General features: G+C 36.8%; 1 protein-coding gene across 1 annotated transcript; it reads right to left on the bottom strand.

The window, feature by feature from the left end:
* Window positions 1-16,827: 16,827 nt before the first annotated feature.
* Window positions 16,828-41,812, bottom strand: cdh10a (cadherin 10, type 2a (T2-cadherin)). The gene is made up of 12 exons (XM_026205970.1): window positions 41,647-41,812; window positions 32,878-33,238; window positions 26,447-26,741; window positions 23,971-24,090; window positions 22,576-22,743; window positions 21,914-22,101; window positions 21,578-21,831; window positions 20,721-20,857; window positions 20,498-20,619; window positions 20,281-20,389; window positions 19,845-20,096; window positions 16,828-18,893 (listed from the first exon to the last, which is right to left on the bottom strand). Exons 2-12 carry the CDS (start codon window positions 33,094-33,096, stop codon window positions 18,403-18,405), a joined length of 2,355 nt encoding a protein of 784 aa, XP_026061755.1. The 5' UTR covers window positions 33,097-33,238; window positions 41,647-41,812; the 3' UTR covers window positions 16,828-18,402.
* Between the last annotated feature and the right edge of the window lie 30,277 nt (window positions 41,813-72,089).

Here is a 72,089-nt window from a genome sequence, read left to right on the forward strand (position 1 = left end):
AAAAAAAAAAATATATATATATATATATATATATATATATATATATATATATATATATATATATATATATATATATATATATATATATATATATATATATATATATTGTATCTGTCTTCTAAATTACACATGAAATAGCAAGAAATGTCATGGGAAATTGACAACGTTTTGAAGGTGACTGACCTTATAGGACAGATTGAGATAAATTGGGTTGTTACTGGTTCTTCTAGAAGCCATTGCACATGTTCAGTTTATTTGCAGCCAGCAAGAGCAGAACCAATTTTTTTCAACTGACCTAATTTATTTTTAGTATGCATTATATATACTCCATAAGCATGCATGCAGAATTAAACCAGCAGCAGCCACTCTGTTCCAAAATCTAGTGAGCTCCCTACTTTGACAGTATTTTAACACATCATAGGAATGGTCCCAGATGTTCGGAAATGTAAGTAGCATATTATTCTCTCTTTTTAGATACCTTGTTTAACAGAATCACATGTATCCTTAATGTTGAAAGACTATCCCAGAATGCCCCGCAATAAGGTCAGTGAAAAAGATCAACTACATTGCAGACAAGACTATAGAACAGAAATATATTTATTTATTTATTTATTTTTTTATTTATTTTTTTTATAACTATTAATAACTATGTTATCCTGTACCAAAAATTATTGATTGGAATGTGTGCTTGCATTGTTAATTAAAAATATTTAAAATGCATGTTTTTGTTAATTGAAAAAAAAATATAATAATAATAAATAAAATGGAAAATAAGTTTAAGTACTAAAACTGAAGATATATAGAAACACAACAATAGTACAAAATTACTTCAAATTTAAATAATGAAAACTATAAAATGAAAATATAAATTTAAAAGCTAATTCATCACTCTAGATCAAAAGATTAAAATATTTTACCTACCCAAAATTATCAAGACAACTGTGAAAGTTAGTCATTGGAAGTACGGTGATATGTCAGAATGCATAAGTAGGCTATATTACAGTGACAAGTCTTTCTTTCTTTCTTTCTTTCTTTCTTTCTTTCTTTCTTTCTTTCTTTCTTTTATTTGTTTTTGTGCATGCGGCTCAGTTCAGAACCATGATCTGTTTTGCACTGGAGGTCTGATATTTGCCACATTCAAAATAAACGTGAACAGCAATTAAAATAAATAAATAAATAAATAAATAAATAAATAAATAATCAGATCTGAGCAAAAATCTAAATTGAGCACTAAGGCTAACAGTGTGAATGTAGTCACTGAAGTACTGTTTCAATCTCTCTACAATAGATTTCACATTTAATTTAATGTGTTACTTGCAGATTCTTAGTAATTATTTGTGAAATTAAGTTTGTGTGCCAATTCCCGTGTATCATGTTGTTATCTTAGCAACATGCTGACGGAAAACTTTTCTGAACTCGGTTGTGAGTCGAGTCTGATATGCAGCTCTGCGAGTTTTCGAACAAAGCAAAGGCGTTAGACCTCTAAACAAAGTATAAACCCAAATGAACAAGATTTCTCAACTCAAAATGGATGTGATGTATGTTTCAGTCCGGAAACTGCCCCAGTGCTCACTTCCACCTAAGCCATTTTCCAGGATAAAAAGAGAAAAGCACTATAACGGGGCTTTAGAACATTGCAGTGTTTTCCGGAGGGGTTGTATTTCCATTTTTCTTTTTCTCTTTTGAATTCATCCCACCAGGTGCATGTTACACAACAAACCAGGGATGCCAGGTCATTCTGGGCTAATCTCATGAAATATTGACTCCCACCTGACTTGAGTGGATATTTTTTACCTAACTTTGAAAACAAGCCAGAACATATTAAAATATCTTATGCATATTTCATGCTGGTAATTTCAGCTTCTCTGCTGGAAGTTTTAGACTTCAAGACAGATTACGTGTAACTCATATTAGAGTGCACAAGTATGCTGCTTAACAGTCCACTGACAAGATTTAGTTTTCTACCAGGCATTGAGATTATGCTGGAGACACCGGACTTGTGTATATGTTTATAATTATGACAATCACACAATCTCAGATTAAAACGTTTACTTTGGTGTCATTGATGTCATTCTACCTGCTTGCATTACAGACAGATTTATTTATTTATTTTTTATACCTCATTGGTTTTATTTAGACAGAATTTACACAGATATGCATACTTGTACTTCAATGAACAGTTTGAATTAAACATGTGAATGTCTTTCACAGTCTGTCTGTGGAAATTTCCCATTTGTAAATGATACTAAGCAATGGCAGCACTGCCTAGAAGGTGATGGTCTATCAAGTCAGTAGAGGGCCAAATGTCACCTGGAAAAAGTGTGACTTATAACACCCCTGCTCTTTTCAGATAAGTCTCAGGCAGGAAGGCAGGTAATTTAAACTTGCGGTCAAGCATGGCAATAACCTTTAGCATTATCAATGACACAAGTATTATTCACAAAGACAGACTGTCTGAGTGATGCACCTCCAGCATTATTAAAGTAGAGTGAGTGTCCTCACTTTCATATCATACAGACACTGAAACTGAAGAGCTGGAGACGAAAGAGTAGATTTTAAAAGGAAATTCACACAAAGAGAGAAAGAGAGAGAGAAAGTTTTTCTTTGAAGTAGGAAGTTAGTTTTACCCAGCAGGGATTAGCAAAGAGATAATCCAACTTTATCTATCTATTTTTTTAAGTAAACTAAATTGATTTGTTTAATAAAGAAATTAGAGGCCTAATAAAAACCCTGCTACTGACTAAATCATAGGGCTGCCCTCAACTATGAATCTTTCTGGTCGACTAGTAGTCGTTAATTTTAAGCATTAGTCAACTAATCGCATGTTTATTATTTAAATCGTTTTAATGAGACTTTAGCCAAATAAACGCTCAAGCATACACATAAAGCTTGCCACAATGAATCAGAGATAAACAGTAAGGAGGCTGCATTAACATTTTAATAATTTTATTTACTCATGTTTTCTTTGATCTTGATTTAAGAGATTAACTCGCCAACACCGATTCTTCATCTCCGCAGTGAACGTGGATGTTTGCATTTTTCAAATGGATTACGTAATCTGAGAATATTAGTTTTCCATTGGAATTAGTTCATTTGAAACAGAACATCTCTGAGTGCACTGGCGCCTCCTTCTGTCCTGGAGTGAGCACTATTGTTCAGCTTCTGCGCAGACACTTGAACAGCACACATTAGGTTAAAATCAGATTAAGCGGCCATGTAAAGTTGCTGATAATTACACTTTTCAGATGATAAGACATATTTGAGGTCGATGAATGATAGGTGAGCTTGGATGTCCTGCCCGATGTAATCTATTACTATAGACCAACCATTAACTATCTGTTTATCACAAACTGTGTGACTTTGCCTGTGTATTTATTTATTTTATTTTTTTTCTGCAACTATGCAACTAATTACATTTTGGTTGACCAAGCCTCTTCCAGTCGACTAATGATTAGTTGACTGTTGGGGGCAACCCTACTAAATAATCAAGAATTCATCCACGAACGCTCGGCTTGATGTTTTTATCTTCATGCATTATTCCTCACTTATTCAAAGGTGCACTCTGTAATTATTTCCTCATTTAAAAAGTTTTGAAAAAAAAAAAAAAGTTTGAAATCATGTAGACTCACATGAGGTGAAGACACCAATGAATAGGCTATTAAAAGCAAAATAATTTAAATGGAGTAGGAGATCAAAGTTAGGAGATCAAATGACATGCTGAATTTTGCTCATTTTTATCTTGCTAACCTCCCTTTTATGTGAAAATTCGCTTTAATTAATAATGCTGGCTATGAATAGATTTCTACAACATTTGCAGTTGAGTTCATGTATTTTACTGCATGCTCGGGTAATTGTCACACAATATTAGCACTGTTCCTTTTATTAGAACATGTTGACGACAGTAGTCAAACATTAAAGTAGCTGTTACTTCTGCCGGCAGTCGTTATGCTATGTCTTATTCAGGTGGTTATGTATGCTGATGTTTTCTGCTCATTGCTCATTAAAATGTTTTTGTAACTTTCTGTTTGGCGGGTCATTGAACCCTAGAATCGACTAGTCTCACATCCAAAGTGACATTAAACAACACAGGACACCACTGGAATTCATCAAATAGGGCTTTTCACACCCCTTATGAAACAAAAATATATTGCAGTATATTGGAAAATATCATTGCAATATATTGAAAGCGGCAATCATTTGTATATTTTGCAATATATTATATAATATATGTACCATCAATATATTATTAAATGTATTCAAATATATAAAATATTAGAAAATAAAAAGGGAAAATAATATATTACAATATATCATAATATATTTTAAGAAATATATTGGTAAATATATTTTCCTTTCGTAAGGGACTGTTCTAAAACTATGGTTATTTTCGATCCAAGTCAACTTGTAACCCAAGGTAAAGGTATGTTTCACATTTCTAATTTTGAATCATGTTTAGCATTGCTTTTTCATTGCCAAATTTGCACAGCGTGGAACGGTGCAGTGTTATAATGTTCTGACCACATACTCAGCAAAAGACACGCATTCGCGCATGCCCTTATTTTCACATTCTATGAGTAACACATGAGCAGTGTGAAATGTTTACAATTAAGCAAGATACAGCATCCTGTGGTTTACAATTAAATGTCTTCTTTTTTTCACAGATAAATATAATGCAAGTTTGGAACAACATGACGGTGAGTTAATTATAGCAGTTTTGAGTTTGAGGGTATGAACTGTCCATTTGATGTGCTTCATATACAGTATTTTAAAGATGACTTGAAATGGCTTAATTCTATAACACCCATCAGCAGTAAACATTAAGCCATTTGTGAAAAATAAAAATAAAATACCCCAGCGGAAAGAAGAAAAAAAACACCTGGAGACCTTCAGACCACTCTACAGGCAATGAATGTACATTGATTCAGAAATATGTACAGTTGCATGATAGGAGATGCTTTTGGATTGCTCATATGTTAAAGCATGAGAAATGTAGTGTGTGTGAGAAAGAGGAGAGCAGCTGAAGCAGAACAAATTAGGCTATTTGAAGTTCACTTGTCACAAAATTCTCTCAGGTACACTTCTCATTTTATAAGTATATTTGGTAATTTGCAGAGTGGGAGAGTTATGTGAATGGTATATGCTAAAGCTGCATGGCTGTGTGCTCCTTTCATCACTCCCACTCACAGGTTAGGCCTCTGATCTCATGAAACCTGTGAGAGTAGGGAGGTATTTATAATAGTGTGCAATGGTTCATGTGCTACACTGTTACAGTAAGTGAGCCTGAGCTTAACATTTCGGTATGTACAGTATATGATGTTTTGTAAAATGAATTTGTTACCACAGTGTTTGCACAGACGTTCTATGCCTAGGTGTCTGCTTATCTGCATCGTTTTGTCTGTTTTACTTTATCTTATGCTATATACATCCATACAATGGATATTTTTAGATTTAGCTGTGTTGTTGGTTGTTCATGCTGGTACGCAGCTGGCTACTGCATTGCAGTGTCACCGGACAGCCTCAAGCTGCATCTTGTACGGTCACAGACGCATTTGCATGTCATAGTCACTTTTTGTCCTATAGCTCTGTAGGGATTGCACATTAGGGCATTTCATTCTGTTTGGACTGCAGATTTCACACATGCTGAGAAGTCATGTCACTTTGGATCGTTTTAATTATATTTTCAATATGACTAACCATTTATTTAGGGGTATTCTTTTAATTAGCAAAAACGAATGAGCACAGTTAAAAGACAAAATGGTTTCTATATAAACAAAAGAGATACATATTTTACTTTTACACACACACATATATATATATATATATATATATATATATATATATATATATATATATATATATATATATATATATATATATATACATATACTCACCTAAAGGATTATTAGGAACACTTTACCAAAACTGTGTTTGACCCCTTTTCTCCTTCAGAACTGCCTTAATTCTATGTGACATTGATTTAACAAGGAGCTGAAAGCATTCTTTAGAAATGTTGGCCCATATTGATAGGATAGCATCTTGCAGTTGATGGAGATTTGTGGGATGCACATTCAGGGCACGAAGCTCCCGTTCCACCACATCCCAAAGGTGCTCTACTTGGTTGAGATCTGGTGACTGTGGGGGCCATTTTAGTACAGTGAACTCATTGTCCTGTTCAAGAAACCAATTCGAAATGATTCAAGCTTTGTGACATGGTGCATTATCCTGCTGGAAGTAGCCATCAGAGGATGGGTACATGGTGGTCATAAAGGGATGGACATGGTCAGAAACAATGCTCAGGTAGGCCGTGGCATTTAAACGATGCCCAATTGGCACTAAGGAGCCTAAAGTGTGCCAAGAAAACATCCCCCACACCATTACACCACCACTACCAGCCCGCACAGTGGTAACAAGCCTCCCCCCCCCCACCCACAAACACACACATCAAAATCCACTAACATATTTCTTTATAACTCTTTTAATCTGTTTACTATTGACTATTTACATTTGTACATTTGTATATAGTGCTTGATCTGTACATATTTCTCTCCTGATGTAGACTGGGAAACGTTTTCACTAGAGAAAACAATATTATGAATAGAAGAAGCAAAGGTTTAATGTCTTGATAAATTTGTTTATTGCAAACATGCAACTTCTCACATATAAGAAGTTAACTGATTGACTGGAGTGTGGATTACTTGTGGATTATTGTTGATGTTTTTATCAGCTGTTTGAGCTTTCTGTCGGCACCCATTCACTGCAGAGGATCCATTGGTGGTTTTCGTTTTAGGTGTACCATTCCTTTAATTTAAATCAAACAATTTATAATTTCTGTAAACATGCATTTTCATATGATTCTATCCACTATGCAGACATCATTGAAGATTTGGCTGAACTTTTCTGATTATTCTGCAGTAATTTAACATATTATTATAAAAGGGGTCTTATTAAGCTTTTTCACTTTTACAGTCTGTTGCGTTGTCATTTGAGCATAAAAAAAAAAAGATCTGCAAAATTAAAAAGCTCAAAGTTCAATTCAAAAGGAGATATTTTATTGAACAGAAATCACTTTTCAAAACCTACAGCAACGAACTCAGAGTGGTTAAAATCTTTAGCGCTTTAATTTGTTGCTCGCAACAAGGGGCGTGAAATTTCCTGACCAGCAAAACACACTGGCCCAGCTAGCCAATCACAGCACATTTCATATTTCAGAAGGCGGGCCTTCATTTGATACAGGAACTATTCAATTCGTTCATGCCAGACTTGGGAGAGAGGTTTTGTAATAATTTAAAATATGTGAAAAATAATGTGTTCTAGTACACCCCCAAAACAAGATCAAGACGTTGTAAAGAGCATAATAGGAGCCCTTTAATTTGACACAAAAACAGCTTGTGAGAATAGGTTTTGGACACCACCCTGTTTACAGAGCAAAGAAAATGAATGCTAATACTCAGTTGCACCGTACATTAACGTTAAAGCATTATAATCTCCCTTATCTCTGTCAACTCTTGAAAATTATGCTCTATTAAAATTAAGTCTGACAAGCCTTCAATTACATTTTCTTGTTCAAATTTTAAATTATATAATCCTTGAAAAGGGGTTTCTTTGAACACCTGCCACAAAGTTCACTGCATCTATGATCTTCTTAGTGCGGTATAGATTAATCTGCCAATAACTTGACTTTCTAAAACAGAGCCTGTTTGCACAAATCCATGCTCATTTCAATCAAGTTATAGTGTTTATATCCTGCAGGCCTGCTCATGGCACATACCCTGAATCAATATTTCACTTTAGGAAACACATTTTCACAGCATACTTTTATTCCAGAGATTCCATCCCTGTCCATCAATATGTCACCATAAGGCTGAAGCCAGCTCTAATTAGCAGTGAAGCTTTAGCTGGGCTGTTCCTGTCCCCAAGTGAAAGCCTCATATTAATGTTTCTTATACTGCCACTCTAACAAAGCAAAACAACATGTGCATATAATATACTTATAATTATATATAATATAATTCCTTGCATGTATAACCATTGACTGCACACATTCATTCGAAGCATTTTACTCCAAGAAGGGAAGCTGCTCATGCACCATCATAATAAACTAGAATGCTGACTACACAGCAGGTATTGGTGGAGAGAAGGCTATAATTTGTGGATTACTGTGAAGCCATGATGGATGGGCGCTAATAGGAGTAATTTGACTGGAGGTTTTTGCTCAGGCAGAGCCCTGGGATTTTAATGGCCACAGGCAGGACCTCAGTTTAACATCTCGTCTAAAGGGCAGTGTTTTTCTGTCACTACTGCATGGACCGATGGTAATCCATGCAGACTGGAGACTGAGCACCACCTGCTGTAGCCTCAGACACTTGAACGTGTGGTCTTGTGTAGGAACTGACCAGGCTCAATCCTAACCTGTTCAGACCCAGAGTTGTAGGGTGAATTGTTTTCCCAAAACAAGCAAAAAAAAAAAAAAAACAGCACACTGCAACAATACTCCCAAACTTTGTTTTAATGAAAGACAAATGCTTCAAACCTTTTGATCTTTGTTAGGTAGTCAAAACGTCTTTGAATACAGAAATACAAAGTTTTCCCACACACAAATAATTATGCATCATTTAAATGCTTATTTAGCTGTAGCGAAATTCAGCGTTATGACAAATATGTTATCTTGTTTGGTTATGCTTTTCAAATTGAAGATCAAACATATTTATATATAGTGGAGTATATTTTTCTTTTAATTACTGCATTATGATGTGACACTCAACTCAGAAAGTAATGTTATTCAACACTTGGAATGGGCTCAAGAATTCATGTAATGAGTCATGTAATACTTGTGAGGAAATACTGCCACCCAGAGTCAATCTGAGTATACATTCCTGTTTAATTTGCACTTTATAGGAAACCAGGAATGCTTGTTATATGCAGTATGCTTGTGCTATATTTGTATTTGTGTAATTTATTAAGAATAGCAGTATGCTCTTGGTTGATATTATAGGTTTAGGGTTTGTTTGCTCTTTTTTCAATGTGCTAATATATTCTTTTTTTATGGTTTTATTATCACATGTAAGTGGTGACAATTATGTCATTGAAAAAAAATATTGGAAAATATGTGAGGACTGGGGATAAAAATAAAAATAAAACTACCATTCAGAAGGGTATTCATTCATTCATTCAGAAGTCTATTATGCTCAATAGAGCATAATTTATTTAATTAAAAATAAAGCAAAAAAACCTGGAATATTGTGTCACGTGATCCTTCAGAAATGTGTATATATATATATATACACACACACACACACACAATGACAAATGGAGCTACAGGTGAATTTCAGTAGGTTGATTAGCAGTTACCTGTATACAAGACTGTTAAACAAATTCACAAATGACAGGTACTGTGCCATTCATGGATCCCCAGATCATCACAACATCAACAACAATGAGCTGTCAGGGGAAGATCTAGGGAACACTGTGCAAGGAAATTTCCTCCTCTTTCATCTCTCAAAGAACTGCAGGCGTTTCCTCTTGTGAAATATCCACTACATACAGCTCTGGATTTTATGACAGAATTCCATACTATTGCCAAACATTGTTTGATGTTTCTGGCTAAGAAACAACTGAGAAACAACCTTGTGAATGAGTCTTTCACTGATTGAGTTTCATTTCATTCTCTTTTACAATTTAATTTATATACAATTTTTGCAAACATTTTATTTTTGAAGACATAGTTCACCTAAAGACCAAAACATGATAATTCTGTCATCATTCACTTTTCACTTTCCATGAGAACATTGAAATTTGATCTAGGTCATATAGACATTTTGTTTTGTTTTGTTATTCTTTCTTTTTTTTTCCATCATTGTTCATCGTCATAATTACATTCTTATGGTGAGATCCCAGTCAACATGTGACATTATTCAATGATCACAGTTACATCACATGATCCTCATACTGTTATCCTCACATTGAAAAAATTGACCTGCTGGACCAATTAACCCGGACCAGTGTCTCACGCCAGCCAAGCGCTGACAATGACTGTAGCTCGACACTTTCACTGTTATATTGAAGTAATAAAAAGCAGCGCTTGCCCATTTCAATTTGATGCACGATACTTATCTTTGAACAGCAGTCTCCATGGTGAAGCTACAATAAGCAATTTAATCCACAGCACCACACCTAAGCTATTTAGCATTCAGTTACTGACACTGTAGAAATATGGCATTATTACGTATAGCCTGTTTTGGGTCAAATAAATGTTGGGTCAAATAAATAAGTCACTTTTATAAAGGTTTTCTAGTTAACTCTGGATTCACGAATTAGCTTTTCATTTAGGGCAACGACAAAGGAAAATTAAATAGTTCTAATAAACTTTAATTGCAGAAAAAACAAATGATTTCAGTAATTAAAGGGATAGTTCATAATAATAATAATGATGATGATGATGATGATGATAATAATAATAATAATAATAATAATAATAATAATAATAATAATAATAATAATAATAATAATATGGAAGTCAGTGGGAACCACCAACTGTTTGATTACCAAAATATGATTTGTTTTTCAAAATATATTTTTTTATGTCCAAAATAAGAAAGCAACTCATACAGGTTTGGTTATTTATGAATAAATAATTTATTCCAATTGCCCTAACCCTAGAAAACATTTATGGGGTACTGTGTGGGCCAGATGGGCTGAATTTGAGCACCAGTCCAGCCCTGAGGATTCTCCTCTTCTAGGACCAGAAAGAAGACATTAATAATAAAACAATTTAATGTAAACTGGGAGCTGTATATGCTTAACAGTTGTTGCTACTTCTGGAAACCTGTTAGCTCTGACTTCATCTAATGTATTTATTATTTTAATGTATTGTAGCCTGGAATATTTAGTATGCATTCTCTGTAAAAAAAATAAATAAAAAAAATAATAATAATAATAATAATAATAATAATAATAATAATAATAATAATAATAATAATAATAATAATAATAATAATAATAATAATAATAATTTATTTTATATGTAGAAAACATTGTGGCACCAAGATATGATTCTACTGTATGGGGCCCCTTGGGTTTGCTATAGCTCCAGGCCCTATGTGTTCTTAATCTGGGCCTGCTCACAGTATGAGTAATACGTGAGCTCATTACGAAACTCAAACGATCCTCATACTGTGATCCTCTCAGTGTGACTAATACATGAGGTCATTGAACTCAAGCGATCCTCATACTGCGATCCTCACAGTGTGAGTAATCTGTGAGCTTACTATGAATTCAATTTTGAGCAGGTTGTAAAGAAGCAGTTCAAATATCATTCACTGGGGATAATACCATCTACATCTTTGATAAGATTCCTAAAAGTTCCACACCTATAGCACACATTACATATAGTCCATTGATGCAGAAATGCTTTAACTCATTATAAGCTCTTGATTTTGCGTAACATCATAAAATGTAGCCTAATCTGCACAAGGAAAGGATGTGAGGCCAAGTATGGTTTCCCATACTTGGAATTTGTGCTCTGTATTCTACCCATCCAAGTGCACACACACACCAGGGAGTAGTGAATAAACACTCCACAACCTGGGAGTAGTTGGTGGTCCGGTGCCTTGCTCAAGGGTTTCACCTCAGTCGTGTTATTGAAGGTGAAAAGTGTGCTGGTTAATCACTCCCCCGATTAACAATCCCTGCCAGACCTGAGACTCAAACCCACAACCTTTGTATTACAAGTCAGAATTTATTTATATTTTTGCAGGGTATCATTTTTTTAATTATTCATTTTGGGCACATTTGACTTTATTATGGTAGCGCACAGTGCATGCTGCCCACGCAGCTATGGACACCAACAAGAATTTGAAGGTTTTAATAAAATGTTATTGATCAGCGGATCAACAAACGCGTCAGAAAACGTCTAAGGTTACGAATGTAAGGAACAAGACGCTATGTCGAGAACGTTTGGGGAATGCCTCCAGCGTGATGTCTCTAAATTACATGTGTAATCAGTCAAATGGATGGGCGAGACATCATAGGCGGGTGAAGTCAGAGACCAAGAAGCATAAAAGCACGAGTGGCAAAGCCGGCAGCCAGCCTCAAAGGATGAAGCAAGCGCTGGCCAGAGATGCCGGAAATGTGGCACTGCGACACAGCGTCTCGTTCCTTCGAGGAAACAGGGTTATATACGTAACCACTGGACTGATTACACATGCTATTCAGAGACGTCACGCTGGAGGCGTTCCGCAAAGAGGAACTTTGGCTTTCCAATCCTGTGTTATCATCCCTTAACTAAAGTTCAATTTATTTTAGTTGCTTTCTATGTATGAACAGACTTAAAGAACAATTCGTACAGGAATCGAACATGACTATAGTGATTTAAACTGTGTCAGAGCCTTTTGATCATGGAATTGCTGTTTTGTTCTAGAGTAATAGTGAGTGGTTTCTTTAATTACTATTCACATATATGCTTCTAATTTGTTAACCTCCTCTAAACTTTTCTTATTATTTTGTATTACTCATTTGAAAACAATGATTGCAAGAAGATAACATATATAAAGTTGGAGTCCCCCACTCACTTTAAGTTTCTTCAACCTTTATAAATAAATGCTGAATGTTCTCGTATATGATTATAGCATTGTGCTGGTGGGTGCAGCTTGTACTGAAAGTTTGTGAAGGACACTTCATAGTGAGCTGAAGTGTTGTATTTATGGAGCATCATTTGAAAGAGTGTGAGGTCTATCCCTCCTACAGCACCTCAATTATTGTGTGTTTCTGAAATACCCTGCCTACAGTGAATGCTGCACGGCACAGCTGTCGTCCACAGATATTATAAATGATCCTATTCTGAAAGGTTTCATCAAATGTTGCATTGCTTTGAACTGAGTGGTCATTTGGATTTCAAGAGCAATCCACAATATAGTCCATATAATCAGGCATAGTGGTACAGTATGTTTGTGTAATCCATTAATGGATATTACGCAACATGTTCTACATTTTTGTACAATAGACTTCTTATGGAAGCTCCAGTGAATAATAAAATAAAAATGGGTAACTGCAACATTTTTCTCAGAATCGCAAGATATAAATGTAACATTCTGAATATTTTTTCTTTTAATTTCAAATTTATATCTTGCAAATCTTTTTTTTTTCTTTTTTTTTTTCTTTTTTACAAATTGGAATTATTTTTTTCTCAGAATTGTGAGAAAAAAGTTAATTGCAATCAATGCAATTACTTCACTACAATTCATTCATTAATTCATTCATTCGTTCATTCATTCATTCATGTATTTATTTAATGGATACAGGCTTCCTTACTTAGTTGTAACACACATTCTGCGGCCTAGATCTCCAAACCATGTAATGATAGGATTTATAATTTGGATATATTTCCATCAAAGCACGGCCAGTGTAAATTACTAATACTTAAATGATGTCAATTAAAAATTGAGATGTGTATACTGTATATTTATTTATTGATCACAGAATATAGCCCAAATCTTCAGTAACATGGCTCTATAAAATTGCTAGAGTTTAATTTGAAATTATAAAACATGCCACACTATTTATATGCCTCATAAAGCAAAGGGTAGCTAACTGCTATTTCTAAAAAAAAAAATCTACATTTTCTACATTTTGATAACCAGCTGACAATCTGTTAATTATTAACTAAGATAACAGTAAAGTGGAAGGGAGACATTATCGCCTATGCTGAGGTTGCATGACAAGCGATGCTATTGGATATAAAAGAATGATGATGATCAGGGCCAGACTGAATCTATGGACTTCATCTCCACATTTACAGAAGTGTTCATTTTGGGTCAAATCTGATGGATAAACATGCAAATGGTACATAATATATAGAACTATGTTTTGGGTGTTTTTCATAAATCTGCTGAGCTTTCTGCTGAGTACCGTGGGCGCAGATTCTGTGTGGGCCTGTTGATCGATTTGGTTGCCCAATTTTGTAGGCTGATCCACCTTCTGTACTGTGGAGACCATACAGAACAAGGCTATTATTGCTTGTGAGTTCAATTCAGTGGATCAATCACCTCTTCTGTATTATTTATACATGAAGCCTTGTTCATACTGGAAGCGATTTGGTCGCTGAAGGTCACAACTGCTCCAACATTATTGGTGGGTTGCATAACCACCCAAATCTGATTTCAAATGAATTGTATTAACAGATAGATAGATAGATAGATAGATAGATAGATAGATAGATAGATAGATAGATAGATAGATAGATAGATAGATAGATAGATAGATAGATAGATAGATAGATAGATAGATAGATAGATAGATAGATAGATAGATAGATTTGCAGGAGAAAGCATTTGTAGAAAAACTGCACAAAAAGTACAGTGCTGCATAATACATCATATCATGAACAAGATTGCACAAATCAAACTCATTCTGAATTCCAACAATCTCTGACTCGGTTTTCCATGGTATTATTATATTGCTGCATGTGGGTAGAAACAAATCATACAGGACAGTGAAATCACTCACAGCAACATTATCTTCTCCATCTTGCTGACACCTGACTGGTGTCTCCCAGGAGATGGATCGGTGGAGCACCACTGTCTTCTTTCCTGTATTCATTGCACTGAGTAACTGCACATAAAGTTAAACTTTTATCTACTTCATTGTGTCATTGGACACAGCCACGTCCTGTTGCTGCTGCTTATGCTGCTGGGAATCATCTGATCTCATTGAAAATGGATGAGTTCTGGTCACTTTATCACTGCAGATTAATGTCATCGTGAACACTGCTTCAGGCTCCAGGTATGGCAACCTACATTCAAATCCTGGGAAAGGGGCATGAACTGAATTGCTGTGGTTTCCCATCACCTTGCCTTCTTGTTTATTATTGAGAAGAGACACTGTGAAAAAAAAAAAAAAAACTGATTAGCGTGATCCTGCAATACTGAAGACTGCAATTTCAAGATCAAAGACTTAGAGCTTAGACCTAGAAGTCTTGGAACTGCTGAATCTGTGTTATCCATTTATAGGAATGATTTACTGCTTTATTTAAATTTAATTGATTCATTCTCCTAATCAACCCTTAACCATAAACACAAGCATTGATAAACCTAAAAATTGTTAAGCCAATTTGTTTCAATATAAGGTATGAGCCTATATTCTGGTTATTAATTCAGTTTTCTTGAAAAGAAAGACCATAATTTTCACCAAGGAGTTAACCTATTTCTGTTTATGCAGAAAAAAATTACATCTTATTAGCTTCCATTTATTAAGCCTTCTCATGGTGTGTGACTGGCTTAACGAAGTGTAGTAAACAGTAAAACTGTTTATGTGTTTATGATATTAAATACCAGTTCTGTCATAACATCTCTCTAAAATTTTTGCATGGTAATTTACATGACAATGTTAAAGGGATTGTTCACCTAACAATGAAAATGTGATGTGTTTATCTGCTTACCCCCATGGCATCCAAGATGTAGATATCTTTGTCCATTTTTTTTCATATAATTTTTTTACTTCTGATTCACGCAATGTCCAAACTGTACGATCTCTCCTAACCGCGTCCTGCTGAGTGTGTTCTCAAGCAGCCACGTTATAAGCATCTTCTTCTTCTTGCTTTACAACGGATTGCAGCCTTATGTATTACCACCACCTATCTCTCAAGTGGACCACTGGCACTCCTAATTAAGATTGAAGATAGAGTGTCAGTGGTCAATTTGAGAGATAGGTGGCAGTAATATAGTTATAAGGCTGTGATCTGCCTTCATTTGCATTCTACTGAAGAAACAAAGTCACCTACTTTTTGGACGCACTGGGGGTAAGCATATTATTATTATTATTTTTTTATCTTAACTCTTTTTGCACAGCTAAAATAACTGATCTTTTGGGTTTTAATTAGGTCTCCTCTAACAGATTCGCAAAAAAAAAAAAAAAAAAAAAAAAAAAACGTGGAAGAATTGAAAATTAAGCAGACTTGACTTGACTTGACTCGATAAGCAAAGTGGTGTTTTTTGTCAGCTGCATGTGTTTCATTAAAAAAGTAACCACTACATTGCGAAGTAAGAGAGAAATTACATTAATTTACACATTATAATATTTTATTTTTCTTAGACATCCTCAATGATGTAATCTGACAATCATGCAATTCAGAAGCCTACTATGCTTTAAGTTAAAATCTCAAACAATGGATTTTACTATTGAAGTAATGATGCTGCTGTATGGAAAACATTTTTTTTTTTTTTTCAAACTCTTTTTTTTTTTTAAGTTACATTTACCAATGTAGCTGCTTGTAGTATTTAAAACAATTAAACTATGCATTATTATACCTCAAAAAGTCTGATTATTGCAGCAGTATGATTCTGTGCATGTTGTTCCTTTTTTAAAACAAACTGTCAAAAATTATCTGAGAGAATATTTGATTAAAGGAGTTCTCTCTGTGTTCTACGTTGGCTGTCAAAACAGAAAAACTACATTTGTGAAACTAAAGTTTGACAGCACAAATAAATTATTCCACAACACAACAGCAACCGTTTAAATTAAACATTTGCATTAAACATACTTTTACTGTAGCTCTAGAGAATGCAGAACCTGTTAAGTTTCCACTGGGAAATTCAAATGCATTCTCACAGCTAAGATTGGCCAAACAGGCCAAAATAATTCCAAAATTTGGCAGGCCACAGTGGAAAAAGATTTTGCTTTAGAAGATCCCCAGCAGAGAACCCTGATTGTCTCTCAGCAAATGCCACCTAACATCAGTCAGCCTTCAATTCGTGGCCTTTGTGAGTTCTAGAGATATAATGAAACCTAACAAAAAAAAAATAAAAAAAAATGTTAGCAGAAAAGGTTAGGCGGCCATGAGTGCATTCATATTTTTTATTAAAATATATACTTAAAAAATGTGAATATAAAACACTTTGACAACATTCATTCACACAAGCTCAGTGTACTGCAGCATTCCAGTTTGATTTCAATGTAATCTGCAGTTTTGCAAATTAAGCAAACTTCACACAAGCAAATGAAGTTGAATTGAACTACATCTCATACAGATGTAGAAATGCTCCCCTGTTCCTCTGTAAGCTTTCAGTGCTGTAATGATAATGCTGCAATTATGTTTCAACAAGGGAGCACTTCACAAGATGTGTAGAGAGGCTGAGTCTGTGATAAAACATTTCTCCACTCACATTTAAATGTAGACAATTTAACTGAAATCCCTTTATGGAAAGTCCTGTTAAAGAGACAGTATATCCAAAAATGAAAATTCTGATTCTTTACTCAGCATCACATCGTTACAATCTTGTATGACATAGCCTACTTTCTTCTGTGAAACATAAATTCTGGAGACTTTCCTAATGACTTTGTTCCATACAATCACCATGAATGAGAACTGAAGCTTTCAAGATAAAAAAAAGGTTGCAAAATCACCTTAAATGAATACATACAGTACATTCGTGCAATAATATAAGCCTTCTGAAGTCAAAAATTAGCTTTGCGTGAGATTTACACCAAACTTTAATCATTATTTACAGATAATGTTACCTAAATTGAGCCAGTGATAAGATGTTGGGAACAGGATCAATCTAAATTGTAAATGAATCATTCAAACCAATTTTGTGAAGTGAATCAACCAGTTAATTGAAAAGATGATTCAAATTCTTAAAAATGGACTCAAATATATGTTCACATAAAGCATCAAATTACTTTGAAAGACACTAAATATTTTTGTATTATATTTTATTATGTTTTTGCTTATTTTTTTTATTTATTTTTTTTGTAGGCTTGAAGGCTTCAGTTCCCATTCACTGTAACTGAATAAAATAATTATAATAAAAATAAAAATCTCCTTTCTTTCAACAAAGAAAGAAAGTTGGATAAATTTCCTTTTATTTTTGCCTAGGGGGCGAATATTCATAAAAAATAAAAATAAAATAATAATAATAAAAAACATACATTTGAAGAATTTCTAAGAAACATAATACATTTTTCATCAATTGTTTTTGTCATAACATCATGGAACAAAAAATGTAGCACAATGTGATTTGTGATGCAGGATATGTCACCATCATCAAGGAAGAGGAACAGGGAAAAGTCCTTTACAGTCAGTTAAAGGCAGTCATGTCACTGTCCATGTATTTATTCACAAAATCCTTCATTTATTTTGCTCCTCAGTCAAGTGTTTTTTTTTCTAATTAAAAAAAAAAAAAAAAAAAAAAAATTCACCATCACTTCTCCTATTAACACAAAATCACCTTACCACAACACCATCCACGAAAAAAATCCATCATAAAAGTGAAATTCTGCTTGTGTTGGTAGAAAACAAAGAAAGAGGACTTGTGAAGTATCCTTTTTTTCTTCCTTTTCAAGTTATGCCTCAGAGCGCAGAGTGAGATCCGAGCGTACATACAGATAATAAGAATGTCATTGAACAGGAGCCTAGATGGCAACTCCCGTATCCTTCCCGATGTACATGTCAGCAAGCTTTTTAAATTGCGGGCCCCAGTTAGAGAGGTAATCATATTCATGGTCTCCCTCAGTCACAGAGGACTCCAGAGAGCTCAGTGACTCAGCAATTGATCCATTGCCCTCATATGCGTAAGTGGCGAGAGAGTCATAGGGAGGCGCGAAAGGGTCTGTGTCGTTTTCTTGCAGTCTGCTAATAATGAAGTCTCTGACATCGGCACACTCCTTCATGGGTGAAGGTCTGTGATAGGGAAAGAGCATCTCTGGGATGATGTCTCGGCGCAGCTTGTTGCTTTCAATCACCTCCGGGTGGCGCAGTGTGCCGATGTCAAAAGCCTGCGTGTCCTCCTCGCCGCCGCCCTCGTCATTGTAGCTGACTACATTATCCCTGACGTCCTCTTTGGAGATGATCAGCGGTTCCTTTCTCCTCTGCTTCTTTAGAGCTGAGAACAGCACCACGATCACTGGAAAAGAGTGAAAAGATACACCTTGGGTCAGTGTTGTTATTGTTAAAGTCGGCATAAAAATAGAAATTCACCCTGTTTATTTTGTAAATGCATTTTATTTATCTTATTGAGGAGAATTCATTCATACATGGTTATCATTTGTTGAACATTTTTTTAGCTTGTATGTTTTTTTTTTTGTTTTTTTTTTTAAATGGATCTTCCAGTTAAATGACAGACTTGTCTTGTGATGTTTACAGGACTTAATCATTTAGCCCACTTAAAAACCTGGCCCTTTACAATCTCTCATTCAGATTTTCCTTTATTTATTTATTTATTTATTTATTTATGGTTAATCCATTTTACTCAGATATACATCACAATATGGAAGGAAATATTTGTAGCTATTTATGTCATTAATTTAAAATAAAAATAAAATAAAATTAAAATAAATTGCTGGGAAAAACATCAGTAAACTGAACTAAATACATTTTCATGACAAAAAAAAAAAAAAAAAAAAAAAAAAAAAAAACTAAACTAAGTTTAGTTTTAGGTTTTGTTAGAATTCAACTGTGATTCACACTCAAAATTAATAAATTCTGTCATAATTATGTTATAAAAAATTTGTGTGAATCACAATTAAATTCTTGATACAACTCCTGAATTGGATGAGAAAATACCACTAGACTGTAATAATACTAGACTGTGCTGAGAACATGAACACTATTAAAGATGTTTTTTGTTTTTTTTTACATTTCAACTTTGGAAGTTCTAAAATACTAAAACTAAAATAAATACTGAAAAACTATAATAAATACTAAAACCAGAAAACTAATACCTGGAGATGGAAGCTAATGAACACTAAACTAACCTGAAAAGGCAAATTGAATAATAATAAATAATAAATAAAACTATAATAAGTCTGCCTTGGGTTATGATGTGAATTCTAAAATCCGATGGCCATTAACTCACTAAGCAGGATGAGGATACAGAGAAGTATCGCCACTAGGGCCCCAGTGCTGAGGCCAGCAGAGAGCAGCAACGCGTCGACACTGCAGGAACGCATGTTGCCGGTGGCGTCACAACTGCACACGCGAATGGTCAACGTGCTGGTGCTGCTCTGGATGGGGTAGTCGCTGTCGGAGATAACTACTGGCAGATAGTAGACACTCATTTCACGCCTGTTAAACCCACTTCTTCTGGTCAGGATTCTGGCTGTGTTATCTTTGGGAGAGGTGGGGGTTAAGAGAACATTCAAACAGTCAGAGCTGAAGATATTATCTCATGCTGAGTCAAACAACAGCAAAAATAAAGCTGTTTTTGTTGGTGCCAAAACAGAAAAGAAGATTAAACACATGCATTTTCCATAAGATTCGAGATTGAAACGTCAAAGGAAAGATTTATTCACCTTCATTATCAAAGATGGTGAAGTTTGGATTCATTGAACTCAAGCTGAATACAAATTTGTGACCCACAAGAGGATCGTCTGTGTCGATGGCACTGATAGTCTGTATGAGCTGGAATGGTAGGCAGGTTTTTGAACCATTTCATTTTATATAAAAAGCATTCACATTTTTTTAATGATACATTCATAACAGTCATAAGCAAGGATAAAGTATAAATACCTGCCCAGCTTTGACATTCTCACACACAAATGTCTCATAAATCATGGCAAATTCTGGCGCATTGTCATTCACATCCAAAACCTTTATCAAGACAGGAACACGGCTTCTTTGATGAGGGTTATCTAGAGGAATAACGTAAAGATTATCACAATGTAAAGAAGGCAGTATATATACATTATATGATGTGTCACCAGGCTGTTTCGTTATGCATGTGCTCACTTACTTATTTCACTGGCCAGTACTGAGATGTTGTGCCACTTTGACAGTTCCCTGTCAAGAGACTTAAGAATTGTGATGGATCCATTCTTGGGGTCAATGTGGTAGAGTCTCTCTGCGTCTGTGTGTTGATCTATTGCATATCTATGGGCACGTTTAAGAAAGAAAATGACAACAGTCACTCACATTCCATGAAATTTAAAGAAGGGAAGCCATTGCATATTATAACTTGGATCATATTAGACAAATGTCAACTGTCAGGGTATTATTGTAAATGAGATTACTGTGACACTTTGCTGTACTGTATGAACCACTTTAATTTGCACAAATTAGCACTTTGACATGCATATTCAAATGGTCATCCTTTTTGCTGCATACCAAAATTTTCCATGCAAATTTGGCTTACAGTTAATATATTACACACCAAAAGTCAGCACTATTGGTGTTTGTGTACATTTTCTAGGCATCATGGCATCAGCAATTCATCGTATGATAATCAAATAAAGAAGAAGAGTGAAAACTGGGCATATATCCAAACACACTGTTTGGATATATTATTTCTGCGGTCGAGGGCATTTTTGTCATTTTAAAGAGTTGATTCAGGCACTAAATTATGTCAGATTCATCCTCCACAACCTGAAGCTATACCAGTCTGCAAGATTGGGAATTGCATTCAACAGATTTTTTATTTTTTTTTCGTTGGGCGTGTGTGCACCGTTATCTGATTTGCATAATTTATTTAGAGAATCGGGTGCAGTGCAGACAGCGTGTGGAAATAAACTACCATATGCTACCGTGGGTGCAAATCGTTTTAGTGAAGTCCCTGCAGTAAATGTTGAATAATTAAATATTTCAAATGCTCACTGGATTGGGTAATGTGTGGCATCAGGGTCCCAGGCTGTAATAGTTCCAACTGCTATTCCCTTTGGTGTGTCCTCATTGACCTCAAAGACATACTGAGGCCTGCTGAAGACAGGAGGCTCATCTACATCTTTGGCCGTGACCTTGACGATGGCTGTGTCTAAGAATGGGCCCAGATCAGTGAAGCTGGGGTCCTGGTGTGTGTTCGTCACCTCCACTTTCACTGTGTAAACGCGCTTGCTTTCATAGTCTAGTTTCTGGATGAAGATCAATAAGTATGTTTGTTTTCAAAGCATCATAAATCATAACATATTCATAAACACCGATACAGGGTTTTACCTTTTTGACGACGATAACACCCTCTTGGGTTGTCTCATCTGTTATTATATCAAGATATTCTTTGCCATCTCCATCTACAATTCTGTATTTCATTTCAGCATTTTCTCCCTCGTCACCATCGTTGGCTTTGATTCGACCCACAGTTGATCCGATTTCTGCTGACTCATAAGTGCTTAGGTGGTAAGAACCTTGAAAATGAAAGAGGTTATGTTCATTTCAACCATATAAGCACAATTTTATGCCCTTTTTTGGTCTTAATTCTAAGCCCTTCATGGTGTTTAAAGTCAAGATTTACCCTATTCAATTACTTAATGCAGTCTTAATGCGCAATTCTAGATGTATTTTCATTGGTGCATGTTATTCTTAACAAAAAATCTTTAATCATTTTGCTTAACTAAAATGCCAACCAATTGCAAACAGCTAATTAAGCAGAATTTAAGTGAACTCAACATTTGTTTTAGCTCCATGCAATTAGATTTTTTATTTTTTTTTTAAATACTATTTCTCACTTGGAAATACACCAGAAATACAATTCAGAGTTCAAGAAATGCAATATGTCAGAAAAACTATTCAAACAGTAGATAGGTTGCAATTCACATTAACTTCAAAAACACTTAATAAGTGCTTAATAAGCACTTAAGCATAATTTAGTGATATCTTACTGTAAGCAAAACGTGGCGGGCTGTCATTAACATCTGTAAGGGTGACGTTGACCATAGTGGTTCCAGACAGACCACCCATCTGTCCTGCCATGTCTTTCGCTTGTATAACCACCTGATACTCCTTCCTCACTTCTCGATCCATATTGGAAAGAGCTATTCTGACAATTCCTGGACAGAAAATGTAGTATGATCAAAAAGCAGAAAAACATAATATTGTAATATCCTAATGTATATAATGTAAATGTAAATCAAATTCTCCATACACACACTGCATATTCTGCATTTATTATTAATAAAATAAATAATCCATATTGCACCTTTTATGTAGATACTTTTTCATTTATTATGATACATTCTTACTTTTTTTCCCAAAGAACATGTATATAATCATTTATTTATCCACAATTTATTCACAGTTTATTTCCAGGTAACCTACTGCATACTAAACAGTAACTTTTTTTAATGCTTTTTCACTTTTTCAACTTAAGTTAGTCTTTAAATTTGTTGTGTAAAAGCATACAAATATCTGCATAGTTACAAAACTCAAAGTGCAATTCAAAAAGGAGATTTTTATTTTTTTTTTCAAAATATTTCACTTTTCAAAAACTACAACAAACGACTCGTTTTGACTAAAACTGATATTTTCCGGGATTTGTGATATCACAAATATTGACGAATATGACGATACCTTGTTGTGCTGTACTAGAGAAGACAATGAGTGTTATCATTATGTTGGAGACACATTAGCTTTCCCAAGACAGACAAACTTAGAGTGGTTACAATCATCCGGGTTTAAATCACGCTCAAATTGATTTGATTTTGAGGTGTTGTAATAATGTAAAATATGTGAAAAATAATGTGTTTTTCAAACAACCTAGTATGAGAGCCTGCTCTACACCCCAAAAACAAAATCAAGACTTTGTAAAAGAGCATAATATGTATGTTCATAATGTGCATTATATATACCTTTAATATTTTTGTTTTCTAATAATATATTTGTTTTATAGCACTATACTTTCTTAAAGAGCCAGTATTTTCTATTCCTTCTTGGGTTTGTATTTATACCTTCATCTTAATATTTTTTTTTTTATCCATAACCTTTATATTGCAACATTTATCAACCTTAACTTCTGTTCTTCCCAGCAAAAGTAATAAAACAAGCCAAGCATAGTAATTTGCTCCAATTCAAAGTTTTATTCCATTTCGTGTAAAACAAATATTCTTGTTGTAGCTGGATGTGTTAACCAGGCGCAGCAGTGTGTGATCTTTATGGTTCAGACATTCCACATACAAAAAATCACATCCCTGCCTCACTTTGTCAAATAGCCTCAGGCATACATAGTAGTGGTATGTCAGCAGAGAATATGTTTTCAGCAAGATGTTTGGAGGACTCACCAGTCTCTGGCTCCACAGAGAAGTAGGGCTGCCCTTCCAGAATGCTGTACACAAGTTTAGCACTGTTCCCATATGTGGCATCATCTGCATCAGTGGCATTGACTTCTATTACAAAAGTTCCTATAAAAAGAAAGAAAGAAAGAAAGAAAGAAAGAAAGAAAGTAAGAAGAGTTTAGAGAGTGGAGAGGAGAGCAAATGGAGATGTTTGATTATAGATGTTATTAGTTAACTATAAAGATAACTATAAAGATAACTATAAAGATAACGATATTAGTTTATTCTGAGCGCACGTGCGTCTGTCGCTTTAAATCCTGTAGCTCGTTATAGAAGGATTGATTCTGATTGGATGTCAATGTTCAGCTGAAAAAAAAAAAAATCGTCCTGAAAATGATTCCAACGATACCGTTTCTCTATGCCTTTATCGTTACACGGTAGTTGTAGTGTGGACTCTGCTATTCTTTAATATTGAGAACGATTTTTAGAACTATATCTTATCGTTATCTTTATAGTTATCGTGCTTGGTGTGAACGGGCCTTAAGTCTCCTTTCTTATGCTGACAGTCAACAGTGTAACATCAACAGTGTAAATAAAAATTTCTAAATACTAAAGTCTGCAAGTAACTTTACTATATTTATTTAATACTTCTCATCAGATTCTTCTTAAACCTAAATACATTACATTTATTGACTTACCGCATGCCAATATTTATTTCTCCTTATAGGCATTTTAGGATAAGCATCTGAGGCAAAGTCAATATTTCAATTAAGCATAATTGAGAACATAACCGAGTCTGCAGAACTGTGAAAGAGCAACCTCTGAGCAATAAAATATTCCTTCGGGTAGCAGTGGAGAAGACATAGTCACTTCAATATTACATTTAAAGCGATTAGCCTCTATATAAGACTTTTTTTGGGGGAAGGATTGTGTTTGGAAATACATTTATATTATATTACATTTCTCAAATGTGAAGAACCAAGCTCTCAATAAATTTACTATCAAGGGGTACAGTCATGAAAACAAAGCAAATAGTTTGGTCATTGTTTTGTTTTCAAAACTGGATTATTAACATTCATTATGGTTCAAAGGCTACAGTGCCTCTAACCTAGATTTACCATCATTCCTTAAATTGGAAAACACTAATGGAATTGGTTTTGTCCTTGGATTGTGTGTCAGAGTGTAACGAGTGCTTCATAATATGATGATAGTTCCCCCTTGATTGAGGGCAATAATTTCATAAATAAGATTTACAGTCCCTTATAATAGATTCCAACTGGACATGAGAACCCATATCAGAGAAGGAAGAGCATCATTAGATTTTCTTTGGGGAGACAATATCAAGCAGACTGCTTCACTGCTTGAGGACTGACTTGATTGGAAACGGGATAACCAGAGGTTATTATGATATTACTGAGAAGCAGCATGAATCTCCTGAATATGCATGTCCTGTGAATATGTATGGTGCAGTGTCACTGCTAGCACAGAGCCACTGATTGTGTGAGACAGTGGTGATAGATGATGTGAGAATGGGAATTAGATGTAAATAGTAAATGTGATAAGATGAGCAAATAGAATCTCTTCCATCAGGCACTATACATCAGGACTCAAGAGAGGCAGTGCCTTGTGGGCACTGTTTTAGTGTTTACATATATTTGCATTTGACTACCTTAAATGCACATTCCTAGAAAACTGCTATGTTTAGGTAATATGGTTATTTCTGATTATTAATAGAACCATGATACTAGCCTTATTTGTTTTAAATATTTATATTTACTTATGTGGCAACAAACACCAAATAATAAAAAGGAAATACTTGTACTCATTTAGCATTATCCCAGTTTGTTATGGTCTCGAGAGCTCTCGAGAGCATCAAATTCTCCTAAACAAAGAGTTTAGGGACACACCAAAATAATAATAATAATAATAATAATAATAATAATAATAATAATAATAATAATAATAATAATAATAATAATAATAATAATAATAATAATAATAATGCAGAGCCATTCAATACCGAAACAAAACAACTTAATAACACACACCAAAACAAATATTTGTTTAAGTCTAACTCAAGTTTCCCCTAGTAATGTTAAATAACATGACAGGACAACATGATAAAGACTTTAATAAAGCCAAAACACCCCTAAAAAACTAAACTTAACAAGACAAGATAAATACTTAAATCAAAGCTGAAACAAAATTACCCTAATAAAACAAGCAAAACAACAACAACAAAATATTGTGAAAGTCTAGCTCACTGTTGTCTGAATGCTCCACTTCATAACACTACATGCTCCAAAAACTAGTCAAAAAATAAAAAAAATAATCTCTTGAAAAACCAACAGCACTGAGGCATCCATGACCTTAAAAACACTGCAGTGACAGGAATATCACACCCTGGTGCAGTATTCCAGCATGACAGTAAATGCACTTCAAATAACAACACCGAGAGAAAAAGTAATTTTCATTCACTCACCGACGTCTGACATTTCAGGTACACTGGCAGTGTAGACAGCCTTGGTAAATTTGGGCTCATTGTCATTGATGTCATGTATCTTGACAATGAATTCAGTGGCAGGCTCCAGAGGGAGGCCCGTGATTTTGTTGAAAGCCTGGGCCTGCAGTGTGTAAGAGGCCTTTTCCTCTCTGTCCAGTCTCTGTGTAGCATGTAAATCCCCAGACTTCTCATCGATACGAAAAATTGTGCCTGCTCCTTCCCCAGAGAGAACATATCTGGCAGTTCCATCCCCTCTGTCTTTATCTGAGCGAAGCTGCATAGATAGAAAGCAGACTGTGACTTAACACAAGTTTTTGTGTCGCAATGCACAAATTTGATATTTGGCACATTATTTGTGAATATTGTTATTGGCACATTATTTGTGAACAAACACTAGTAGAGTAATAGAAAGTCCTTCCTTCAGCAAAATGTTAATATGATATGCTGTCGTGTTTTATTAACCAGCGGACTTCAGCTAGACTTGTTTTCAATCATGGTTAGCAGCTTAGAAGAATCATCTTTTGGTGGGAAAGCTCTCTAGGGACAATAGAAACTCATAAAAGCCACAGTCTTAAGAGTAGAAGTCTTCAGAACATATTCCATTAAATACTAATGAAGCTTTTAGTCAGTTTTTACCACTGCATTTTCATTGCATTTCCATTTGCATTGCTAAAAATATAAAATGTTCTTCCTTTTAGAACATGATTGAGTTACATGACTTTTCATTTTAATAGTGATAATTCAAATCCAAATTGTATTTATTGCTATCGTTGTCCATATTGTCATCCTTCTACTTAGAATAAACCCATAAAACTGGATCTCATCACTGATGTTATTAACTAAATCGCTAATATTTTGTAGTCTTTCAACGTTTTAGTTATTTATTTTATTTATTGCCCTTTTCTTAATAAAACCTTTAGCATGTTTGACGTCTTGAAATAACGTGATAATAATGGCACTTTGTTTGAGAGAGAAGTAACTAGCAAAAGTAAAGTTAACTAGCAGTGAATAAAGGTTGGTTTTGTAAAATAAACCGTTTACTGTAAGATAATACAAAAGTTTATTATTGTAAAATAAAATGTAAATTTATGGGGGGGAAATGGAAATGTGAATTTTGGAATTTATTTTTATGAAATTATTATTTAGAATTATGAAATTATTTTTTATAATTTCATTCATTATTGATTAAAGTTTTTAAAATCTGGATAAATGAACAAGCCTTAAAATAGAACATTTTTAATTTCAGCCCTCTTAAATATTGGGTAAAAGTAATTAAAAAAAGACACAGTCATATTCTCTTTCTTTAAAATCTTAGTAGGGGACAGAAAAGTTCCCCTAACTGAAGAATCACTCTGATATACCGCACTAGTTGGGTCATTTAGTTTCCCTTAAATGAGTTTATTTGCCCTAAAGCTGTCTAACTGTCACTTTCTGATGCTTAATTACATTTCAACCAGTGGGATGAGACTCTATGGGTTCTAACAGGTTTCAACAGATTGAAAAAAGAAAGAAAGAATAAGTTGGTGTTTCATGCATTTATGTGTGCAGATGCAGGTTCAGCATCTGGTCAGATTTATTTAATGCATTTATCCTGGGCTCTAAAGGCTGTTTTTAGAGAGAGAAAGTGGTCTGATTCTACATATCTGGCAGTTCCATCCCCTCTGTCTTTATCTGAGCAAAGCTGCATAGATAGAAAGCAGACTGTGACTTAACACAAGTTTTTGTGTCGCAATGCACAGATTTGAAATTTACCAGCTGACCCTTCAAACACACTCAGCAGGATCTCATAACATTTTATGTTTTCCACACTGACTGACAGAGAGGGCAAATGAAAAACATAGGAAAACATCACAAAGCAGAATGTTGCCTTAATTTCAACTAATTATGTTTTTTTTTTTTTTTTTTTTTTTTTTTTTTACGTATGGTTAAAGTTTGTTTACTGATAAACTTGGAAATCTACAAATACTATATTTGAACAACTTAAGTAAAAAAAAAATGTGTGCTTTAATTGTTGTTTTTTTGTTCACTGGTAAATAAAACACCTTAGAAACAATAGATATATTTTTTATTTGAGTATCGATACTTTCAATACTCAAATCAGTATCAATATATTGATTCAGTGTGCGCGACTTCCAGTGTTTGCCTAATCCAGACATTTGTACAAAACAGCTTGTTATGCCATTTGATATTGGACACATCTCGGTTTCGTATGTAACTCTCATTCCCTGAAGGAGGGAATGGAAACGTTACATCAGAAAGGGTCTGACAAATGGGATCTCGCCCGAGAGCCCAATCACCTTCGAGTGGTTACAAAACGAGCCAATGGTACGCCAAGTACCTTGATCTGCGGAATTTGCATCGCGAGCTCTGCCCCGCAGAGCGGGTATATAAGGAAGTTTCAACGACAGAGCTGGCAAGGGGCTTGCCAAGGGAAAGACACATGCTATGAAGAGACTTACTGTGGACATACACATGTGGAATTGCCCAGAAAGGGGAATCACAACACATGGAGGCACCTAGTCCCACACAGGGCTGACCAAAAGGGCATGTACGCAAGTGCTGGACATCAACAGTGCTGGATGAACCCAGGGTTCTGAACTGAGGAACTCACCTGAGGGGAATAGTGCACGCATCCAGTCCGTGGAGTGGAATGGTGCAGCAAGCAGATTGACACCGAGCAGGTCCTTACTGGCCTGAAGGAGCGAGTTTCCGGGAGGACACAGGCTCTACACGGAGATTATAAATGTGTTAGGTGTCGCCCAGCCATCAGCTTTACAGATGACTGTTAGTGAGGTGCCATGCCCCAATGCCCAGTAGGAAGCTACACTCCTAGTTGAGTGAGCTCTCATCCTTAAGGGGCATGGCAGGTCTTGAGCCTGATAAGCCAGGATAATAGCATCCACTATCCAGTGGGATAAACTCTGCTTGGAGACAGCCTTTCCCTTCCCTTCTCAGTAACAGACAAAGAGCTGGTCTGAAGTCCTAAGGCACTGAGTTCTGTCCACGTAGGTGCGGAGCACACGTACTGGACAGAGCAGCGCCGGGGCTGGGTCTGCCTCCTCCAGGGGCAGCGCTTGCAAGTTCACCACCTGATCCCTAAAAGGAGTGGTGGGAACTTTGGGCATGTACCCAGGCCGGGGTCTCAAGATAACATGAGAGTTGGTCAGCCCGAAATCCAGGCACGCTTCATCAACCGAAAATGCCTGCAGGTCCCCGATCCTCTTCACGGAAGCCAAAGCCATCAGGAGCAAAGTTTTCAAAGATAGAAACTTTAGCTCTACTGAGAGCATGGGTTCGAAGGGAGGCCTCTGCAGTGCCGATAGAACCACTGCGAGGTACCAAGAGGGAACTTGCTGAGGGTGAGGCAGATTGAACCTCTTTGCTCCACTCAGGAACCTGATGATCAGATCGTGCTTCCGAAGAGACTTACCTTCAACAGGTTCATGTTGAGCCGAAATGGCGGCCACATAGACCTTGATGGGGGAAGGAGACAGCCTTTGTTCCAACCCCTCCTGAAGAAAGGAAAGCACTGACACGATCGGGTCGCCGTGAAGAACACCAAGTGACAAAGAGGTTCCACTTCAAAGCATAGGCTTGTCTGGTGAACACGGCTCTAGCTAAAGTGATGGTAGCTACCACCTGAGCTGACCCGCCCAGAACCCACATATGTAGGTTCCAAAGATGGGAACTTGGGTGCCAGATCTGAGAAAGAAGGTCTTTCCTCAGAGGAATTGGCCTGGGAGGGGCTGTCGCGAGGAGTACAAGTTTGGGGAACCAGGTCTGGCTTGGCCAAAAAGGCACAACCATTAGGACCTGTTCTTGTCCTCCCTGATCTTGCACAACGTCTGTGCAAGAAGGCTCACTGGGTGAATACTTGCGCAGGCCCAGCAGCCAGCTGTGTGCCAGAGCGTCCGTGCTAAATCAGCTGAACCGACTGGGGGCGGAGTCTCCATTACCAGGGACGAGACTGCTGCCGTGAGAGCTCGTCGGCTGCTCGATTGAGCCTGTCTGGGATGTGAATGGCATGAAGCGTCCTCAGATGCGTCTGGCTCCACAAGAGGAGATAGCGACCGAGTTGCGTGGCTGAGGCATCTGTTGACACTGCAACATGTCTGGACACAGGTTATAGGCAAGGCAAGTTTATTTAAAAAAATATATATTATTATAACAAAATTACTTATTTAAAATGAATTTAAAACAGTTAAAAAATTATTTTACATAAAATAAAATAAATAAAAAAAACAGTGAAAATATTCTCCATGTCTTGACTTGAAACAAAACATCTAATTCTTGCAATGTTTTTTAAATGATAGTATGCTGATTTAGTTACTGCTTTGACATGACTACTGAAACTAAGGTCTGTCTCCAGAATCACACCAAGATTCCTGACTTGATTTTTAGAGGGGCTTAACAACTGCAGTTTTTAAGAAGTTTGGAAAGGAGCATGCCCAGGAGCATGCCCAGTTGCCATGCCCATCTCGGGACTCGGTCATAAAGCCAGGGATGAAGCGGTCTCATATGGAGTAACCCAAGCAGTATGACCATATGCCCCAGGAGCCTCTGAAACCGTTTCAGTGGAACCGCTCTCTTGCCCTCAAATTGTCTCAGTCAATTCAGCAGTGACTGTGCGCGCTCATTTGTAAACTGCGGGAACATGGCGACCGAGTCTATTTCCATACCAAGAAAAGAGATCCTCTGCACAGGGCAGAGTTTGTTCTTTTTCCAGTTGACCTGAAGGCGAACGCCGGGCAAACTGAATCGCTTAGCTGAGCCTAATCATCCGGATGAGCCAACGGGATGACCTGGGAATCTCTAGCCAGACTCCCAGGAACCGATCCAGCGGGGTCAAGGGGACTACAGGCATACAAACAGTGGGGCACTGAGGTGGAGCAGACAGCCCCAGCATGGGAGGCATAGCGTCCATTAGCGGGGGCGGAGTGCGGGCACTTGTCTGACTCCAAGTAGCAAAGAGGGCATGAGAAGGCGAAGGGTTCTCGAGTCTGCTTTGCATGTAAACTGGCAAGGGTAGAGGGGGAACAAGAGCTGCAGGGCCAGTGGCGGAACAGAAAATAAATGAGAACAAAGGATTCTGGATTCTGTTACTCTTTTAGCTTAATAGAAAAACGCTCTTTTAAAAGTGCTGAAGTGCTCAGGGGAAAGCGGGAGCTGACGCAGGAAACCCAGACAAACCGCTGAATTGCGCCGTCACACCAACACCAGTTAATTTGTCTTGAAACACTCTTGAATCACTTGAAAGCAGCAAGCGATGTGCTCGGCTCCGAACCCAAAGCTTGAATGAGAGTTCCTCGTGCTGCTCCTTATATACCCGCTCTGCGGGGCAGAGCCCGTGATGCAAATACTTGGTGTACCATTGGCTCGTTTTGTAACCACTCGAAGGTGATTGGGCTCTCGGGCAAGATCCCATTCGTCAGTCTCTTTCTGACATAATGTAGAACGTGACAGACTGAAAGGAAACTGGTATTTCTCATTGCCATATTTTGAGGTATTGTCGTAAAAGTAAACACAACATTGATGTATTTTTTAAGTTACAATCATTGCACTTTTATCCAGGCAGTCTTGCACACTCACAGAAAATACCTTATACTTTCATAAAAAAAAAAAGAAAAATCGAAAGCACTTAGACTAGCATGCCCAAAGTTCAGAAAATATGTTCCAAGTAACCTTTGACCAAGTCATCCAAATGTTCTTTTTTATGGTGTTATTAGTATGTGTTATATGTGCTAAACAATAATAAAATTTTGAAAGAAAAAGTACAGCTCTTGGTGTCTTTGTCGTATTCCATGCTTTTTGTATGTATACAACACAGTCTGCTGCTGAATGTCACCATGGACTTCTCTTTCATGTAATTCAATGTGGCATTAATATAGCATGCCTCTGAACTGCGGCTTGATGAATTGCAGTCCCTTCCTTCACACAGCCACTGCAGACGGGTTTGAAGTCAATGGGGTGGTGAGTGGTGAGGTGAAAAAGAGTGAGTGAAATAGCCCATAATTGTTGATTCCTGTCAGGTCTCTGCGGAGCCACTTTGTCCTGGAAATGAGAGCAGTAAAAAACCAAACCCTGCTACAAAATATTCTGTCTCAAAACGACTCTCTCCAACTCTAGTTTACTTTCAGTCTCTCTGCCTCTGTGAATATTCATGCCTCAGTGAGTGTGTAATTCATATTTGTGCTACTTTATATTCTTTGATTATGGCATCAAGTTTTTCAAAGTGCCTGCCACACTGCGCCATTTTCAAATCCAGTGTCAAAACATATAAAGCTCAGAAAACTAAAACAAAAATCAGAAAAAAAAGAGGAATGCAAAAATCAGGCATTTGCATCTCCTCCAAGCCCTGTTTTGCTAGAAAAGCAGGCTCGTTCTGAGCCAATGTTATCGTGGACACTCACCTTGCCGACATACTGATAGTTACTCCCTGTGTATTCCTCCGACAGGAAGAACTGCCTCCACATCCAGTCCCTTTTGGATCTGTGCAGCACCAATTTATCTCCTTTCATCAGATGGTTCCAGTGAAAGAGATTTCCATCACTCTTCTCTAGCAATATGACTGGAGAGCTCAGGTGCGGAAAGACCAGTGGAAGCAGCCAGAGGAAGTGATTCATTATCATTGCAGCCAATCGATTGGCACGACGACAGTGACTCCTTATGAATAAGCTATGAACGGAGGGCAGTCCTGAATTGAAAGTAATGCAGATGGCGACATCAGCAATGCTGACATTGTAGAGTCGCCTTTGATCCTCCTTTGATTCCCTATAAAAAATAATCAAAGCAAAAAAGTTACAGTGTGTTGGAGGTCATTGCAGCCCTTGTCAAGATGCAACACCCGTTTCTTACACTGTAATCCCTTTGTTGTTCACAGAGTGTATCTCACAGGGCGTTCATTCAGTATTCTATTCACAGAAGATCAAACATGTAGTCTCACACAAACCCTTGCATATAACATAGCCATGCAATTAACAGAAATGCATTCATCGGTAAACACTGCTAAGATGGCATAGTACGCCAGGTCTGGGTTATGGTCCAGACACACTTTTCTCATCTGTTAAGCCAAAATGTTCTGTTTTTTACAACCTTCATAATAATATATATTTTCCGGACTATAAGTCACACTTTTTTTCATAGTTTGGCTGGTCCTGCGACTTATAGTCAGGTGCGACTTATTTATCAAAATTAATTTGACATGAACTGAGAGAAATGAACCAACAGAAAACATTACCGTCTCCAGCCGCCAGAGGGCGATCTATGCTGCTCAGTGCTCCTGTAGTCTATCACTGAAGACATAGAGCGCCCTCTCGCGGCTGCAGACGGTGATATTTTCTCTTAGTTCTTGGTTCTAAATAAATGCAACTTATAGTCCAGTGCGACTTATATATGTTCTTGTCCTCGTCATGATGTATTTTTGGACTGATGCGACTTATACTCAGGTGCAAAAATATGGTATATATAAAATATGGTATATATATATATATATATATATATATATATATATATATATATATATATATATATATATATATAATACAAAAATAAAAGACTACATATACAGTAACAGATATACAGTTTTATGGTATTTATGTCATTAAATTACATAATTAAGGTTACAAATTAATGAAAAGACTTGCAACTGTTTTCCAGAACCCCTGCTGAACATATTTTGCTTTGTTCTTATTGAATTTATGGAGCTTTAAACATCAGATGTTGACACATTAATCATTTTGCGATGCAACTATTTCTGTTTATTTCAAAAAGCCTCGCTTCTACCATCACTAGTGTAGTCTCAGCAGTAGCCTACAAAAAAAAAAAAAAAAAAAAAAATGTCATCATGATTGATAAAAAAAGGATATTGTGTAATATCCTATTCTTGTCCGAAGCCTCTCCGTATTCCTGTGTGTGCAGTAATACATATTCAAAACATTTATTTTTATGTGATTTTTTTGAATAATTTTTCTTTTTTGCTATATGAATTTTATAATCATATTTAAAATTGCCTAACCATTGTAGCCATGTTTTTATTATTATTATTATTATTATTATTATTATTATTATTATTATTATATCTAGGTTTGTGACGTTGCATTATATTTTTCTTCATATATATATATATACAGTCGATTCTTGTGTGCACTTACATAATGAAATGAAATATTTCCTTATTCAAACTTATTAAACAAAAGGATGCCAAAATATGAAATAAATATAGTCAATAGTCATATATAAAGAAATAGACCAAGTTGCTACAAACAATATTGCTATCTGTCAGGATCTGCTTTCAATCCTGTACTGAGGTTAAGTTTAGAGTTGAGGTTCAGGTTTGGGGTTAGAGTTAAATTTGCATACATGATTATCTAGTAGCTATATAATTAGACTAATGGCTAAAAACATGAAGGAAATTTTACAGTCCAGGCTGTCATGGTGACAGAGACCAATTATTTCCAACAAAATCTCTGACTGTTATCCGGTCGAGGCCCTCAGCGTCATTATCGATCGAGAGAACGTTTGCATCTCATGTGGATTTTTTCTGCAGTCTCAAACAATGATTAAAACAAAGTCTGCGAGCGAATGAAGTGACAACCCTTATTCACAAATTGATTCTCATTCCAATGTCATCTTCTTATTCCCTTGTCCTCTTAATATGTTCCACATCTAAATCGATTTCCAGAGGGAGTACTATAGTACGGGTGTTATAGCTACATCAGAGCCGAGAGAAATCAACGTACGTAGCTGGATCAATAGCAGACCTTGATTATATGTCACTGAATGACTAGGGTTGGATTCAAATGCTGGTCACACGACCTAAAAGCTCTTGCTCGCTGCCTCAAATAGTGATTGCTGCTGGCAGAGTGGCCTGCCACTGTGTCTATTCCTGAGCTTTCAGGCTGAGTGTTTAAGCATGACAGCCAATGTGCGATACATTCAATTAACTGGGACTAAGTGAAACATTGCTCACCTCCTTTTCACCTTTTAGAGAGGATTTTTCACGAGCATCTCCTTAAATGTAGCAAACAGAGTTTTAATGTTGCTAAATGTTTGAATGCCTGTCCCGAGTGATATTTAACACCACTATTATTTTTCTGAATTTACTTTAAGCAAACACATCATTGTTCAACATGGACAGCAGGGTCCACCTTAGCTTTCAAGTTACATGGCTACAAGCCAAATAAATAAATAAATATGTATAAAGTAAATATTGATTTGACTTCATTTATCCCATAGCTTCCTGTAAGACAAAAATAGTCAATTAGATTTAGCCTAACAATAAAACATAATTGCAGTGACATTAATACTAAGATAATCTGAGATCTGAGGTTATTTTCAGTACAAACAATAGCTGATTCAAAATGATGGAAGTTCCGGAAGTATTTTTCCCATACAAATTTTATTTGATTTTTTCTTGTAATGCATCACAAGCCATGGACCGAACCAATCAGCTTCATTGAATTACAGTATTGCAAACTTAGATTTGAAGGAAAAAAATATATATTTGAAAATTCAAAGGTTCAAGACTCTGTAATTAATGGATTTAACAAGTGAAATATCTACAATCCCATGAAGCTTTGCGAACAATACAGACTTTGGTGTAATATATTTGTTATATATATAAATATATATATATATATATATATATATATATATATATATATATATATATATATATATATATATATATGTATATGTGTGTATATATATATATATATATATATATATATATATATATATATATATATATATATATATATATATATACCCGTATATATATTTGTTTGAGTGTTTCTTTTGGCACAATTTAGTTAAGTTCTCTAATTGGTGGAGATTTCTCTGAAATGGGCCATTGGTGGATTTTCCCAAGTGGGTTAAAAGATTGAAATATTGATGAAATATAATGACATTTGACTGAAATTTTTGTATTGAAACATCTTGCATTCTATGATGAAACTTTCATGGACTTCTACATTAACTGTTCCGTTCTGGTGGAATGACCTGCCCAACTCAGGCTACAGTATGTTCACACGAAGCCAAGAGCTTTCCCTATCCAATCTTTTTTATTTTTTTTTCGTCTCAAGAAATATGTGTCCACACAAAACCTACACAAAACAAAGTGGTATACGTGCTAGACCAGTATTTGGTGCTGTAATTCTGCCACAGAGATACACTAAAAATGGAGAGGAATATTTGGACTATGCGCATAAACCTTTCGCGTGGTATACAAACGAACATGGAACAATACATTTATTAATCTGTGTTAATGTTAGTAATAAATAGACAATCGTTCAGTGTTTTTTTTTTATTATTTATTTTTTATTTTTTTATGTTTTTAATGTTTTATGTGAATTTGCAGTGTGTGGGTGAGACGTGGGCTGATGACGCATCGGCTGCATTTTCAGATTTATCCACTCTGGGACCCAGTTTCAAAATAATATCCAGTAAAATACTCAGAGACTGAGAGAAATTTCACTATGCCAAAACGGCGGATTTGTGTGGAGGAAACGCCTATACGATATAAAATGTATGCATTTACAGCAAAGCGCGTCTCCGTGTGGACGGGGGCCTCAATCCAAGCAGCTGAGTCCTTGATATTTTCAAGAAATGTCTCTTTCATCTTCATTTGACCCTCTAAATCTAGCACTAACACTAACTTTTCTAATGTTTATTCTAATTTCATCTTCTTGTTTTTTTTTTTTTTTTTTTAACTTGACGCTCTAACATTTGCAATCTCTATTCTATTTCTATTCTAAATAGAAAGAATAGCCTCTAATACTATAGTATTCTCTATTCTCTCTACTTATTGTCTTTTTATTTATTATAAATAATGGCCTTAGTTATTTTTATTTAAAAATGACCCTCTAATGACCCTCTTTCTATTATTTCTACTTGTTAAATGTTAATTTAAAGGGGGGGTGAAATGCTATTTCATCCATACTGAGTTTTTTACACTGTTAAAGAGTTGGATTCCCATGCTAAACATGGACAAAGTTTCAAAAATTAAGTTGTACGTTTGAAGAAGTATTTTTGTTACCAAAATACTCCTTCCGGTTTGTCACAAGTTTTGGAAAGTTTTTTTCGAGTATGGCTCTGTGTGACGTTAGATGGAGCGGAATTTCCTTATATGGGTCCTAAGGCACTTCTGCCGGAAGAGCGCGCGCTCCCGTACAGCGAGGCTGAGCAGCACAACAGACGTTCACTGATCAGAGCGAGAGCGTCGCAAAATGTCACAAAAGAAGTGTGTTTTTGGTTGCCAGGGCAAGACAACCCTGCACAGATTACCAAAAAAAAACAGCATTAAGGGACCAGTGGATGGAGTTTATTTTTACAGAGCATCAACGGAGTTGTGCAAGTGTTTTTGTTTGTTCCCTGCATTTCGAAGATGCTTGTTCACAAGGCCCAGTTTGACGACGGATTTGCGTATCATTTATTTCTTAAGAATGATGCAATCCCAAGGAAAAAGGGTCACGATCGTGTGTTGGAACCGCAGGCGGTGAGTAAAACTGCTTAAAATATCTCTGCCTCCTTGTTAGTGCGTCCCCTCCCATGCCAGAGACCCGGGTTCGAGCCCTGCTCGGAGCGAGTCGTTGCTGCTGCTGCTTTCGTTCAGTTTCAGCCTCTGGATCTGATTATGGATCATAAATATACGGCTGAATCTGACTGTAAGCCATGGTTTGTTTCGGATGATGGGTTTTCCCTCACGGTAATGTCACAGCTTCCACATCCTCTCAACGCAAAAGCCTATTCGCGCTCGTGATTCTTTAGCTCCGCCCACACGTCACGCCTCCAGCAGGTCGTGTTTTTCCGGGAAAAATCGGTACAGACTATCTTTCTCTTATGAATATAATAAAACTAAAGACTTTTTGGATTTATGAAGGATGCAGTACTACTCTATATGTACTCAAGATTAACAGGATATTGAGTGAAAACGAGCATTTCACCCCCCCCCCCCCTAACATAAAAAAAAAAAATCTAGCTGCATATACAGTACTGTTAGTCAAAGCCCCACCCTTTCTCCGCCCATGAACTCCTCCCCTTAATGTCCTCTTTTTGGAAATCTGAACTACTGTCACCCTAACTTAAGTGCAGTTACGAAAGGTTAAAAGAGCAAGAGAAAATAGGGGGTTTTAACATGGATTTGAAATCAGAAAAATAAGTTGAAATAATGTGGGCTTCAACAAAAGCATATACCATCAATTAACCTTATGTCTCACAGAACAGTGGGTCTAAAGGCTTATAAGGCTTATAATTGTTAAAATAAATTATCCTATTGAAAATTAATAGGATTTTTACTTTCCAAACTGACTCTCACTCTATTCAAAAATATCAGACCACGGAATGCCACGACTGAACAATCATAATCAAGTATTTCAGAGCTCCCACTTCATTGCTGACCTCTAACATCTCAGAAAATTCATCACATTCCAACGTCCTTTGTTTTTATACAGAATAATTTCAAATCGAACAACTTTCCTGTCAATTGGAAAGTCATTTTCACTAAAATACTTTCCAGTTCAACACATTTTTTTGCAAAGTTCTTGAAAATGCACATTGTATTCGTCATTCACACATAACAACAGTGGCCAACCAGCTGTCTAAATATATTTTTTCATTGTTTAATATTGTTTAACAAAGTGCTGTGTTTTCCTTGTTAATTCCCCATCTTGCCCCCAGCTGGCATAAAAACCATTTTTGTTTTGTAACATGTAATTCACTTTGATTATTATTATGATTAAATGCTGCAGTTATAATTTAAACTCTTACCATGGACCTTATTAGAATATTAATCCTAGATGTGCGCTGCATAATAAGCAGCCTTTGACATCTCATGAATTTTAAGGTGTAAGTGGTCAGTGATTTGGCCGGGGAAAAGGAGAGATGGGCATAAGATACACTTTCGGGACGTGCCATATATCACCTATTAATTAGAGATTTAGCAATAATGCCTGCAGCTCAGAGTCAAGTACACTTAGTACTTGTATCTAAGCTATCATGGAACCAAATCTGGTCTCTCTAATGACATATAATTTTTTTTTTTTTTGCCTGGATTCTGGTGCTTATCCAGGTGAATATGCAAATCTAATGCAGATTTCTATGCCCATGACCGTCCTTGCCATATGTACAGCTGCTTAAATCACCTACATAACTGCATATGTTTAAGTGCTAGAGGGAAACATTTACATTTAAGGGATTCTTTTCCAATACTCTGACACCAACAACAAGCCACATATGCAACAGTTACCACTTGGGGGAGCCCAAGACCTTTTCCTCTCTTCTCCTCCCTGTATGAATCTCCCCATCACTCCATCCCTCATGCTGGACGGCTCTCACAGCTGGCCTCTCCCTTGCAATATTAATGCCCTGTCTTCTTTGTTTTGAAACTTTGGTACAGATCAGATATGCACCATGTTGATTGCCTGCCTGGAGGATCCGCTTTGATTCTGCCAGGTTCACAGACTCAAGGCAATCATTTACACCCGGAGTTATTAGATAGAACACTTTCTCTGATTTTGTGTGGCTCTGAGGATCTAATGAATTCAAGAGTGCGATTCGGCAGGAGCTGACGGAGGTCTTGTCTGATTAAAAAAATTATGTGTGTTGTCAGAGAGGGGCAAAGAGGAAGGGAGGGCTGCCTGGTACACGTTTGCAGATACTGGAAATGCTGGCTAATATTGCTAGGGGTTTTACTGGTGACTAGAATTCAGACGGACGCTAGATGAACAGTCCTTGACCTCCTAAAATGTATTTTTATAGGTCACTTTCTCAGGTCAGGGCGTAAATATGATTATAGTACTTCCCTGAAAAGAAATACATTGGTTGGATCTTTCACCTCATTATGAGGCAAATTGGAGGGATGATATCAGAAGACAGAAACAGAAAGAGATAGAGGGAAAGAGCTTCCCTGAGTGGAAGCATGTGGGGCTTTATCTCATGATTTATCTCAGTGTTGAAAGGCAATTATACATCTGACACTGGCTCAGAGGAAGTGTGCGCTTTAATTTGTGTGAAACAGTCATGTCATTATGTGTTCATGTCAGACGTATAAATCACAGTCTGCATATATTGGCTGAGTTCAGAAGTACAGCCATTCCTTTTTTTTTTTTTTTTTTTTTTTTTTTTAAGTACACAGACAAGAATCAATCCTTATTGGCGATTCAGCCCTCAAAGGGATTTGTCTACAGTCTTACATTAAACTTCCAGACTCACAAGTGGTGCAAACAACTGACATGAAAGCTAGAAAAAAAACGAAGACTTTCAAACACTGAGCGCTGCTTATGCAGGTTTAGTGTTACAGCCATGCCAACATTGTACAGAATCTGCACCGCTTTAGCTAAAACCCGGGTTGAGGATCACAAACAGAGACAGTGGTGCATGAAAGCACTTTCCCTTAGTCGGCTGTGATATGTTTTATGTCAAGGATCAAAACAAGCATGCAAACCTCTAAACACATGTGCACACCTCCATGTAAAAAAACAACGGGGTGATTAAACGCTTAAAGATAGAGGGAGGATTTTAGAAACTTCAACTGCCGTCATGACTCCAGTGGGTGGTAAAGTTTAACTAGACTAGACACTGTGTTAATATATATATATATATATATATATATATATATATATATATATATATATATATATATATATATATATATATATATATATAGTATAAAATAAAACAAGACTAACTACGGTATAATGATGTATGCATTTTGCAGATAGATAGATAGATAGATAGATAGATAGATAGATAGATAGATAGATAGATAGATAGATAGATAGATAGATAGATAGATAGATAGATAGATAGATAGATAGATAGATAGATAGATAGATAGATAGATATATAGATTACAAATATCTAAATAAAAGAGCAGATGACTGGCATTTCATGTAAGATTATATGATCTGGCATGTCTGTGGCATTATGACAGAGGTCAAAAGCCATTCAAATCTATTACATTAAAAATCCAATCCATTATGAGGTTGTTGAGGTTGTTACCATGGAAAAATGCAATTACATGCAGAAGGAAGCATTTCAAAGTATTTCGATTTCAATTTGAGTTTGCCTCTTGTCAGTTCTACAGCAACAATTTAAAACTAGTAATAAAATTGCAACACCTTTTAAATGCTATTCAGATTAGCTGGCGTTTATCTGAAGTGTACGAAGCATAAGGCTCTTACCTTAACAAAACAGACTCCTGTGCTCTTCTGAGAGCATGTCATCCTCATGGAAGTACGACGCTGGCTTCTGTACTCGCCTCTTGGCAGCGCTCAGATTCCAAGACTGACTACAGTTGTGTGTGAGACTCCAGCTGCCTCTCTCTCTCTCCCTCCCTTGCTCACACATAAAGCCCTCTCTCTCCTGCTCTATCCTTTCTTTCTTGCTCTGCTGGACAAGGATGCAGTTTGCAGAGGGCAGCAGGCTCTGATTGGTTGCCATTCATAAGATTGTGATTGGGGATGGAGTTGACTGGGAGGAGGGAGAGAGAGGAGAGAGACCAGTGTTGGCTACAGACCAGGGCATTGAAATGAGGACAGTGGGTTTAACACAGCAGGCATGATGACTTTCAAGAATTAAATCTTGGAATAAAAACATTGGTAAAGGCCAGGAACCCGAGGCATATCTGTGACACGCTTAAAACTGCAAATCCTAAATCAGCCTAACAAAGGTTTTTGTAGGGCTGTTTGTTTTCATCGCACACATAAGCACAAATATGACTGTCAAATTTTTCTGCTGAACAAATAAATCTGATCAGTCAGTGGAGCTGGCAGTCTTTCTCAACAAACGGATGAGTTGCACGCAGCAAAGAACACACAGAGTGAGTAATACATTCAGAGAAATGAAAAATAAACAAAAAATATATCAATATCTAAATACAAAATAGAGATTTTGAAAAAAAAAACTTAATTCTATATTTCAAAAGACTTCTGTGGTTTTTCAGATGGTAAAATTATCATTTAAAACTTATTTATAAACCCAATTATGTTTTGGTTCCAAAAGGTTGGACCTCAGGGGGAAACAATGTAATGCATGATATGACTCATTTGATTATTCAGTGAAATATTTTATTTTATTTTTTTTCTAACATAACAAAAATGGGGTGATATATAATATATGGGTAATATAAGTAAATATCTTTAAATATATATGTATAATGTATAATGGAAATAGGAAGAAATGTATAATGTCGCAAAAGATTTTTATTCAAATAAATGCTGTTAATGAATTCAGATGGAAGTCTCTGAAATAAACTATATTTTAAAATAGAAAACAGCCATTTTAAATTGTAATACTATTTCACAATATTAATGTTTTATTGTGCTTTTAATCCAATAAATGCAACCTTAAAACATGTAGACTTTCAAAAACAATAAACATCTCACAAATTGCAGACGTTTAATTGGTATACAGTAAAACAATATATGTACTATAAAAAGTCTAGAAAATTACAGTGTAAAACATGTATTTGTACAGTAGGTTTGGTATTTTGGTTCAAAGCCAAATATTAGAAGCCAAATATTATTTTATTAAAACACAAACCAAAAATGATTTTTGGAAAAGGCATTATGCAAATCCCAGAGAATTTACACTATGATGGGGCTGTACTGTAAGTCGTTTTAAATAAAATATATAATTTAACCTTGCATCAAATCATGTGTCTATGTAGATTTTCATACAGCACCACACATTTCAATCTCTTTGTATAACAAAATTGCTTAAATTTCATATACAAGTCCTCTATTGTATGTATAGCATGCAGTTTCAGGATAAGTGTCACTGTGGATAAGTGCTGAAGATGAGAGCACATTGAATAGATTCTGACTCTCTCTGAGCTAGAAAGAGCTAAGGTGGGGATGGCAAATACAGCTTTTCATTTGAGCCCCGCTTTGATGTGCTATATGAGGTGGATCAAAGACCACACTGATGTGCCTGTCCTACGGCAAAGATGTTGGGAGAAATTCCAGTCAATGTATTGCAAAAAATACAAATAAGTTTGTAATGTGCCACATAAACCAAGAAGACTGTTTGCTTTGACAAACGTCTTGATATGTGTGTATGAATTTGCTTTGGTGGTTAGTTCAATTTGATAAAAAGTTTAACAATAACTAACATTTTTGTGATACTCTGTGCAGTTTGCAGTTGTAAGAATGGTTGTGCGCTTCTGAGGGCAGACAAACTACATTGTAATTTATTTAATATCTTGATTCGAAAGGAACCTTGCTTCATCTTTATTGCTCTGCAATAGTATATTGATTGAAACTTACCCCAGTACCATATCAATGCAATACACCCCTTAACAACAGCATTTGAAACAATGCCTTCAATATGCCAGTTGTAGTCTCAATGCCATCATGCAATTGCAACCTGCATAAAACATTGCAATTTATTTTAAGGATTTTATTATTATTATTATTATTATTATTATTATTATTATTATTATTATTATTATTATAAGGGATGATGATGATATATAAAATATCAATATGTTAAAGAACATTAAAATATTTGATATTCATTTTGCATCCTTGAAGGAGTATTACTTTATTTCAAAATAAAATAATCCCAGACGGTAGTGTAATGTATACATAGTTTATGTTTTGTAAAATCCCTGATCACTGCAGTCCACCCACTACAGTTTTGTGTTGCATATTTGAGCATGGATTGCATCGCAGACCTGCCACAATGTGCTAAAGGATGGAGCAGTGCCAGCTACTGTTTTGGTCCCAACAGTAAACCTGCAACCCATGAGTAAGTGTTGTTACTCATTTCAGATGTGAAGAGGGTGATGCATAAGACACTTAAACATACCTCAGAAAAAAAAGTCCTCTTTAGTTCTGTATTTCTAAAGGTTACAGAGAGTGAAATGTTGTGTATAAATGGAGAAAATTAAAAAAAAAATATGGTACTTAAACCTTGTGATTCCTTCCAAGTGATGCACACTTTCAAATATGTCTCATACATCTGCTTAATGGGTGCCAGTTCTCACATTTTTTTTTTTTTTTTTTAATGAATTACAAAAATTTAAATTTAAAACAGTAAACTTACATTATATTTATTGAATATATATTCAGTATATTTTCTGACACATCTCTGCATTTACCTATTCACATATGCATTTACCTATTCACACTCATTGCAGAAAGCCTTGCCTGTTTACATCAGCTCAAAGCCACTAGTGTACAGCTGTCTCCTCTTACAGAAACTCTAGTTCATATTTATGTTCATTAGTTGTGAGGACAACATTGCAACTGAGAGTTTCTAGAAACCTCTGAAGATATGATTGTCATGGAGGTCAAAAATCCTTAGTTTCAAATATATTTAGATTGGTGCATTGTTGGAGAAGCAGCCTTTTAAACTAGCTTAATATCTAAATACACATTTTGTCATTATCTACACACCCTCATTGCGTTCCAAACCTGTATGAGTTTCTTTCTTATGTTGAATATAAAAGAAGATATTTTGAAGAATGATGGTAATCAAAAAGTTGATGGTCCCCATTGACTTTTATAGTATTTCTTTCCATATTATTTTCCCCAGTATTCCTTGGTGTTTCTATATTTCTTTGTGATCATCATAAGAAACAAACTTATACAAGTTTGTAATGACAGAATGGTGAGTAAATGATGACAACATTTTTGGATGAACTGTTCTTTTAAAGACCCAAGATGCCACTCAGAAACTCAAATCAAGAAATTGGTGCAAGTTTCAGATTAATCGATTCTCTTTATTGAATAAGACTTAATGGAAAACTGGTATGGAAGAAGTAAAAAATACTTGCCACTAAGAACATTTTAATAATCTAAAGAACCTTTTTTTCCACTATGAACAACCATTTGTTCTGAAAGGTACCATGGATGTTGAAGGTTCTTCATGGAAGCATAGATGCCAGTAAATTACTTTTAGTTTTTTTAATTGTACTGGAAAGGCATTTTAAAAACAACTGAACTACTGTAATGCTACTGGACAATTTGCAAAGGTTGCTAAGTTTTATTTAAAGGGATAGTTCACCCAAAAATCTAAATTATGCCATTAATAACTCAACCTCTTTCAAAGTGTGTGTGTGGTATACTGTCCATGTCTAGAAAGGTAAGAAAAACATCATCAAAGTAGTCAATGTGACATCAGAGGGTCAGTTAGAATTTTTTGAATTATCGAAAATACATTTTCGTCCAAAACTAGCAAAAAATACGACTTTATTCATCATTGTCTTCTCTTCCGTGTCTGTTGTGAGAGAGCTCAAAACAAAGCAGTTTGTGATATCCAGTTTGCGAACGAATCATTGATGATGTAATTGGATATTTTTGAACCAGTTCACCAAATCGAACTGAATCGTTTTAAATGGTTCGCGTCTCCAATACGCATTAATCCACAAATTACTTAAGCTGTTAACTTTTTTAATGTGGCTGACACTCCCTCTGAGTTCAAACAAACCAATATCCCGGAGTAATTCATTTACTCAAACAGTACACTGACTGAACTGCTGTGAAGAGAGATCTGAAGATGAACAGCTGAGCCAGATAACAAACAATAGACTGACTCGTTCTCAAGTCAAGAACCGTTTCTGTCAGACGTGTCCGATTCGAGAACCGAGGAGCTGATGATACTGCGGATGCGTGATTCAGCGTGAAGCAGAATGACACACAGAGCGTCTGAACCGAACTGGTTCTTTTGGTGATTGATTCTGAACTGATTCTGTGCTAGTGTTATGAGTGCGTGTAAACCGAAGGCTTGAATGAAGGGCAATCATCTCCAATGACGCCATTACGTAGAGCGCTAAAGAACCGGTGAACCGTTTTCTTCAACCGGTTTATTGAATCGAACTGTCCAAAAGAACTACTGGTGATCCAAAATATGATGCAACCGGTTCTTGATTCATGAACAAGTCGATCTTTCATTCATTATCTGGCTCGGCTCGGTGTTCACCTTTAGTTCTCTCTTCACAGCAGTTCAGTCAGTGTACTGTTTGAGTAAATGAATTACTCTGGGATATTGGTTTGTTTTCTCAGAAGGAGAAGGAGTGAACTCAGAAGGAGTGTCAGCCACATTAAAAAAGTTAACAGCTTAAGTCATTTGTGGATTAATGCATATTGGAGACGCGAACCGTTTTAAACGATTCAGTTTGATTTGGTGAACTGATTTAAAAAGATCCGGTTACATCAAATGATTCGTTCGTGAACTGGATATCACAAACTGCTTTGTTTTGAATCTCTCACAACAGACATGGAAGAGAAGACAATGCTGAATAAATTTGTATTTTTTTGCTATATTCGGACAAAAATGTATTTTCGATGCTTCAGAAAATTCTAACTGACCCTCTGATGTCACATTGACTACTTTGATGAGGTTTTTCTTACCTTTCTGGACATGGACAGTAGACCGTACACACAGTTTAAATGGAGGGACTGAGAGCTCTCGGACTAAATCTAAAATATCTTAAACTGTGGTTCCGAAGATAAACGGAGTTCTCATGGGTTTTAAATGACATGAGGGTGAGTTATTAATGACCTAATTTAGATTTTTGGATGAACTATCCCTTTAAGTACCAGTTAAGCTAGTTAATTCTTAACACTGGTTTGATGTAACGAGCTCATTTTCTCTTGGAAGTGCTGTCACAGCATAAACATGCTAGATGCTACCAAGAACTGAAAACAGATGGATGGTGAATGAAATGTTAATGGATTCAAACTTATTACCCCATGTCTGGGCAACATTACAGAGATAGTGAAAGTGAAAACATCAACTGCAAAAATGCTTGAATGTCACACTTAAAAGTCAAAGTAAAGACAAAATGTGTAGAGAAAACAAAAGCAAAATAATAACTATAATCCTTCTCATTTTGGCGCTTGGCATATTGCATCAATGCATGTGTTATTTCATACAACGCCTCCTCCTTTTCCTCCTGACAGTACCACGCCTCCACCTCCTTGTCTTTCTCCCTGTATGCCTTCCCTTACATTACTCTTGGCCAGTATTCCTCCCAAGACTAATGATTGCACATGGACTTGTTAACATTTCTAGCCAATTCATAAATATTCAGTACTTTCATCATATGAGCATTCTTCTAAGTCATGCCTTTTGCATGTTTTGTAGTGTTTTGCAGTCTCACTGTAACCACATTAATATTTTATGCAAACTCACAAACAGCTTCACTAACACTTTGTGACAAATGCACTAAATTATAGGGCGCTAAGTGGAACCTGACTAATTTCTTGGAATTAATTAATTAACCATTACACTTTAATGCATTTTGAACACAGAAAGACAAAGGTAGTTGCATTTTGTCAGAAAGGTGGATCAGTGCTTCATTTTGTGTATAAAACTCATTTTGAACACAAAATTCCTTTAATTTCATGCACATAATGGTGAATGTACTTTTGTGGATAACATAAAGGTCATGTCTGTATAATTAGGCCCGCAAAATTAAACGTACTTTCCATTTCACGATTAAAAATTTCACAAAATGCATTTTGTGCATGAAACTATTGTTGTGTAAATAAATTTATTGATGCCAATGACCCCCAAATGTGACAATCCTGTTGTTAGGAACCCCTTTCCTAATATATATATATATATATATATATATATATATATATATATATATATATATATATATATATATATATATATATATTTGTGTGTATAAAAAAAAGAGTAAAATACTATCTAAAAAAACTGATTATGATTAATCATATGCAACTGATAATAATGCAAAACTCTTATTATTTCTATTATTTTCTTCAATTTTTAAGCATTTTTACCTTTTTCATTGACAAAATGCATACATGCTGTAAAGTATGCAAGACCATAGTAGCCTGCTGCGTCCAAGAACTCAAAACTGACCGTGTGAGCAAGATCTGGACATGCAGTAGGCAAACTGAATTCAACACAGATTCTATGGGCACATTTGCACCATTACCCAAATAACCTTTATTGAACTGGACGTTAAAACAACACAGAAAGCACATGCAAATAAAGAGTGTTGCCAGTGGCACAGTTCATTCTCTTTGAACCCCCCCACCCATGAAGCCATTTAAACCCTACCTTAATCATTCTTACTGCCCAACATTAAATTTCTCAAAAACAAACAATTTCTTGGTTTAAAACTGAGCTGAAATAAAAATTAACGCTCTCATGTGATGCTTAGCTTTTCTCGTCAACAGGTTGTGGCGGCTTTGCTTAATAAATTGTAGGGCTTAGCAGACATGGCCAATTGATTAGCAAATTAAGAGGCATTCGGTTATGTGTACACAGACAAAGGCGGGTTTGGTGCCTGGCAATAGCTGTCGAAGATTTTGACTGATTGTTATTATTAGTGAATTTCAGTCACGCAGCACGATTTATCAGCACCGCTGTAGCATCCTGCTGACAGGACCTCTTCCTCTCCAGAAACACAGCATTAGCGGTGGATCTGCACCTCTGTCTGACTCACCCTGTCTCTCCCTCCTGCCTGGCCTCATGTGAGGTGAACAGACTGAATGAACGCTGCTGCCAGAATACTTCTGCTCCATCCCCATATCCATGCCATAATATTTGCCATCTAAAAGGTTTTTCATTATTTAGTATGAACAGCCAATTACAGATGTAAATTCCTAAATGAGACTGATGAGCATTGGACTGCATTACGCTTGATGCTTAAATTTGACATTTCATGCCGGGGCTTAATTATACAAGAATCTGAGGCAATCCTTTCACCACAAAGGAACCCCACTAAGCACCCAATACCCCATTGATTGAAATGATAATTGTCTGTTTGCAGAAAGAGCCCAGGTGCAGTGACATTCTGCTGGTTTACCATGAGCATCAGAATTGCCCAATCAAGGCAGTTCTCCAGCTGACAGACCTGGTGAGGAAATTACTAACACTTGAGCAACAGATGGCTTTGGCCTCCACACAGTCTGAGTGGCCATCATGGATGCTCCATTTGGGAGGGTTTTGGAGGAATTTGCTCTGTGCTGCCAGCGCTGGTTTTCTAATACGGACTTGTGGTTACAGTTTCATCAGCGAGGGGTACAGTAATTTCATAACACATCTAGTTGATATAGTTGAAGATATGGTGGAATAATGCAACACTTTATCAGTAATATACGAAGATATAAAGTGTTTCTGTTCAATCATAATTCCACCGTAGGCAACGAACATTATGTATTTTCCCTGAAACTACTGGAAAATGTTTGCAAGAGATGAAAGGGCCTGGCAGACTCAATTTACTCCCGTAATCTGATACATTTCTGAGTGACACAGGATACTCAACCATATATGTATATAACTGTCTGCAATTGATTGAATCATGAAAAGTGGGCTTACTTACTAGAATGGAACCAGGTGGTTGCAGTGGATGGTTTGAAAAGGATTGGTGATGTCAGCTAAAAGGATCACGATTCAGATGTGAAATAAGTTGTTACATTTTTATGAAAGATTATGGAAACAAAGCAGTTTTTCTTAAGAAGAACGTACACTGATAAATCGTAAGACCTAGTCTGTGTATTAGGAAAGTAAATAAGATCAATTTCCTGTTGCCGTCCAGTATTGCTGTTTGTTCATAGATCCTACAGGTAGTGCAGTACTTTTGTGGACTTTTAATGTGGTGCAACTAAAAGAAGCAAACACAAGTAGAATATCTGAATGAATGGAGAATGGTGATTTATATCAAAAAAAATAAAACAATTATTAAAAGAAATTCCCTTTTTCTGTAAACCAGCCTTTTTAAAACATTTTAAATGGGAAGGAACTATACCTTTCATTTGGGATTTACTGTACAAGCAGATTGTCGCAGATCCAGGGATAAAGAATATGTTCTTCATAAGTACTAATAAACAGCCAATTTGTTAATAATAGGCATGCTAATAAGCAAATGAGAATTGGTCCCTATACTAAAGTGTTACCCAGTATTGTTCAAAAGTTTGGGGTTGGTAAACTGTATATGCAAATATGTATGTATATGTATATTTAATTATTTTCTGAAATTTGAATTACTGTATACATAAATGCCGTACATTTTACTAGTATCAAGTCTGTGATTATGAGGCTTGAGGTTATGTGTGGTATTCAGTGGGGTTAATTGCTTGTCATTTGTGTGACATTTACAAGTATAAAGTGTAGGACAATCTAAGTGTACTCTGTTTTACTCAAGCTGCAATAAAAAACATAATGTTTAAAGTTGTAGTATATGCACAATCTCTGCCCTTGTAGGGTAATGTGAGCTGTGTGTAATGTAAGTGATTAAATCAAGCATCCCTCTCAATGGTCGATCAATCCTCTCTAGTTTGCTCAGCCTTGAATCTGATGCTAATGGCTATTTTTGTCAGATAATGTCTACCACAGTTTTTTATAGTTCAGGGCTGATGGTTTGTGTTCATCTATTGATGCGCTCACTCTCAGCACTCTTACATTCTGCAGGTACAGGTACTTCATGGCAGAAAAAAATAAAAATAATAATAATAAAATAAATTTTACTGCAGTTTCCAGGTGAAGTAAATTCTAGTAAAATATCAACAACTTTCAGTCATTTTTGCACACATTACGATTACATGGACATAATACTAATACAGTAATGTATTTCCTTGTACAGTGCTATGATTACCATAGTGCATGATTTGTAGATTATATGACATAATGACATGACATAATATACTGCATGACCAATTAGCACATTCACACCACATTCATCAGTTTTGGACATATTTTACTTGCTTTAAGTACCACTAACTTTTAAAAATGCCTTGAACATTGACACATTGTTTCAATAATGAACCTGGGTTGTTATTACAGTAGCTCTCTTTTTAAAATGAAACCACTGTTAGACACCATTCAATTAGACAACATGTCTTGTAATATGTGATATGATACTTTTGCTCATGACACTATATGTGCGGAAAATAGTAAATGTTACAGATGAGAATAAAAAAAAAAAAAAAAAAAAGATTATTTGTTGTTCCGTTACTATGTTATTTAGAGCAATTTCCAAATTAACACTTGTTCATTCATAACTTAACGACAGTTCTTTCCTAAACCAAATGGCGTTTTTTTGTTTTTGTGTTGTTGTTGTTTTCTTGTAGAAACTATAATTAGAAGAACACACTCAGTGAACACATCCCACAAATAATATAATAATTTGCTTCAGTTCACCTGTTCATGTGGAGTTGGAATTATGTCAACAGATTCTCCATAGTACTGCACACGCCTTTGTTTTGAATCCAGAATACAATCCCATCAGATGCTATGGCTGATGTGAGAGCTCAGAGAATTTCGGTCATAGACACGATCAGGGATTAAAGTACGTGTACAGCTTAAGGTTAAGGTGGGCCACACATGGGAGTGAAGAAAAAGCTGCATGTGTGAATTTCAAACTCCAAGGGCACTAAGGCAGGTAATCCCTCTGTGGTTTTTCCACTGGTTCTCAGAACCATGAAAAATCTTTCAATCTTTCAGAGAGTCACTGGGAGTTTTCATGTTCACCCGGTTGGAGGTGGGGTGCTGCAGCCTGGCAATCACAACATGGCCCACTTACACCAGGTGCTCTGGGGGATATTGTGCACATCTGCTGTTCAGCATAGCTTGCCTTTGCCCCTAAGCGTCCTTCACTGCCTGCTCTGATGGTGGCTAATGCAAAATGCGGAGGATGTCCGCTTTGGAAGATGCATCTTGGAGTTTTGAAGAGGTGGAGGTACCTACTCTAGTACCTACTCTAGTGCGATTACAACAAGGTCAGACCCATCTTCATGGGTTGTGGAAGTCACCCAAATGCATAAACCGATGGCTTTGTAGAGGGCTCTGTAGCCATCTGTTCCTTTAGCATTCTCAGCCTTCTAGACAAGGTTATTTTGTCAGTCATTGCGTAGGATGATAAAAAGCCTGTCCTCACTTTAAGCGAACCACAGGCTCTGCCAGCAATTCTTGCCCCCATTATTATGAGAGATTCTTCAGAGATAGAATGAAATCTTTCGTTACTGACCTTTAGAGTCTCCGAATGTTCTATGGTGTTCGCCGTGATGTGATGTTTTCTTGAAGGCGCTTCAGATGCTCTCTGGCTAAGCTGAGGTGTTGGAGGTCAGGATGGAAAGCCACGTTATCTTCTCCAAGGCTGTAATTCATGTGTCTTTGTCCTTAACTATATATAAACCTCAATTACAGAGAGTTTTCATGGAGAGCTACAGTAGATCGAAGCTAGATGACAAATAATGTCTGCTTATTTCTTCTGCTTGTTATTGTAATTTCTGTGAGTGACACAGGGTGACACAGGGTCAATAGAACATAGGAGTAGCATTTATAAAGAAATAACATCTAAAGACACATGGTAATTTCTTAGAAATGTAGTCTTTTTGTTTTATTTTTATTTAGATTTAATATTATTTTGAAAATAGTTTAAACACTATTCAAGCAAAGTTTCAATTCAATACCTTTAAAAATGTTATGTTTAACCATGTAAAACCTTGTAGTATATATGTGTGTGTGTGTGTGTGTGTGTGTGTGTGTGTGTGTGTGTGTGACGAGAGGGTCGGGGGGCCGAGAGCTGTGAGAACGGAGCGAGGCCGGTATATCTATATTTTAATATAATGAATTGTTGATTTTGAGGAGGCACACCACATGACATTTTACAATCTTGTCTAGTCAGAAAAAAATCCTAAATTATCTGATATTTTGAGGGTCCTCTCTATGATATCATTTTCTGTTTTATGCTTCTTTTTTCTTTCTTTCTTTTTTATCAACTGGTGTCTGAATCGTTTAAATGTTTAATAGAGGACTCATAAAGGATAATTGAGAATTACTGTTATTTTTTTTATTTTTTTAAGAAACTTTTCAGAACACTTGCATTGTTCTGACATTTATATAAATTAATTGGTCTATGGATATTTGTGCATCAGGTTTCTTTTTCAATATTTTCACCATTTGTATCATCAGCATTTCTCAGAGCAAGTCTCAAGACAGACGCCCAAATCCTAGCCTGGTAATACCAGACTCTGCTACTTCACTTTGCTTCGTAGACAGAGTCTGAAACGGCATAATAGAGAAGTGTTTTCTCTCTCACTAGGGGGCGCTTGTCTGAAGTTTAAAATCATTGGTTACCCGTAAGCCAATCAGATACGTTTAGTTATGACATATGTTATTCGCCTGTACAGCCGCATCGAAGCACAGACATCATGCATCAAACTCAAATCTATGATTGAACTTCCACTGTAAACCTGTTGTAAACACATGATGGTGCGAGCGAAATACCGGAGTGAACATGGCTGTAAACGACTTTTGCAGTTTGAAAAAGAGTTGAATGTTCTCCATAACAGAGCGAATTGCATCCCGTGTCTCGTTTCCCATTTCCGCGGTCATTTCGGTTTTCGATTTCTCTAATAGGGCATCAAATTTTTCTGAAATTTGCCGCTGGCTCTGATATCTCTATAGTGGTTAAGCATGAAATATAATTTATCTAACGGCAGTCTTTGGTCCCATGAATACATTATTTGTTCCAGAACAAATCATTTTGGCTGACGGCAACATTTAATAGCATTATAGTTGTATACATTAAGATTTAAGCTTTTGTACTTTTGACTGAATTGCCTGTTGTTTGTTAAATATTTTTCTTAAAAAAAGTATTATTTTTCATAAGTGAGTTGCAAGTTTTTCCTTACGGTATGTTTAAATTGATCACATGACGGTTAAATATGTGACTACATTTCAAGATATGGTGCATTTTTAAGAATAGTCGATTTAAATGTAAAATAAAATGCTTTAAAAAATGAATAAAAAATAAATAAATAAAAAAAAAAACTTCACAAGGATATGTTTTCTAAGTGTATACGCATTGATTTGAAAGAACCAATATACTGATATATTTACCATAGGTGCGTTCTGGCATGGTATGTAGAAATTTGTCCCATTTTACTCAAATAAGACAAGAGAATGAGTGCCATGTCATTACGTGAGCCCAGATTAGACCATAAAAAAAGTGACTTTAACAAAAGATTGCTCATGTTTCTTGTGCTGAATTCAGACAAGTTAATGCCTGTAACTGCACCAATATTTCACACAATGCATGCTATATTAAATAGTGAGATTCACTACATAATGACCCTTGCCATAATCACACCATTCCAGTCTAAGTCCGGCTGAGAATGAAATTGCTTGCACCTCCAAATTACCCATTAATGAAATGTACAGTCTTCTCGCCTTATGGAGGCACAAGGCTGGACATCATGATAAATCATCTAAAACCTCAAATGCTTTACAACAAACTTTGCAAATGGGTTGTTTGCTTAAAACATGCATTATCTTTCAAGGTTAGCATGTTGGAACAGATAATTTTTTCATACAACCTACAAATAACACAACTGCTAGGCTAATCCTTCCTAATACTGTATGTCTTGTGGCACATTAGCAGTTGGCTACATTGGATCTCTTCCACCTGTTAATTTACAAATTAAATAAATGAACAAAAACAACTTTTGCATAGCCAACCAGTTTTACTCAAAGCAATGTGGAAGTATTCATTTAAATCTGATTGTATGAGGTCAGTAGGCTAATAAGATGAACTTTAACATGTAAAAGTGGTGCTACAGATGCCTAATTAAAGATATACAGTAAGAAAGGACGGGACAAGTTGGTTTAACAATGGTGCAAATTGCAGTATGTACCAAGCTGTACAATAGCATATTTTATTTGTTGTTAACTTGAGATAATTGCATTTTCATGTATTGCATAATCTTGCTTTGTTTTAGTTTCTGCTTTATTCTTTCCTAGTATTTTATGGTTTGCGTCATGCAGTTCAAATATTCAAAGTGGATTTTCTACAGTTACTTATCTTATCTTTTTTTTTCCCCCTCTCTCTTTATAATTTATTTTAAGTGCACCCTGAAGGTTAGGCATTATCGAGCTGAGGCTTAGGGTATGTGAAAATCAATACAATTAATTGCTGAGTTTATCATGCCCTTTGATTATTTTTTTCTTTTTTTTTAATTAAAATTATGATTATTATTTATAAGGAATTTGGAGTTTGAGGTCATGTCAATGTGAAAAAAGAGTAAATAAATAAAATAAAATTGGGCTATTTTTTTGAAAAGATAGACCTCAACAAACAAACCTGATGAGACTTCCCATGACTTTATTACTCATCATTAGCCGGGTTTTTTTTTTTTTTTTTTTTTTTTTTATCCAAAGTGACTTACATTATACTAATTGCATGGACACCGCCTCTGGAACATCCTGGGGTTAAGTGCACTTTTCACCACCACAATGCTCACAATGGTGATAGGAGATCTCATTAAGTCTCCGGTTCATGGGCAGTGCTCCCTCTAAGCTGCACGCATGTACGGGTCTGCACTTCTGATGTTGCTCCCACATAGCCCCAAAGACAATCCGTGCTAAAATAGACTCAGAAATGTGTGGAAAGAAGCTTACTTGATTCTGTAATGTAAATTATAGGTAAATGAATAGACTATGTTTCAGCTGTAGTCGATCCACATGTCTACTGATTCTAAATGGAATGGAAACTGTGGTAAATCTTGTCCATAGAAATATTCAACACTTATTAATTTATCAAATAAGGACCAAGAGTATGGAGATTTTCAGCAAATGGTTTCCAAACACACAAGCTCACAGTGGCCATGTATATGTATGTATGTGTGTATGTGTGTGTGTGTGTGTGTGTGTGTGTGTTTGTGTGTGTGTGTGTGTGTGTGTGTGTGTGTGTGTGTGTGTGTGTGTGTGTGTGTGTGTGTGTGTGTGTGTGTGTGTGTGTGTGTGTGCGTGTGTGTGTGTGTGCGCAAGCTCTTGTTTTTGTGACATATCAGGGGAAGTCGTGGCCTAATGGTTACTCATAAATTCTGAGTATGGGTCACCATACTTGGCTGAATGTCACTTCACTAATTTCGGGGAAGTCGTGGCCTAATGGTTAGAGGGTTAGACTCCCAATCGAAGGGTTGTGAGTTCTAGTCTCGGGCCAGACGGAATTGTGGGTGGGGGGGAGTGCATGTACAGTTCTCTCTCCACCTTCAATACCACGACTTAGGTGCCCTTGAGCAAGGCATCGAACCCCCAACTGCTCCCCGGGCGCCGCAGCATAAATGGCTGCCCACTGCTCCGGGTGTGTGCTCACAGTGTGTGTGTGTGTGTGTGTGTGTTCACTGCTCTGTGTGTGTGCATTTCGGATGGGTTAAATGCAGAGCACAAATTCTGAGTATGGGTCACCATACTTGGCTGAATGTCACTTTCACTTCACTTCACTTCACTTATATCAGGACTCAACTCTCTATAATGACATGGGTATGACACAGGTATTACAAGGAGATAGTAACTTAGTCCAGATAGTAACATGTCCCCATTTTTCAAAACGCTTATAAACCATACAGAATGAGTTTTTTTTAAGAAAGTAAAAATGCACAAAGTTTCCTGGGTTCCTGAGGGTTAGGTGTAGGGTTGGTGTAGGGGCATAGAATATGCATTCTGTACAGTATAAAAACCATTACGCCTATGGGATGTCCCCACTTTTCACCAAAACAAACATATGTGTGTGTTATTTTTTGTCTTGTATGTGTCCTTTTTATAGTCTCTCTCTCTCTCTCTCTCTCCCTCTCTCTCTCTCTCTCTCTCTCTCTCATGCTCACTGTTTATTTGATCTAAAACACAGTAAGAGCAGTATTAAGTGGAAAAATTGCTACAGTTTATAAATAGTTGTTTTTTATTTTACTATATTCTAAAATGTCCTTAATCTTGTCTCTGCAAAGCTTAATTTTCAGCAGCTATTACTCCATGTCACATGATGTATCAGAAATCTCACAAAACATTTCTTAATATTAACAATGTTGAAAATAGTTAAGCTGCCAAATAAAATTTCAAAAGTAAAGGATTATTATTTTTTTTTTCATTATACATTACTGTCACTTTCTATCAATAAAATGCATCCTTGCAGAATTCAAGTATTAATGTCTTTCAGCATTTATTTATTTATTTATTTATTTATTTATTTATCCATCCATCCATCCATCCATCCATCTATCTACCCATCCATGTCTTTATTAGTAATAATCTTGTCCAGGAACAACAAAAATCCTTTATATGTGATTGATATCTATGGCACTGACATTATAGCCTCAAGGTCACCATCATCAGACATAATGGATACCATATTATCAATTGTTTTTATTCTCTCTGAAGTCATTCCCTTAGTGAAACTGCAGATAATTATTTTAAACATCATCCATTTGATATTGTTTTTGTTTAAAATGGAAAGAAAAATATTTCTATAAACACGGTCTGGCCAGGAATTTGCTGTTAAATGTGAGATTATAATTGAGGCAGCCAATCAATGGTCTGAAGTAATTAGAAATCACAATATCCTCAATTTGATTAGAGGCACTTACTGGCGTTTTTCAGCAGCGTGTGCAGGGAGTGGAATGGAGAGAAAGGGAGAGAGGGAGAAAGAGAGAGGCAGAGTGCTTGGCTAAATAGAGTGCTTTCAGAGCAATGGGGTCTGCTCAAGAAGCTTGCCAGCCGAATTTAATGTCTGTAAAAATTTCTTTTGATATCGCTCTCCAATACAACATTCTACTTTCATTTCTTCAAAGGAAAGCATAACTGGGACATCTTGGCATTAAATGCAGAGATTTCTGCTGAGCAAGAGTGCAAAATCACAGGCTTTGTAAAGATTTGAGTGCACAGTAACCAAAACAGCAAGACGGCTTCATCAGAATTTAACAGACACACTGTCATCTTTTTCTTTCTTTTTTTTTTTTCTTTTTTTGCTGTGCGTGTACAAAGTATTATGTACAAAAGTTAGTCAGAATAATAATTGCAAAAAGTTTTCTCCCCCTCCCCAGTTGCATTTTAAAACTTTGATTCAAGTCAGACTAAAACAGTAATTTGCCTTTTTTAAATCTCATGTAAATGCTTTTGTTCGTCTACTAGTCTATGCTTTGTGTTCTGAGTTTTCTTATTTTTACTAGGCACTGAAATGTATAACTCTGACATGTTAACAACAGCTAATATTTACATATTAGTAATGTTGTCATAACTTTGTCCTTTTACCTTTTATATATCATTTTTATGGTTATGATTATGTTTAGGTTTGGTGGTAGGGTTAAGTGATCTAAAATGTATCTATAAAATGGTAAGAATGCAGTTATATATCGTTATGATAAAAAATCTGAAATCAGTAATATTTTGCATTCTTTAGTTAAATAGTTTAGTTACATTACGTAATAGTCTTTATGCCTAGATGTTGGTGAATAAAGGCAAGTCAAGCTGAGGGAAGGAAAAGGCAATGTACTGTAGGTATAATCACAGCCATTTTAGTTTAATAAACAATAAAACAATGCAGCTATAAACCAAAAGGTATTCCAGTGATAAAGCAACACATGCACAGGACAGAACAGCTTTTAGCACAGCAGCATACAGAACCTCAAACAAACTGATTACTTGGCATAAATACATAACAATGGAAACAAAGCTAAAATAAGGGACAGGTGAACATAATGAGTGAACCAATGAGAAGCAGGCACAATAGTGTGCTGTAAACTCTACATGTCTGTACACATACACTGAACACATAAATGCATGTGTGTGGCATTATCACGTTTCCGTAGTGTACATGGAAATTATAACGGTATTGTTTAAAAAAAAAAAACTTGCACTTTGAAACACTTTGAAAGTTTGCATTTTTAGTAGGCCTCCAAAATACCATTGGCATGTAAAAACTTTACATTTTTTTGTGTTGTGTAAACATCTAAAAGTCCTAAAAGTCTGAATCAGACACTACAAACCAAAACACTCTTATTCCTTGGCTGGGATCATTTAGAGCCCTTAGAAGCTGTATTGAAACTGCAGTTTGGACCATCAACCTGTTGGTCCCTATTGAAACTTACTATATGGAGAGAATTTCTGGAATGTTTTCATCAAAAACATTTTTTTTTTTTTTTGACTGAAGAAAGAAAGACATTAATACCTTGGATAAAAAGGGAGTGAGTAAATTATCAGGAAATTTTTATTTTGGACGTGAACAAATCCTTTAACCGAAATAAACTTTCACTGACATATTTTAAAGGGGGGAGTACAATGGTGTTTCATGTATTCAGAGTTGTTCACAGTGTTAAAGAGATGGATCATCATGCTAAACATGGCCAAATTTGTAAAAAAAATATTTAAAAGAATGTGTCACGGTTCATGAATTCACTCTCTCTCTCTCTCTCATCTAGTGTGCTGTTGTGTGTGTGTCTGTGGGCGTGGTTACTGATCAGCGATGATCAGCAGCGCCAGCTGGTTTCAATTGTTTGTTACCTATATAAATTCAGTAAGTTGTGATCGTTGTTTCTCCCCGGTGTGCTCCCGTACCTGTTCCTGTGTCCTTAGTTCCTGCCTGAGTCTTCCTGTTATCGTCGTTTGTTCCTGGATCTTCACTCAGCACTGGATTACTGAGCACCATCACGAGGATTACACACACACCGGGATTCTAGGGATCATCACGGGACCGAACAACCACCATCTGTTGTCCACCGAAGTCCCTGCATCACCGTTCCATCAGCCTTGTGTCCGCCCACCTGTGTTTCCTGTAATTCGTAATTCGCCTTGCGATTACATCCTGTCTCTTTCTTACGTAACAGAACAATCTGACCCTTATGGATGTAGCAGGCGCTTCCACGTGGGACGATTTTGTCGCTCGAAGCATCGCTAGAATGGACACCCAGGAGGAGAACATCTCACTCACAGGGAGGGCGGTCCAAGAGCTTGTGACGCAGGTGTCCGAGCTCACCCAGCAGATACAACAGCTACGAGTCTCCACTGTGCCACCCACACCGCCGACTCCACCAGAGCCGCAGCCGCGGCGAGAACCGAGACTGCCAACACAAAAAGGGTATTCAGGTGAACCAGAGTTTTGCAGAGCTTTTCTGACCCGATGTTCTATGCACTTTGCATTCGAGCCTCAGACGTTCAACCAAGAGCGATCCAAGGTGGCGTTCGTGCTGACGCTACTTTCCGGCAGGGTGGCTCTCTGGGGAATGGCCCATGCTGCACCTCGTTCCAGGCACTCTCTGAAGAGATGAGGAGGGTTTTCGATCGGGCGGTGGCGGGTAGGGAGGGGGCCAGACTACTCGCCGATCTCCGCCAAGGTCACGGTTCGGTGTCGGAGTACTCCATCCAGTTCCGCACCCTGGCTGCAGAGTGCCGATGGAACGAGGAGGCGCAGTGGGACAGATTCCTGCATGAATTGGCTGACTGTATTCAGAGGGAAATTTATATGCTGGACATTCCAACTAGTCTCAATGTACTTCTAGAATTAGCACTTCGAGTGGATGCATGGCTGAGCAGAATGGGCCGTTTCCAACAAGACCATCCAGTTCGCGGCATGAAGACCAGACGTCCGGAATTCCTGGATATGGTCATTCCCTCTTATGATCCGGAGCCCATGCAGGTGGGTAGAGCTCGGCTTTCCTGGCAGGAGAAGGAACGGCGGAGATCCCAAAGACTGTGCCTTTACTGCGGGAGGGCGGGCCACTCCATCCACTCATGCCCGTTAAAAGATCAAGCCCGGTAGTAACTATGAGGCTACTATCGGGTGGGATCTCCACCGGGAAGACCTCATCCTCACCATCATCATCTGCTCTCCTTCCGGTAAGACTAAGGTGGGCAACCAACACTCATGACACCCAGGCCTTATTGGATTCAGGGGCAGAAGGTGATTTTATGGATGTAGAACTGGCTCACCACGTCCACATTCCTACCACCCCCCTCACGTACAAGATTTATGTCAATGCTCTCAATGGACAACAGCTTCCTAACATTACACATGCTACTGAACCCCTCACTCTCATTATGTCTGGCAACCACACCGAGACAATAACATTCCTCCTCATGAACTCACCTCTGGCACCCATCGTACTTGGTCATCCTTGGTTCACACAACACAATCCCAGAATCGATTGGGGGCACAATTCTATCTCTATGTGGAGTAATACTTGTCATGAGTCATGTCTAGTGTCTGCGTGTTCATCTGTACATGTGTCTGTGTTCCAGGAGGAGGTGGTGAATTTATCTAACGTGCCCGAAGAGTACCAGGACCTGAGAGAAGTTTTCAGTAAGTCTCGTGCTGCTTCTCTTCCTCCACATCGTCCCTATGACTGTGCCATAGACTTAGTACCAGGTGAGTCTCCGCCTAAGGGCAAGTTATATTCACTTTCTGTTCCAGAGAGGGAGGCTATGGAGAAATATATTTCTGATTCTCTAGCATCCAAATTCATTAGACCTTCCTCCTCTCCAGCAGGGGCAGGGTTCTTTTTTATGGGGAAGAAGGAGGGGTCCCTGCGACCATGCATTGATTATCGAGGGTTGAACAACATCACGGTAAATAATACTGTACTTATCCTTTGCCGTTGATGTCTTCAGCTTTCGAACGATTGCAGGGAGCATCCATCTTCACAAAATTGGATTTATGTAATGCTTATCATTTGGTTCGCAGAAGGAAGGGAGATGAATGGAAGACCGCATTTAATACCCCCAGAGGCACTTTGAATACTTGGTTATGCCCTTCGGGCTATTCAACTCGCCGGCGGTCTCCAAGCACTCGTCAATGACGTGCTGAGAGATATGGTTGATCAATTCATATATGTTTACCTGGATGACACATTGATCTTTTCCTCTTCTCTCCAGAAACACGTTCAGCACATCAGACGAGTGCTTCAGAGGTTGCTAGAGAATGGGCTTTTTGTCAAGGCGGAGAAATGCTTTTTTAATGCACAGTCCGTTCCCTGTTACATCGTCTCGTCTGAGGGAGTGCGTATGGAAGGTTAAGGCTGTGATAGATTGGCCAAGTCCATATTCCCGTAAGGCCCTGCAGAGGTTTCTGGGATTCGCCAATTTTTACCGCTTCGTTTCGGCTCCCATCCTCGTTGCCCCTGATCCATCACGTCAGTTCGTGGTGGAGGTCAACGAGTCAGAGGTGAGGGTAGGAGCAGTTCTTTCCCAACGTTCTGCCACAGACAATAAGATTCACCCTTGCGCGTTTTTTTCTCATCGTTTATCAACTGCCGAACGTAATTATGACATTGGTAACAGAGAGTTGTTGGCAGTCAAGTTAGCACTGGAGGAATGGCGGCACTGGTTAGAAGGATCAGGGGTACCTTTTATCGTTTGGACCGATCACAAGAAGCTAGAATACATTAGAACTGCTAAAATACTCAACTCTAGGCAGGCTCGGTGGGCACTTTTTTCAGTCGTTTTGACTTTTCTCTTTCGTACCGCCAGGGTTCCAAAAACATCAAACCCGATTCTTTATCTCGTGTTTTTGACCATTCCGAACGCCCGTCCACTCCCGAATGTATTTTACCCGAGACATTAGTGGTCTCCACTCTCAGATGGGAGGTCGAATCAAAGGTCATGAAGGCCTTAGAAGGGGTAACGCCTCCGCCCAACTGCCCACTGAACCGGTTATTTGTGCCTGAGGAGTATCGGTCTGAAGTCATTCAGTGGGGTCATTGCTCCAGTATAACTTGTCATCCAGGAGTTAATCGTACCAGTTTTTTTTTGTTAAGCAATGATTCTGGTGGCCGTTAATGGCTCGTGATATTCGTAGTTTTATTTTGGCTTGCTCTGTTTGTGCCACTGGTAAGATGTCCAACCGATCCCCTGATGGGTTAATACAACCGCTGTCAGTCCCTTCGAGACCCTGGTCCCACATTGAGCTAGATTTTGTTCGTCCAGAGGTGTCACCACACTTGGACTAGAGCCCGTGAGACTCTTCTCCAAGTGGTGGCGCGCACCAAGGCCAAGGCTGATTGCCACCGGTCAAAGCCTCCCGTATACGTTGTGAAAGTGAAAGTGAAAGTGAAGTGACATTCAGCCAAGTATGGTGACCCATACTCAGAATTTGTGCTCTGCATTTAACCCATCCGAAATGCACACACACAGAGCAGTGAACACACACACACACACTGTGAGCACACACCCGGAGCAGTGGGCAGCCATTTATGCTGCGGCGCCCGGGGAGCAGTTGGGGGTTCGATGCCTTGCTCAAGGGCACCTAAGTCGTGGTATTGAAGGTGGAGAGAGAGCTGTTCATGCACTACCCCCACCCACAATTCCTGCCGGCCCGAGACTAGAACCCACAACCCTTCGATTGGGAGTCCAACCCTCTAACCATTAGGCCACGACTTCCCCACTAAAGGGGAAGTCGTGTCAAAAAGTGTGGCTTTTTGACACGGTCAAAAAGTGTGGCTTTCTACTAAGAACATTCCTCTCCGCTCCATCTCTAATAAGCTTGCTCCCAAATTTATTGGCCCTTTTCATGTCACCAAGATCATTAGTCTGGTGGCAGTCTGCCTCAAACTTCCTCCTACGTACAGGAGAATTCACCCCGCCTTCCATGTATCAAAGATCAAACCCGTGTTTTGGGCACCTATTAATCCGCCTGTCCCGGTTCCTCCCCCGCCGCATCACGTAGATGGGGAACCTACTTATTTGGTTAGTCGTATTCTGGACTCGAGAAGGAGGGGACACGGATTTCAGTACCTGGTGGACTGGGAGGGTTACGGTCCGGAGGAGAGAAGTTGGGTTCCTGCTAGAGACATTCTGGGTCACTCTCTGATCGATGATTACAATCGTCAGGTAAGTCCGCCAGGGAACGCCAGGAGGTGGGGAAGGGGTACTGTCACGGTTCAGGAATTAATTCTCTCACTCTCTCTCTCTCGTCTAGCATGCTGTTGTGTGTGTGTCTGTGGGCGTGGTCACTAATCAGCGATGATCAGCAGCGCCAGCTGGTTTCAATTGTTTGTTACCTATATAAGTTCAGTAACTTGTGTTTCATGTTGTGAGATCGTTGTTTCTCCCCGGTGTGCTCCCGTACCTGTTCCTGTGTCCTTAGTTCCTGCCTGAGTCTTCCTGTTATCGTCGTTTGTTCCTGGATCTTCACTCAGCACTGGATTACCGAGCACCGTCACGAGGATTACACACACACCGGGATTCTAGGGATCATCACTGGACCGAGCACCACCATCTGTTGTCCACCAAAGTCCCTGCGTCACCGTTCCATCAGCCTTGTGTCCGCCCACCTGTGTTTCCTGTGATTCGTCGAGTATATCTGACTCTTGTGCTGTTTGTCAATAAACACGCCTTGCGATTTCTTGTCTCTGTCTAACGTAACAGAATGACTGAGAATTTCTCTGCTGAAAATCATACTTCCGGGTTGGTACAAGTTTTGGCTGTTTTTTTTTTTTTTTTTTTTTTTTTTTTTTTCTCGATCGTGTATATATATATATATATATATATATATATAGGGTTTATAGGGTATATTAATAATAACCAAATAAACATTTATCAAACCTACCTAAATGTCCTAATTGAACTATCCCTAATCCTGGCTTAATCTAAATCCTGTTTGTGAAACCAGGTCTGAATGTTACAATTTCAGCATTTATCCAATCATAAAAGATGTGTGTTGTGTACCTTTAAATGTTATGTACAAATACATCTGTATATAAACAATGAGACAAGGCTGCAATGTTAGTATTGTTAGTGTTAAGTAAAACTAAGAAAAAAATAAATAAAGGGCATCTATTGTGCTCCTTTTTACAGAAAGTGACGGTCATGCGACATGTGGGTACTAAAGTAAGTTCACTTTCATGTCTTATTGCGAAAAACTGTCAAATACAAGTTTATGTCAAAAACACACACAAGTTACAAAAAAGTCGGTAAAGGCTGTGAAGGTAAACAGCTGGAAAAGAAATTGCATGTTTATAGTACATCTGTGTATTCAGTGGCAGCAAAAAGGAGTGGGTGGATTTTTTATCATTATAGGGTGGTTGTGTACACGCAGTGTCGACATGCATTTACAGTATGTTCAAATAACAAGTAAAAGTGAATTTTGCATAATAGCAATACAAAAATTATAAATATTGCTCCGGCCCCTAATTGAAATAAATTAGGTTGCAAATACTAAAATTACTAAACTGAAATAAAGCACATTATAAAATTATATATATATATATATATATATATATATATATATATATATATATATATATATATATATATATATATAACTAAATAATAATGTATAATTAATAATACAATGCAACTGGCTAATATAATGCAAATTGGACAATTAATTTGATTCATTAGTCTGCATTTCATGTAATTAATTCATTACATATTTGATTTAATTCAACCCTAGTTCAAATACATTATTCAGCTAAAGCCCCATAAAATACTAGCTGATAAACAGATGTTTTGAAGTCAACAGCAAAGGCAATCTTAATGCAGCTCCAGCTCTCTCTCTCTCTCTTTACTGACATCTGACAAGCTTGTCAAAAGCAGGTGTAATTCTAATCCTCAGTCGTGGCTGGCACAGTGTGTCAGGTGAAAAGCCCAATTGCTGCATTGAGACGAAAAGCTTCCCACCAGCTGCGACCACTGGATCCATGCATGTTCATTGAGACCGACAGTACTTACATTGTTTATAGGACAGTGGAGCCAAACACGGAAGCAACAGATTTAATGTGCCTTTGTGTAGTTTCCTCAAAGCTTTGATTCTTTATGTGCTTGAGCCTGGATCTTAACGTATAGATTTGCCTGATAAGCATCGAGGATGTGGAAGCAATGTAAATGACCCGTTCAAATTCATATTCAGATCACGTATATGTCCAAGACAACATTAATGGCATGTATAAATGCCATGGGCAGTGGATTGTTTCTTTCCACTGGTTGCTAAGTAACCTCGGTGCTGTAAGTGTGTGATTAGGTTCTCCTGAGCATCAAGCAAAAACTCACTGGATGCTTGGAGCATTTCATATTCCAGTGTGAATCCCTTTATTTATTCTGTTGTTATATTTAATTGAGGACTAGTTTTGTAAATAGAGTGGGCTCTAGAAACCCTTAAGTCCAAAAATGAAACAAGAATAAATAATCGCTAACCAACCAGCTTGTCAATTTATTTATTTATTTATTTTATTTTATTTATTTTATTTTTTGCTTGTTCATAGTATTTATGTGGTTTTGGAAGCAGTTTAATTGTAGTGACATGTAATGACATGAATATGAACGATTGAATAAATTAATGAATTAATTAATAAAAAAATTGGTCATATTTTACTCTTATTAGTACTTAACTACTTTTTCTGCAAATTTGGGACTTTGCTTCATAAACAGGTAAAAGCATTTAAGTTTCAGTTTTCTTCTGTAGCCTTAAAAGAGCTTTCTGTGTGGAAGAGACACAATTATTAGATTTCATTGAAGTACAGTAACAGTGATTTCTCTGTATTATCTTTTCAATGAATCAGTTGTCCAAATGATTCAAATCAAATCCAACTGGTCTGGTTTTCTAACTCACTAATCAATGATCCGGTCACAGTGGTTAAATGCTCACTGATTGTCAGTGAACAATGACTTGAATTTCCCTCTTTTCGCTGTGCATTGTATGACTTCAGAAGAACTGGAATAGAGTGTTTCTGCTTTCTCAAGACTGTGACAGAAAACAGCAGTTTTAATGGGATGAACTGTGTTGAAACACAGCTTGAGTCTCTAATTATTTGTTAATGAACTTTGTGTCATGTTATCTGGATTTTGCAGCACCCTGAAAAAAAATAAATAAATAATTTCATAGAAACACAGCACTGTAGGATATAATAAGCTTGGGCTTGTTCAGCAGCAATACAGTACAACACATCAACAGCAAGACTGCGAACCCAGTACCTTTAGGATCCATTTTGGTGTTTAAAGTAAAGGGTAATTTCACCAATATTTGGCAGAGGGACAATTCTCTACACTATGTTGCAGTATGAATGGCTTTTTAAAGTTGAGCTTTCTTTAGTACTGAGAAAGTGCTTATATTGACTTGCTAAGAGCTGCATTGTTTAGGGAATGTGTACATGAAGGACAGAGCAGCCTCTTTGATAGGAGGATCTTAAAACTCCGTCCTTGATGGTCAGTGTGACCTCTAGATTTATCCACAAATCATTGACTATTGCTGTTGAGCAAATAAACTGTAAGAAAGGCAGTCAAAGTCAAGAGCCTTTGATCAAGTCAATAATTAGAGGATTATAATCAAAGAATAAGTAAAGATATTTATTTCATAATTATATTTACATATTTATAGGTATTTATTGATGATCTGTTTTGTACAGAGCCCTGAACATGACATGCAGGGGAAAAAAAATTGTAGGCTAAATCGTGTGCACAATTTACTAATTTGTTCCCTCAATGTACTAAAACGTGCACACGATTACTATGGTGTTCCCTCGATTTACTATTTTCTTCACTCGATTTATAAATTGTGCCCATGAATTACGAATTCGTTCCTTTGATTTGCTAAATCGTGTGCACAATTTAGCAAATCGAGGGAACGCAATAGTAAATTGAGGGAACGCAATAGTAATCGTGTGCACGTTTTAGTACAGTGAGGGCACAAATTAGTAAATCGTGTGCACAATTTATTTATTTTTTCTTCCATGTCATATGTGGGGCTCCGTAGTTTTGACATTGATAATGATAAAACATTTTCTTGAGCAGCAAATTAGCATTTAAGACTGATTTCTGAATAATCATGTGACACCGGAAACTGAAAGTTCCGATTTGGAATGAACTACATATTAAAATGTATACAAACAGAAAACATCATTTAAAATGTAATCGTATTTCACAATATTACTGTTTTGTGAGCATAACAGATTTCAGATTTCAGAACTTCAGTTTATGATATTCTATGTCTCTGTCTGAATGCAATTCATGACAACAAATGACTGATTTAGACATGATGATGATGCAGATAGTAACACTAAGCAAAAAATACAGTATTGGTTGTACAAACAAATGTACCTTGCTTTATTACCATATTGTCTTGTGACATTGCCTAGTGTTGTATTCCACATCCCATGGTGCATAACAAAATATCTTAATTTGATTTTGCTTTGATAACTGTGATTTGATAACTGAGAAAGAAAGAAAGAAAGAAAGAAAGAAAGAAAGAAAGAAAGAAAGAAAGAAAGAAAGAAAGAAAGAAAAAGATTCAAACTAAATTTGAAAGCTAAGAGTTCATTTCATACCAAAAGTAACCTACCCTGTCTTGTCTGTTGGCAGGTTGTCTGTTTCCTCTTTGCTCTGCAATGTATTTTTAACCGTGTGAGAACATGATGTTTAGTGTGAGAGCTTCATGGATTGTCAGGCGTACCAACGGTTGCAAATGGTGCGGATCTTTGCAAATTACCCACTTTATTCCTAGATTTACTTTTACAACTGTTGATTTTAAGGGCCAGATTTAATAACAGCTTGCGCAAGCGCAAACCCTCTTTTGGCACAAACAAAATTCTGTCTGGGAGGGGGGTATTTAAAATTAACCATGCAAGTTGATGTGACAGTCATTTTACTGGTATTTGCAAAATTATTTTACACCTAAAAAAAAAAACATGTCTTAACCCATTTTGGGCCTGTGTAGTTAGTAGATTACTTGCATCTGATTATCATAAACTCTACTTGTTTACCCTGACTGTACACCAATTTGCGCTGCTCTTAATTGCATTGGTCATTGTGGATGTGATCTGTGTGCATATGTGTTCTTTAATTTGTGCATTGTGAGAAGATCATTCCACTTTCCACTCCCATCTTTGCTGTTATAAGATTGTGGTTTTGCACTGTTTAGTAAATCTTGCCCTGAGGTTGTACTTGATTATCATACCATCTTTCAAGTTCAGAAGCTCTCATAGTAGTTGAAATAATTATTTAAACATAATTATATAAATTTTAGTATACAATGGATTTCTCAAGGTTGAATTAAGCAGGTCAAACTTACCATTTGCACTGACCCTGACTGCATTGCAATTCCATCATACATGTTAAAAAGAAGACGTAATGTTTACAGCAGCATAGTGCATCACAGAGAGATTGATAAGAGATGAGATTGTAAAGAGCATCTGAATAATGTCCACTAAATGACTGGAGAGGACAAAACTGAGAGGACTTTGCTCTAGAGAGGAGGAATATACAGTAGGACGAGAGAAAGGCATTAGCATGGCCTTGATCACTCTGATTATTCTGTTTCATAATGATGTTAAAGCAGCACCGATCCCTTTGGATGGGTGTATGCAGGGGCCAAAATTAACACCCGCCATGCGCCGAATGCAAGTGAAAATTGGCTTTGGCAAGCAAATTATACAGAGTTACTTTCCATTTGGCCACTAACTTTATTTGGAACTTATTTAGGTACTGTAAAGTGTAAAGTTAAAGTAAAAGACGAGAACCTTTCATGGAAATTTGGCATCAGAAGTTTATCTAGGATTGCTGCTTTCCCCTCTCTGTGTAGGAAAATGTATTGAACATGCATGTATATATTTGAGAAGAATATGTTAGATTGTTTATATTAAATATGTTTATATATAATATAAGATATAATAATATAATTATATAAATTTGTCACACAACACTGAAGCACAGAAAACAAGACAAGTGTTCACAAGACTTGATTTAAGGGAAACACTCGGGGGAAAACAGAGGTAAGTTGATACGACGTAAATGCCCAGTATCAGAGAGACCAGTCTCAAAATCACCAGTCCTTGTGTACTTCAGGGAGGATAGGAATCGATGGCAAATGACGAGCTGCTGAAGAAGATGAAGACTGATAACAGAAAACCAGGAGTTGGGTAAGTCTTACGCATAAGCAATAGATGAGACCAGATGGTTAGGTGTCTGTTAATGCGGTTTATAAGGATCTCTTAATCAATACACAGGTGAGCTGGATTGGGAAGGTGGAGCTTTCTTCAGGGCTGAAACCCTCTCAGTCAATAAGATATTCCAGCTGGTCTCCTCGTCACTGTGAATCTAGGATGGAGCGTACGCTGTAGATGGGGTCTCTGTCCAGCTCGACTGGAGAAGGAGGCACCTCAGCCACGTCAGATCCTGTAGGAGAAGGGAGAAGAGAAGGTCGTGAGGTTTTATAACATTTATAACATTTCAGACTCATTTATAACAATAATAATAATAATCATAATAAATATATATATATATATATATACCCTAAGAAGTCTACCCTAAGAAGTCTACCCAAGAAGTCTAAAAATGCAATGTACTGTCCTATAGCACCATATTATATTGTGACATTTTGTGACAGTAGCGTTGTATTCCTCTTTGCATGGTGGAAGACACCTGACATAGCATTGCTGATACTTATGTCAGGAAAAAAAAATACAATCTGATCTTAATTTAGGTTTGTTTTGATAACTGTGATTTGTTTCACTGAATGCATCAGCGCTTTCATTCATTTGTAAATAAATCTCGATGGGGAGATATCCACCTCTCATAGCAGCACTGCCCAGGTGTGGAGAACGAGATAGTAATTGGACAAAATTGAATTTAAATGATGTGAATTTGAAGTAAACAGGGGGTGTAAACTCAGTGTGTATTAATTCAGCCCTATCTGGTGGATTTCATCGTCAATTTTGTTCACTACAGGGACACAATTACTCTCTTAAGAGCCTGCAGATTTGACTGTGCTTACCTCTAATTCAACATAAAGCCTGCTTTTCCCAGCCAGCAGTTTACTTCTGTTCTGTTGTAATCAAAAAGGGCTGCTCATGTAGGTTTAGGCCGTTTCAGAGGATTGCAGCATCTGTAAAGAGACATCATATTTTGTGGACATCGACTGGATGTCAGATGTCGACGCTTTGATGAATTAATTGTGGCAAAGCTAAATCAACTAGAGCTTCTTGTTGGATTCTTCCTATGCAGGTGAGTATTTTTGGTCTGTTTTTACCATCTGGTTACTTTCTGAGAACAGCTGGATGTCAGGAATAAATGCTAGCATCTCGCTTGTCCTGCGAAATATTGGCAAATGCTCGGGGATCTTCTCCACCGGGCCAATTAAGTCTTGCGTATTAGCCACACACAGGTAGCTTGTGTGACAAGTTATTGACTTGTTTACATCTTGCTGTTCCGTTTCCAATTATATTTGGCTTTTTCAATTGCTAACAATTGTGAGACTGGTCAATTACCAATATCACAAGACTGTACATGTGGAGCTGGAGAAGCAGGGCACCACGCACTGTACAATTCACATGTAATGAGACATGCTCTCATCCCTGTCTGTTCATTTTACCACCTTTGCTTTTGTTTAAAAATGTCTCCTGCCAGCATCCTAGCAATAAAACAAAAATCCAGTTCAGAGGAAAATGTCAATATGTCTGTCTGACATATCAGTAAGTGATGCAAGTGATGTCAGTATTTAATATACCAGTTGGATGAGTTCTATTAATCTCAGAAATGCACGGGTTTACGTTTAAGCAAATTAAATGCATCAGTGAATCAAAGGCTTAGTTGAAACTGCAAAAAAAAAAAAAAAAAAAAGTTAATTATTGAATTCATCAAAGAATAATAATAATAATAAAAAAACTCATTATTTCAACAAAAATATTATTCAGCACATCTGTTTTTAACATCAATAAAAATATGAAATGTTTGAGCAGCAAATTAGAATAACTTCTCAAGGGTCATGAGACACTGAAGAAGTGGCAGCTAAAAATTCAGCTTTGCCATCATAAATAAATTATATTTGAAAATATGTAAAAAAAAAGAAGATAATTTTCTTTTGATTTATTTTTTACTCACAAATGATTGTAAAAATAATCCAAATTAAAATTATTTTATTTTAATTATAAAATGTTTACAATTA

Source organism: Carassius auratus, chromosome 27, assembly GCF_003368295.1.
Source record: "Carassius auratus strain Wakin chromosome 27, ASM336829v1, whole genome shotgun sequence".
Classification (NCBI taxonomy): Eukaryota; Metazoa; Chordata; class Actinopteri; order Cypriniformes; family Cyprinidae; genus Carassius; species Carassius auratus.

What these genes read in the sequence shown, in the direction of transcription:
- cdh10a (XM_026205970.1), bottom strand. Translation starts at nt 33,096, where the DNA reads ATGATAATGAATCACTTCCTCTGGCTGCTTCCACTGGTCTTTCCGCAC. An exon ending in GCCACACATTACCCAATCCA is followed by an intron (nt 20,858 to 21,577) that starts GTGAGCATTTGA and finishes ACGTGCCCATAG; the next exon opens with ATATGCAATAGATCAACACA. An exon ending in AGTACTGGCCAGTGAAATAA is followed by an intron (nt 20,620 to 20,720) that starts GTAAGTGAGCAC and finishes TTATTCCTCTAG; the next exon opens with ATAACCCTCATCAAAGAAGC.